At 33.8% G+C, this 70,892-nt stretch overlaps 10 protein-coding genes across 10 annotated transcripts; 3 read left to right on the top strand and 7 right to left on the bottom strand.

Annotated features, from left to right (window-relative positions):
* Window positions 1-3,793: 3,793 nt before the first annotated feature.
* Window positions 3,794-5,087, bottom strand: LOC120176617. Its single transcript, XM_039183013.1, has 6 exons — window positions 5,069-5,087; window positions 4,721-5,016; window positions 4,501-4,609; window positions 4,236-4,380; window positions 3,936-4,142; window positions 3,794-3,854 (listed from the first exon to the last, which is right to left on the bottom strand). The coding sequence occupies exons 1-6, from the start codon at window positions 5,085-5,087 to the stop codon at window positions 3,794-3,796; spliced, it is 837 nt and encodes a 278-aa protein (XP_039038944.1).
* A 231-nt stretch (window positions 5,088-5,318) lies between these two features.
* On the bottom strand, window positions 5,319-7,131 carry LOC120176693 (pectinesterase PPME1-like). Its single transcript, XM_039183073.1, has 4 exons — window positions 6,634-7,131; window positions 5,888-6,094; window positions 5,546-5,787; window positions 5,319-5,479 (listed from the first exon to the last, which is right to left on the bottom strand). The coding sequence occupies exons 1-4, from the start codon at window positions 7,129-7,131 to the stop codon at window positions 5,320-5,322; spliced, it is 1,107 nt and encodes a 368-aa protein (XP_039039004.1). The 3' UTR covers window position 5,319.
* Window positions 7,132-18,280: 11,149 nt separating this feature from the next.
* On the bottom strand, window positions 18,281-19,574 carry LOC120176616. Its single transcript, XM_039183012.1, has 6 exons — window positions 19,556-19,574; window positions 19,208-19,503; window positions 18,988-19,096; window positions 18,723-18,867; window positions 18,423-18,629; window positions 18,281-18,341 (listed from the first exon to the last, which is right to left on the bottom strand). The coding sequence occupies exons 1-6, from the start codon at window positions 19,572-19,574 to the stop codon at window positions 18,281-18,283; spliced, it is 837 nt and encodes a 278-aa protein (XP_039038943.1).
* Window positions 19,575-19,805: 231 nt separating this feature from the next.
* Window positions 19,806-21,633, bottom strand: LOC120176615 (pectinesterase PPME1-like). The gene is made up of 4 exons (XM_039183011.1): window positions 21,136-21,633; window positions 20,385-20,591; window positions 20,033-20,274; window positions 19,806-19,966 (listed from the first exon to the last, which is right to left on the bottom strand). Exons 1-4 carry the CDS (start codon window positions 21,631-21,633, stop codon window positions 19,807-19,809), a joined length of 1,107 nt encoding a protein of 368 aa, XP_039038942.1. The 3' UTR covers window position 19,806.
* A 16,255-nt stretch (window positions 21,634-37,888) lies between these two features.
* LOC120176614 lies at window positions 37,889-39,182 on the bottom strand. Its single transcript, XM_039183010.1, has 6 exons — window positions 39,164-39,182; window positions 38,816-39,111; window positions 38,596-38,704; window positions 38,331-38,475; window positions 38,031-38,237; window positions 37,889-37,949 (listed from the first exon to the last, which is right to left on the bottom strand). The coding sequence occupies exons 1-6, from the start codon at window positions 39,180-39,182 to the stop codon at window positions 37,889-37,891; spliced, it is 837 nt and encodes a 278-aa protein (XP_039038941.1).
* A 231-nt stretch (window positions 39,183-39,413) lies between these two features.
* LOC120176613 (pectinesterase PPME1-like) lies at window positions 39,414-41,226 on the bottom strand. Its single transcript, XM_039183009.1, has 4 exons — window positions 40,729-41,226; window positions 39,983-40,189; window positions 39,641-39,882; window positions 39,414-39,574 (listed from the first exon to the last, which is right to left on the bottom strand). Exons 1-4 carry the CDS (start codon window positions 41,224-41,226, stop codon window positions 39,415-39,417), a joined length of 1,107 nt encoding a protein of 368 aa, XP_039038940.1. The 3' UTR covers window position 39,414.
* A 3,672-nt stretch (window positions 41,227-44,898) lies between these two features.
* LOC120176694 (disease resistance protein RPV1-like) lies at window positions 44,899-45,442 on the top strand. Its single transcript, XM_039183074.1, has one exon. It carries the CDS (start codon window positions 44,942-44,944, stop codon window positions 45,425-45,427), a length of 486 nt encoding a protein of 161 aa, XP_039039005.1. The 5' UTR covers window positions 44,899-44,941; the 3' UTR covers window positions 45,428-45,442.
* Window positions 45,443-45,552: 110 nt separating this feature from the next.
* Window positions 45,553-47,536, top strand: LOC120176612 (TMV resistance protein N-like). The gene is made up of 3 exons (XM_039183008.1): window positions 45,553-46,575; window positions 46,920-47,213; window positions 47,432-47,536. Exons 1-3 carry the CDS (start codon window positions 45,553-45,555, stop codon window positions 47,534-47,536), a joined length of 1,422 nt encoding a protein of 473 aa, XP_039038939.1.
* Window positions 47,537-51,988: 4,452 nt separating this feature from the next.
* LOC120176546 (eukaryotic translation initiation factor 5B-like) lies at window positions 51,989-52,399 on the top strand. The gene is made up of 2 exons (XM_039182963.1): window positions 51,989-52,080; window positions 52,175-52,399. The coding sequence occupies exons 1-2, from the start codon at window positions 52,003-52,005 to the stop codon at window positions 52,319-52,321; spliced, it is 225 nt and encodes a 74-aa protein (XP_039038894.1). The 5' UTR covers window positions 51,989-52,002; the 3' UTR covers window positions 52,322-52,399.
* Window positions 52,400-63,232: 10,833 nt separating this feature from the next.
* Window positions 63,233-63,915, bottom strand: LOC120176533 (WUSCHEL-related homeobox 7-like). Its single transcript, XM_039182954.1, has 2 exons — window positions 63,570-63,915; window positions 63,233-63,482 (listed from the first exon to the last, which is right to left on the bottom strand). Exons 1-2 carry the CDS (start codon window positions 63,913-63,915, stop codon window positions 63,280-63,282), a joined length of 549 nt encoding a protein of 182 aa, XP_039038885.1. The 3' UTR covers window positions 63,233-63,279.
* Between the last annotated feature and the right edge of the window lie 6,977 nt (window positions 63,916-70,892).

Below are 70,892 nucleotides of genomic sequence, written 5' to 3'. Positions count from 1 at the left end.
TTTACTTGAATCCATCACTTGATGGATTATTTTTTCCAGAGAAAGTTCATAATGAGAAGAACTCATCTGAAGAAGGAAGAAGAAGTTCATAATGAGAAGAATTTGTTAAACCTTTTACTTGAATCCATCATTTGATGGATCATCTTTTCCAGAGAAAGTTCATAATGAGAAGAACTCTTCTGAAGAAGGAAGAAGAAATTCATAATGAGAAGAATTTGTTCAACCTTTTGCCTGAATTCATCAAATTGATGGATTATCTTTTCCAGAGAAAGTTCATAATGAGAAGAACTCATCTGAAGAAGGAAGAAGAAGTTCATAATAAGAAGAACTTGTTCAATAATTCTATCACAGAAAAAGATAGATTAGCATCAGCATTTCTAGAGAAAGTTCATAATGAGAAGAACTCATCAAAAGCTTATTCAACCTTTTGAATGACTCTATCACAGAAAGAAAGAGGTCAGCATCATCCCCAGCAGAAAGTTCATAATGAGAAGAACTCATCTGAAGAGAGAGAAGAATTTATTCAATATCTCCATTATGATCAAGTGAAGCCAAATGGATAAAAAATTTTATTATCTTTTCATCTTTTCCCTATTCTTGTTAACACAAGAATGAGCAAAGAGGGGCAGCTGAAGATACGAATTTTTTACCCATATTATTATTATTATTATTATTATTATTATTATTATTATTATTATTATTATTATTATTATTATTATTATTATTATTATTATCATTATTATTATTATTAAATATATATTAAATACATATATAAATAATTAATTACAGACCCAATTACAACTGGACCGGCCCAGTTACAAACAAACCAGAACCGGTCCAGACCAACCAGAAACCCTAAATATTTGGGGGTTTCAGTTAGGGTTTCCTAACCCTAATCCCAGCCGCCTCATCATCACAGCCGTTGGATCTGAGAGATCCAACGGTCCTCAGATATGCCAGAAGAAACCCTAGGGTATCATTACCCTAGGGCCACGCGGCGCCGCCCCAGTTTCCAATCACCGCTGCCGACACTCTCTCGCCGCCTCCGCCGCTGCCACGTCCCAACCGAAGGCTCCAGAAGACCAGTTTCCCTCCACACGCCATGGCTAAGGGGTGAGTCACCACTGGTAGTCCGGTGACTCACCGAAACCCCCTCTTCGGACCGGTCCGACGGCCACACCGGTGGTGGCTATAAAAGCCACCACCCGAACCTGAAAAAAAAAAACAGAGAGAGAGACAGAGAACACAGAGACAGAGAGAAACCGAAAACAGAGAGCAACATACTACCACAACTAGCAAAAACCAAAACAGAAAAGAAAAAAAAAAAAGGAGCTTACCGAGGAAGCCATCGGACCCCTTCGAACATCACCAAAACCTTCGGAAACCGAAGGTACTTCTTTAGATTCGCTCCGATTAGGAGATATTTAGGTGAAAAGAACACCGGAACCGTCCTTAGGACGGTCCGATCTATCCGAAGGTATAAAAATAAAATTTTCCGGCCACCTTATGCGGTGGCCGGCGGTGAGGGTCACGGCGGCAGACGGCTGCCGCCCGGTGACCGGCTTCCCTCCGATGAGGAAGCTAGAGAGAGGCGAGAGAGTTTTTAAACTCTCTCAGTTTAGAGAGAGAGAGTAAATTGAGAAATGAGAGAGCTGGCCCTTCGGGCCAGCCGTTTCGGGCTTAAATAACCCTTCCCAAACGACACCGTTTTGGGGAGGGCTATTTGTGTAATTTTATAAATGTTAAACCCTTTCCGTAATCCCTCAGTTTTATATGTTTTACATTTTAGTCACTAAATCGATTTTATAATACTTTTAATTCAGATCTTTAATTTTAATTTCTTTTATTTTAGTCCTTTATATTAAAATAATATATTTAGGATAAATAACAGATTTAATCCTTTAATTTTAATAAATAATATTTTAATCCTTAGTTTATATTTTTAATTTATTTTATTATAATATCCTAATTTTAGATAATTTTATTTTAGTCATTAAATAAATAAAATAAAGAAATAGCATGTTTAATCCCTAATGTTTCGATTAATTATGAATTAGATTTTTAATTTTATTTTCACTGTAATTTAGTCATTTATTTTATATGTTTTCATTTATTTTACTGCTTTTAAAATATATTGTTTTAGTGGTATTTTTATTTTATTTGTTTATATTTTTAAATATTTTTATGTATTCATAAATATATATATAATAAATAGTAATTAAATTTTTAAATATTTATTTTTAATATCGAAGAAAAGGACAGTCTTAATACAACTGGATGTCCTGTTCTGGTATTTTAAAATTAAACAATATTATTTAAATTAATATTTATCAATATCAACGAAAAGAGCTGTCTTAAGGCACCTAGAAGTTCTTTTCTGATATTTTTAAATAAATAAATATTTTTTTATATAATTTTGAAATAATAGGATTATAAATTAAATATATTTTTGAATTTTTAAAATTTTAATAATAGAGACAATTTATAATTAAAAAAGTACCAATTTTGGGCGTTGTAGGGGTGCTAACCCTTCCCTAAACGTAACCGACCACGAATCCCTTTTTATTATTAAAAAGAACGAATTTTTGGTTATAAACGCAGATCAGTTAATTTTTTATTGATGTTTTCTTAAAACTTTTAAAAAAAAAAATTAGGTATTCGACCTACCTGATCCAAAAGGCCGATGGCGACTCCCAAATTATTTTCAAAACTATTTATTCACATCAATTTCACCGCCAAGAATAATATTTCGTGCCCGGACGAAAACCGGTTACGACAAGGATTATATTGGATGTTATCTTTTTAAATTGTAAATTTAAATATGATGGTGTCCTAATTCATTACATGTTTATGATATTCTCTAATTGCTTCAGCTTGAATCAAGATTCAATTGATAACATTGAGGCAAATGCCATGCTCAATATTCAATCCCTAAGTGAGAAATGGGGATCAAGATATTATAAGGAGTTCTCTCCGGATCCCCTACCAAAACTGATTTGTTGTTTCCCGGGAAACAAAATTTCAGCAAATAGGTTTGAGAATCATAGCATGAAATCTTCCTTGAATTTGAAGATAGCCCCAAGTGGGCGTAGTGGGAGCAGATTCTTGGTTTTTGCTATATGTCTTGTGGCCGATCTCACTGACAGCGGTCGCATTAAAGATCTTGAATTTATCTGTGAATATCAACTGGTAGCCGCCAGTGGTAGTGATGGTGACGGTGGTTTTGAAAAGTACAAAAGTGAGTTATTTTGCGAGGCAAAGCATTGGACGAATGGTATTTGCATGGGTGATCATGTGTACATTCTGTGTGGTAAGGATATGGTTAGAGAAGACAAGAATTATGAGGAGGCATCGTTTCAATTCTGCATCAAACATGGCACATTCAATGAAGAAGAATATATGGAGGTGAAGAAATGTGGAGTTGATGTAATTTACGTGGATGCAGAGAGGTGCACCATCACTGATGTCATGAGATGTGATAAATCCAACCACATAAAATGGGCAATTTGTTCAATAATCTGTGATAGTTGCACCTAATTATTTTCTTCACCTGTCTTCTATTTTAGGTATAGAATAGATCGTCCAAGAAGGAAATTGGCTTGGTTTTATTCATAGGAGCAATGGTGGCTGCAAGGAGATTCGGAATATGTTCTTGAACAATATCTGCTTTTTATTCCACGACAAAGATGATACAAAAACATTCAACATATTTCAAGCAGATACGTTATAAACCAGAAGTGTCACCTTAAACTTGGATTAATTACAAATTTAAAGTTTAAAATAGTTACACAATTTAGTGCTCCGCTTTATGCAGAATCGACATAGATGAAAGACTAACCACGATCCTATTGATTCTATAGGGTGCATGATATAGTTTATGGGGTCAAAGTCATCATACATAAAAACAAATAAAAACAACACTTGAATTGCAGCACCTGAGAAGTGAAATGGTAAAATCCAACATCCCACTATCGAAACACTGAATTTCGACACTTGATATGCGATACACATGAACGCCATTAAGATGAAAACGATCCCCGAGAGGAGAGAGAATTATTGATGCTGAAGAGGTTGGGACAATGAAAGATATTGATTGGTGAAAGCATACTGCAAGAAAAGCAAGTAGCACTTGAAGTGCTGTCCTGAAACCATAGGGAAAAGGTTTAAGCAGGGATAGTGTTAGGAAAAAGGTTACGATGAAGACGACATAGGTCGGAATATAGAAAAGAAGAAACTGGGAAGGGTCCATGACAGATATCCCCAATTTCTTTGAGGCGTTTCCACCCTGCCAAACACCACCAGGCGGGCTAAGTGTGGCTTGGTAGGTTGCAGTTAGAAGCATTAATCCTAAAATTACCAGTAATGCATTACGGTTCTCGCCTGATATATTATCCATATCACGGAAAATCAGTGACGATGCTTTGGTGACATAACTGGCGGTTTATTTCTCCAACTTAGGTATAAACTTTGAAACAACTTGAATAAAGCAACCACGCAAACCAGTAATGCTTTCTGTGTAACCATGTTGTTGGGAAACACCCAGTGCCGTCAAACCAGCTTGATCAGTGGCATGCTTATCAGCCTTGCAGTTTAATAGTAGTTTAAGCATCTGTTTAATTGATAGTTTGAGATATAAAAAAGCTACATTAATCAATTAATCGTCTCTATAAAGTACAAAACAATCAATGTAGTATTAATTATTAACACTAAGGAGTCAAACCTGGGCCTCATTGCTGCTAGCTGCTATGTGCAGTGCTGTGTTGCCATTTTCATCCTTTCGATTCACCACTTCTCGATGATAGGCTGTCTTCATAAGTGTCCTAAGTAGGACTTGGAGAACATCTAGCCTTCTGTTTTCCACGGCTATATGCAAAGCAGTGCTATTTTGAGTTGTAACATCCAGGATACTATCAGGGCAAGCCTCTAGAAACCTATCCAGAAAGAAGTCCTGGTTTGCAACTTTACTTACATAGTGCAAAGGAGTCTTACTCTTCCTTCCTCTGACACGAACAAGATCTTTTTCGATCTCCAAAAAGCAAGGCGCCACCTCTTTATGGCCTTTTTTAACTGTTAGTCTTAAATAACATGTTAGTCTTAAGCGTATTATTATTGTTCATGCCCATAATAATATTTGACTATGAAACTTTTAATAATAATAATGTTATTATATGGACTTTATTATCTTTCAGTTTTTGTTAAACACAGACATATAACTGATAATAATAGTGGCAATGCCTTTATTCAATAAAATCGGTAAATAAATGTATTATTACAATCATCATATGATTGGTCTTTAGGTATACTCTAACAATAGATTGATCAGATCATCGGAGGAGGGAGCAGCCATTTGGTGGCAACAACGTAGTCAAGCGACAAGAATGGTTCGGCTTCCTTTTCGGTTAGCTGCTTGGTGAATGGCTCCCGCCCACTGGAAGATGCGCCTACCCCAGTGCACTTGTATTCTCCATAGTAAACAGTTCTACAAAAAAAATAATTATCATTATCATAATTAATCAATAAGATTAGTGTGTGACCATCAACTTACTTGGCTCTTTCTGGTTGCATGTCATGAGACCAGCCGGCAGGATTCACAACGTCGGTCATTTCAGTATAAGCATAAACAACTCTCGGACTGCTCTTCCATGCCCTCCCCAAAAATGAACCCTTTGCCGTTCCGGTGATTTTTCCGTGCACAATGGAGTACCCGGTGTCCTCCGATGAACTTTCTCTAGCTTGTGCCGTGATTACTGTAAGTTTCGGTTCTATTTCTACAAATATTTCCGTGTCCTGCATCCCACTTTTCCAATCAAATTCTGGCATATCTATATATATATATATATATATATATATATATATATCGTATTTCATGTGTTTTCTAACTGTATACCAGATATAAAGATTTCCCACTTCCAAAAATGAAATCAACGGTGCCTCGAATATAGCAATCCTTGAAGAAGTGGTTCCCCCTGTCATCGCACACTGTATCCTGAAAACCGAATATGTTGCAGCCATAAAATGCCGATCTGTCACCGGATACTCTCAAGGCAACCGCTTGTGCTCCTTCCCTTTTCCCATCAGGCTTCGGAGCACTGTTCTATGTATAATAACAAATTATTGAAAGTTAACAATGTATTCAATTCAAGGAAGAACATGTTGTTAAGAATTTATTAGTGGAGAAAATAAAAAAAACGATATCAACATGTATAATACGTGTAAAAGATGAGATTTAACGATGTTCAATTTTTTTTATTTCTACTGGTGAAAAGAATAATAATCCATTATAAACGTATAGATCATCATGTTCATCATGAAATATATTCTAGGGTATGCACATATGTATTAATAATAGAAATTTTTGTATGGACGTATACAAATAAAATTCAGATTAGACATCATCAATAAAATAAACAATGAATCTAAAGAAATTTAGATTTCAATGTCTACCCTAGATAACATATACATGCAACCACATGCTAAGGATACATATACATAATATCTCATGTGTACTAAAGTTTGATATTTATTTATTTAAAATATCTCAAAATATTCTCTTACTATCTCTATAAAGTTAAACATCAATTATAATTTGAGTTAAAATATAAGCATATGTGCTGGTTAAATTCTGGAGCTTACTATTATGTTGAGATAAGCACCCACAAAGTAATTAGACAAGGTGGTGAGAGTGCCGCTGTCTACAGTTCCATAGTCCTTGGCGGTGGCATCAAATGTCAAATTGGGCATGTTTTTGGGGTCCCCCACCAGTGTAACGTAAGGCTTGTCTCGAGGGATCGTGATTTTCTCTTGGTAAGATCCAGGTCCGATAGATATTATAACGCGTTTGCTGTTCCCGGCTGGAACGCTGTCAATGGCTTTCATTATGGTAGCGAAATCTCCACCGTCACCTTGCTTAACCTTTATGATTTTAGGTTCAGCCTCGGCCTGAACCAATTCTGGGTCTAAAGTGCCAGCCCTTTGACTGAGAGGCTTGATAACGCTACTGAACCAATCATTTACCTTGGATTTGTCCTCTGGTATCTGTGTACTCTGAGACTGAACGATCGGAACAAAAAAGACAATCATGCAGATTGCTGCATAAACTCCACCGTTTTCGATTCCTTTTGTTCCTGTCATTTGTATTTTTTATTGTTGATATTGTGTTTATTTTTTCGGTGACTCTAATTTATAAGATAAATTTGTGAAGAAAAATCTGTAAACATGAGATTTAGAGTGATCCTCGCTCCGCCTATCATTTTTTATAGTTCTTGCATGCACCATTAAGCATGTTGTGTAATTCAAATCAATACTTTAAGATGGTCCCACTAGTGACTTGACACACGGCATTAAAACTTCTGGAATGTTCAAAATATATTATTATATCATTTTGTAATTTATATTAGAATTAATATACTTTTATAAAATAGAATAAATAAAATTAATTTTAATTATACTTTAACTTAAATAATATTTTTATTAAAATTAAAATAATAATGTATAATCTTATGATTAAATATTATACTCTCCTTAAGAATTTTAGAATTTTAGGTTCAAATTACATCATAATCTATCCACATATATATATATATATATATATATATATATATATATATATTTTCATTAAATTATATCATGTGTTATTATCTTATCCAAAGATACAAACTTACTAGGAAAAATACACATAAAATATCATATGACGATAATAACCTTAATTAAAGCAATATTAAAATTTAATGACTCCAATATAATTTCTGTATTGCGGAGGATTGTTAGGATGTATAAGTGTGTGATTGTTTTGATTCAAGTAACTAAAAAAGAGATTTGACTGAATCGAATATAGCGAGGTTTTGGTGCGATGATGTTGTCGATTTTAGATTCTCGAAAGCTGTGGGTAATGTTGGGGGTCTGCTGACTGTGTGGGATAAGAGTCGTTTTTTAAAGGACATATTCTTTCTTTTATTAGGGAGGTATGCTTCACAGTTTTCGAATTGCTCAGTGTTGAATGCTTATGCTCCTTGTCATGTAGGCTCACTATGGAATGAGAATATGGTTGAGAGGGGAAATTTAATTAATAATTGATTCATGGCTGGTGACTTTAATGCCATTCGAAACCATAGTGAGAGAATTGGCTGCTCTTTTAGTCAAACTGAGATTGCAGCTTTCAACACGTTCGTTGCAGAGTGTGATCTTTTTGGTATGCCTTTAGCGGGGAGGAATTTTACATGGTTCAAACAGGAAAATAGTAGGAACCGCCTTGTTTTGTTGAGGATGAATGGCTTCAGCTGAGATAACAGTGATGTTATGAGAGGATTGTTAGTGTGGCTCTAAGGATATTAGATATGTCTTTCCCCGTTTGTACAGGATGCTTCAAAGGAAATTGGTTGTTGTAGAAATAATTGTTGGCAATGGAAGCTGGCAGGACGTTGTATGGGAGATTAGTTGCAAGATGCTTGCTGGAACGAGAAAAACACTGTCTGGGAGTGGTTAATAAATTGGTCATGTCAACAAGAGTTTGGTGGCGGGTGATTTGGTTGTAACTTAGGACAATAGATGAATTATTAGAATTCTGCTTTCAAGTCCGATTGCGAGGAGAAGCAAAATCGTTTTTGGTTTATTTGTGCTGCTTCGATACTTTGAAATTTGTTCATGTCTCAAGATCGAAAATTGCAATGGCTGATCTTCTTGCAAATGCGGGTCTTTGTAGACAAGAATTAATCAAAGCGTGGTGGAAAGTGGGGAGAACGGTTCTGAAGAATTTTCTTTTTGTTCGTTGTCTTATGTTGTGGCGATTCATGGTCTGGTTTGTGGCTGCTTTAGGTTTTGGTTGAGGTTGATTTGAATACTTGCAGTTAACCTTTGGTTCTGCTTTCATGTTTTAGTGGTTTAGGGTGGTTTTTTGGGGTTTTGTTTTTGCTCTGTTGGCATGGGTGAATAGGTTTTGATGGGTTTACAGGTGTTTTTAGTTGCAATCTGTTATCTATGTTTGTGTTGCAAGGTATATTGATTGCAGTAGGTTGTTGCAGGGTGCCTTCACGTTCAGCAGATTTTGATTGTGTTTGTTTTGAACGTTGTTCCAATGCTTGATTGTGTTGTAAGCTTGGGGCTGTGTTTTGTTGGGTGATTTTGTTGTTTGGTGTTGACTCTTTTTATATTGTCGGGGAGAATGTATTTTTTTCATCCTTTTAGAATTAGAGAGGTTTTTAACGAGACACTCTCATTGACTATTGTCTTTATAGTTATATTAATAAAAATTATAATTGCCTAGCAAAAAAAATTGTCTTAGTTTTAATTTAATTCAAAAAGAAAGTCATACAATTGGTTATTTTGACACATTTAAATAATGACATGTGTAACCATCTAATTGAAGAGTTTTTAATTAATTTTGTTATTTAATTTAATTAATTTTCTCATCAATTAGGTGGTGACATATATCACCGCCAATTTAAAGAGAAAAATGAGAGTAAACATTTATTGTTCAGAGGAATTGAACCAAATGCATCAAGCTTTCAGGGTCACACCTCACCACTTAATTGGTGGGAAAATTAATTGAATTAAATATTAAATTTAATTAAAAAACTCTCTAATAAGGTGTGACACATGTCACTATTAAAATGTGTTAAAATAACTTATTGACATGTGACACCTCCTGATTAAATGATTTATTTTTTAATTAAATTAAAACTATGACTATACATTAATAGAATGTGTAACTATTGAGGATTAAATATGTAACTATACCAATCTTATTAACTACTATGTCAGCACTTCCATCAAATATTAACAGCTATATTAAAACCAATTAAATAGTTAAGTGATTATATTGGTGAAATTTTCAAAATAATGACTATATTGACACAACCCTATAGATAAATGGTCATCCATGTAATTTACCTTAATATAAAGTCATTTCCTTCTCAAGATTTAAATATATTTTTTTTAAAAAAATATAAATTCAGTTTTTAATGTTTTTATTTTTCTTTTATCAATTTCACTTTTACCTTTTTTTCAATTAAATAGATTAAATTTTAGATTTTAGATTAAATAGTAGATGGATGACCATTCGCGCCTTACATTACGTAGCGTCAGTTCGAATAAAGCGCAGATAGTAATCCACGCCTTTCTTGACTTGACATTAGTTCGAAAAGAACTCTGTAAAGACGCAGATGACAATCCGCGCTTTGTGAGAAACAGTATTACATCAATAATATTAAGAGAAAGAATGTCTGATAAATAATTATTAAGTTAATGGGTGATAAATTTTAGATTTTAGATTAAATAGATTAAATTATAGATGGATGACCATTCGCGCCTTACATTACGTAGCGTCAGTTGAATATGTATTAAATAAGTTGATGAATAGTTATTCTGGACATGGGTGGTATTGGCAAAACCACTCTTGCTGATGCTGTTTATAAGGAAGTCTCTACCACATTTGAAGGTTGTCACTTTCTTCAAAATGTTAGAGGGAAAATAGAAAAACAAGGGAGGGAATCCGTGCGAAACGAATTTCTTTCCATACTTTTAAAGGACAAAGAAATTCGTATAGACACCCCTTCCATAGGGTACCCTTACAGGGAGAGGCTGAACAATTTACGAGTAATTGTTGTCCTCGATGACGTGTATGACCCAGAACAAGTAGACTGGATGGGTGTTAAACATTTTGGTGATGGAAGTAAAATCATTCTAACGTCTAGAGATAGACAAGTGTTGAAGAATGGAGGAGCCACCCAAATACATAAGGTGGAAGAGTTAAATGAGAAGTATTCTCTTCAACTTTTTTCTATTACTGCATTTAAGCAGTTGAATCCTTCTGTTGATTTTCTACATCTATCCTACGAGTTTGTACGGTTAGCCCATGGCAGTCCACTTGCTCTTAAGATTTTGGGTGCTAAGCTATTTTTAAAGTGCCTATTTGACATCAATTCTTATGGGCGGATTTCTATGCATGATATGCTTGAAGAAATGGGTAAAGATATTGTTGATCAAGAATCTGAATACCCAGAAAAGCGTAAAAGGCTGTGGAATCCTAAGCACGTGTATCAAGTGCTCAACAATAATAAAGTAAGAGTTGTTTGTATTTATATTCATTTTGCCCTTTCGTATGATGTCCTATGGTTCAGTATCACACTATTTATATATATATACACGCACGCACACACACTTGATATTATTTAAAATATATGTCTTAGGATATGGCATAGGATCTGCTCTAGTGTTTGTTGGGTTAGTTACATATCTAATGCACTGCTTTTATATAAAAAGACAATAAAAACAAACATGTTTAATGATATGTCCAATTAGTGTAAGCATTTCCTAATATAATTGCATTTTATTTATGTTTTAACTAGAATGCATGTAATCTTTTTTATACTAATACTTTGGTAAATTGATTTTTATATCAGGGAACTGACCGAATTGAAGGAATAAAGTTCGACATGTCTCGTATTGATAACCTATTAAGTCCTACATGTTTTGAGAACATGTCTAATCTTAGATATGTCAAATCTGATGTTTATTGGCGTTGGACGGAGAAACAACCTACAAATGGAGTTGATATTGTATATCTTCCAAATGAGTTGAGGTATCTTGAGTGGAACTATTATCCCTTCAAATCTTTATCGCTAAATTTTAATCCAAAGAATCTTGTAGTGTTGAAATTATTTGGGGGCAGTATGGAACAACTCTGGAATGAAGATTTTCAGGTATATGCTTTTATGCTTCCTTCATCTAGGAAAAAAATATATAATTAAGTATAAAAGATTTTTAAAATAAATATATTCTACTTCTTTTAAAGAAGAAAATTTGTTTAGTGAATTCACGATCATCAAATCTAATATTTTATAATTATATGTTATGCGACTAAAGTAAATAGATAATGCTTACAAGTAATACAATTATTTTATATGTTTTTTGTACAGGATCTTGTTAATTTAAGGGAAATCGACGTTTCTTTTTGCGATAAGTTAAGGAAGATCCCTAATCTATTAGGAGCCATCAACCTCGAAAGCCTTAACTGTGAGTTTTGTTTAAGTTTGGTCAAACTTACTGAACTCCCAAAGATGTTGAATCACTTAAATTTACCATTCACTCAAATAGAAGAAGTGCCTGGTTCAATTGAGCATCTGGACGGACTTGAAACATTGGATTTGAGACATTGTCCAATTGTCAAATTCCCAAAAATTCCAAGAAAGGTACATTCCTTAGACTTATCTAAAACTCAAATTTTAGAAGTGTCCTTTTCTTCAGAGCCTTCAAATAATCTTCAACAGTTGACAATGACTGATTGCAAGAGCCTCAAATTACTCTCAGAGCTTCCATCAAACCTGAAGTACTTGGATACTCGAGGTTGCATATCATTAGAAGGTGTATCCTTCAATGATCAAAATTTCCATTCTTTTGATGGTGAAAGAGACTACAAAATGATATTCTCTAATTGCTTCAGCTTGAATCAAGATTCAGTTGATAACATCGAGGCAAATTACATGCTTCAAATTCAATTCCTAGCGGAGAAATGGGCATCACGATATGATCACGAGTTATCGATTGATCCCGAACCAAATTTGGTATATTGTTTTCCGGGAAACAAAATTTCAGCAGATAGATTTGAGTATCAAAGCATGAATTCTTCATTAAGTTTGAAGATGGCCACAAGGGGGAGTAGTGGGAGAAGGTTATTAGTTTTTGCTATATGTCTTGTGGTCAATCTCACTGACTGTGATCCCATACGAAAACTTAAATTTATCTGTGAATATCAACCGTTAGCCGCCAGTGGTAATGATGGCGATGGTGGTTTTAAAAAGTTCGAAAGTGAATTGTTTTTGGGGGATATTGCTTGGGATTGCAGGGGTGATCATGTTTTCATTCTATGTGGTAAGGATATGGTTAAAGAAGACCAGAACTATGAGGAGGCATCGTTTCAATTCTACATCAAACCTCTCCCATTGAATGAAAAAAAACATATCAAGGTGAAGAAATGTGGAGTTCATGTAATTTACGTGGATGCAGAGAGTTGCACCATTACTGATGTTGTGAGATGTGATAAATCCAACCTCAATTTTGATTCTCAAGGAGATGCTAACACTATGGAACCCCATCACCATTCAGCTACAGAAACAAGCACAAGGAGATCAAAGCGGCACAGTGTCGAGTGATTGGAACTTAGAAATACATTTGCTTCTCCATCACATCTGATAACTGCACAAATAGATTATTAGTTAATCTCTTGTTATATCAGATGCAGAAACAACAAGAAGGGGATCAAACCGGCACAGGGACACAGGTGATTGGAAACAGAAATACATCTGATAAATGCACAAATAAATTAGTATTAGTTAATCTCTTGTCATATCATTATACAGGGCATTGATCATGTTGTTGCTGGCACTAGCATCCATGTCGTTGGTCCTGATGATCTGTGTAGTATATTTTTATTTTGGTTAAATTCACGTCTGGCCCTTCTGATTTCGTAAGTTACTCAATTTAATCTTTAAATCACATGTTTTAATTGTTAGGTAACCTATTTAATTTTCTTTTTCCTACAATTAGGTACAACATGTTTATTTTATTAATTATTATAGTTTTACTAACATATTTTTGTGTTTCAATAAATATAAAGGCGTGCATCACAAAGTTATTTTTGTGATTTAAAAAATCAAGGTAATGTTATCGTGTCACGTTGGCTAACGTGATAAAGTCTTGACTCATTAGATATTATTTTGTTAATTATTCATTGACACATAGATATCATTCATAAACTTCTCATCACTTTTTAAGGGTAAACTACAACAGATATTAGTAAACTTCAAGCCTTGACTCATTATAACATAAAGTATTTAATGTTGTCAATTTTATACTAACATTTACTTTTAAGTACAATTATCAACACTAGCTACTCTCTTGAAAAAACCATTATCAACGCTGTCCTACAAGGTTCAACTTTGATGACGGCGATGTTATTCTTGTTATATAACTTAATCGGTGCTATTTAACATATATATATATATATATATATATATATATTAATTTTGTTAAGATTATAATAAATTCTTAAGTTAGATTGGTGGTTGGGTGTTTAGTATTATTTCATAAAGGTTTTTAGTTTGAATCTCTTTAAAAGTATAGTTTTTCATAAACAAAACGACGTTGTTTTGGGCTTTTTAAGCATCAAAAAGTCACATCAAAAAATGTCGTTTGAGTGAGGCAATCACATCAACAACGTCACGACACACAGCAGTCACGTTATCGTCTTGTTAAGTCATTAACGGCGGAGTGACATAATTACACTTAGAAGTTTTGTTTTTTTTAAAAATTGTCTAGGGCATTTAACGGTGAGATTGATTTCACAACTATTGCTGCAGTATTGGTTAACGGTGTTCACCATGAAGGAGATCAAATTATGGTTTGTGGTTATGGTTTGCAGGTAAGCATTTAAGCTTCTCATTTCGCTGAATTTTTTTGGGATTAGTGGATGTTAAATTCTCCAGTATTTATTTCTTATTTCAGGGGTATATTGTGACCAATATAAGAGTAACGTGGACACCTCACCCTATGAAGGAAATCCGAGTGAAAGTATGGTTTCCTCTCTCATATCTGTTTAAACTCTCTGTCTGGATGGAGGTTATATCGGAGGTTATAGAATTCTCTTGTATTGACATCCTATGTATTGCTCTTTATGGATGTTAATATGATTTGATGATGTCCTTTGTTTTCTCTTAATACGAATGGATATCACCACAAAGTAAGGCTAGGAAACAACTTTCATTAATATGCTGGTGACAGGCAATTTTATTCTTCTGATATGGTTATCTGATAAGTTTTAGATTACTTAAAATTTTAACATACGGGAACAAACTTTGAACGAGTCCAGGACCTTGTGGATTGTTTCCTCAATGAGGCCTAATTTTTTTTGGATAATTATGGATGAGTTTTTGGCTGGATGATTGTAGGGACTAGGGAGCCGCATATGCAGCACAAAGAGATAAAATGAAGTGCTTTGATTAAACCAAGCAGGATGAGTCTGACTTGCTCTGCATTATAAATTGCTTGTCATTTACAAAGTGATATACCATTTTTGAGGAACCGGTACCCTTTGGGATAGTTGTGCATAAAATGGGAAATTTGTTCAATAACTCGTGATAGTTGGCTAATATGATTAAACCAATGCTCAATTTGTGTATTTGCATCATATAGTATAAAAAGGAAGCGTGGTTTACCAAGTAAACGATGGTGTCCTATCTCATTACATGTTATCTTATTAATTATTCGAGATATGCGGATACCATTGTCAAATTTCTCGTCGTTTTTTTTCAAATAAGATAATGTTATTTTATTATGGTAGTCAATGTGATGATGTCCTAATTCATTGGATGTTATCTTTGTTTTATTTTCTTTTTTAACCATTTCATGGAATCTAATGCACAAATACTATATAAAAAGAATTGAAGTGTAGTTTACCAAGTAAACTTGACATTGCTCTTAACCCATTCATTTGATGCAGCGATGCAATGTGTAATTAAATAAATAAAGCTGGTCCAGCTCTTTTACGATCGATTGCCAAACAAACAAACTATATAAGCGTAAACTACTTGAATGACCATTTAACTATGGGATTGGTATAAATATAACCATAGAGTAAATTGCATGCTTACTCACTGAATTTTAATTATATTTTTAAATTTATTTTTCATTATAATCCTAAATAATATTAATATATTAATAAAAACATGACAAGCCATATGAGAAAATAATAAAATAGTCCATGTCAGTGATAAAAAAAAGCTCAATGTCTAAAGTTCAGTGAGCAAATTGAAAAAATTGAAAGTAAGGTGATTGAAATAGGAGAGAGAGTAAAGTTCAGTGAGTAAGAGTGTAATTTACCTCACTACAACAAATTCGGAATATGAAATATCGTCATCGAAACTTTACATTTACGTCACTGTTTATATTTTGTGACGTAAAATTTAACGTCACGATGAACGCCACGCTAGGTGTGTCACTAAATGTCAAATATGCCGATATATATATTTTCGTCACATATTATTAAATACACAGTGACATTAATAAATACATCACCTTAGAAATTATATTAAATGACAATTAATAATTTCATCAAATAATATAAAATGTCACTAATAACGACCCATGATCAAGTTGCAACATTTAAACTATGCTAACCAGGCGACCACGATAAACCTTCTTAATGAGACAATCATCAACAAAGGACAAATCATTCATGGGCTTTAGTCAACAGCTTTCAATCCTATGTAACATGCATTGCAGGAACTCATGAGCTTCTTCGTATTGATATATCTTTGAAAAATGATGCAATACCTAGGTCCATGAGAATCAAGAATCACCAATATGAACACACATCATTTTTGTATTTTTCTAGTCACTCCCCATACTTGAAATACACCTTTCTAAGCACATTGATAATAAATATGTCAATCTCTTACAATGACTAAAGAAATGAAGTGACTAAAATTTACTAAAAATTCAATTCTAAATGAAAATCATTCAATGCTTATCACATATTATGTAACGACCAATTAATTATAAACTAATCAAACTACTAATAGAAAAATAAAGGATACAATTCAATTTGTAAAATCTTTTGTGAGGTGTTATTCTTGTTATATAACTGAATCGGTGCTATTTAGCATATATATTAATTTTGATAATATTATGATAAATTCTTAAGTTAGTTTGGTGGTTGAGTGTTTAGTATTACTTCATAGAGGTCTTTAGTTTGAATCTCTTTAAAAGTATAGTTTTTCATAAACAAACGACGTTGTTTTTGGCTTTTTAAGCATCAAAAGAGTTACGTTAAAAAACGTCGTTTTGGTGAGGCAACCACATCAACAACGTCACGACACAACAGCCACGTTATCGTCCTGTTAAACCATTAACGGCGGAGTAACATAATTGCACTTAATTTTTTTTTTAAATTGTCTAGGGCATTTAACGGTGAGATTGATTTCAGAACTATTGAAGCAGTATTGGTTAACGGTGTTTACATGTTTATTCATCAAAAAGTTATTTTTGTGTTTTTAAAAACCAAGACAATGGTCTCAGGTCATGTTAGCTAACGCGATGGTGTCCTAGCTCTAGATGTTATCTTATTAATTATTCGTGATATGCGGGTATCATTCTCAAATTTCTCGTCGTTTTTTCAAATAAGATAATGTTATTTTATTATGGTAGTAATGTGATGGTGTCCTAATTCATTGGATGTTATCTTTTTAATTAATCTTGAGAGGAGGGCATCCTTCGCAAAATTTGCATTCATATAAGGATTATATTGGATGTTATCTTTTTAAATTGTAAATTTAAATATGATGGTGTCCTAATTCATTACATGTTTATGATATTCTCTAATTGCTTCAGCTTGAATCAAGATTCAATTGATAACATTGAGGCAAATGCCATGCTCAATATTCAATCCCTAAGTGAGAAATGGGCATCAAGATATTATAAGGAGTTCTCTCCGGATCCCCTACCAAAACTGATTTGTTGTTTCCCGGGAAACAAAATTTCAGCAAATAGGTTTGAGAATCATAGCATGAAATCTTCCTTGAATTTGAAGATAGCCCCAAGTGGGCGTAGTGGGAGCAGATTCTTGGTTTTTGCTATATGTCTTGTGGCCGATCTCACTGACAGCGGTCGCATTAAAGATCTTGAATTTATCTGTGAATATCAACTGGTAGCCGCCAGTGGTAGTGATGGTGACGGTGGTTTTGAAAAGTACAAAAGTGAGTTATTTTGCGAGGCGAATGGTATTTGCATCATGTGTACATTCTGTGTGGTAAGGATATGGTTAGAGAAGACAAGAATTATGAGGAGGCATCGTTTCAATTCTGCATCAAACATGGCACATTCAATGAAGAAGAATATATGGAGGTGAAGAAATGTGGAGTTGATGTAATTTACGTGGATGCAGAGAGGTGCACCATCACTGATGTCATGAGATGTGATAAATCCAACCACATAAAATGGGCAATTTGTTCAATAATCTGTGATAGTTGCACCTAATTATTTTCTTCACCTGTCTTCTATTTTAGGTATAGAATAGATCGTCCAAGAAGGAAATTGGCTTGGTTTTATTCATAGGAGCAATGGTGGCTGCAAGGAGATTCGGAATATGTTCTTGAACAATATCTGCTTTTTATTCCACGACAAAGATGATACAAAAACATTCAACATATTTCAAGCAGATACGTTATAAACCAGAAGTGTCACCTTAAACTTGGATTAATTACAAATTTAAAGTTTAAAATAGTTACACAATTTAGTGCTCCGCTTTATGCAGAATCGACATAGATGAAAGACTAACCACGATCCTATTGATTCTATAGGGTGCATGATATAGTTTATGGGGTCAAAGTCATCATACATAAAAACAAATAAAAACAACACTTGAATTGCAGCACCTGAGAAGTGAAATGGTAAAATCCAACATCCCACTATCGAAACACTGAATTTCGACACTTGATATGCGATACACATGAACGCCATTAAGATGAAAACGATCCCCGAGAGGAGAGAGAATTATTGATGCTGAAGAGGTTGGGACAATGAAAGATATTGATTGGTGAAAGCATACTGCAAGAAAAGCAAGTAGCACTTGAAGTGCTGTCCTGAAACCATAGGGAAAAGGTTTAAGCAGGGATAGTGTTAGGAAAAAGGTTACGATGAAGACGACATAGGTCGGAATATAGAAAAGAAGAAACTGGGAAGGGTCCATGACAGATATCCCCAATTTCTTTGAGGCGTTTCCACCCTGCCAAACACCACCAGGCGGGCTAAGTGTGGCTTGGTAGGTTGCAGTTAGAAGCATTAATCCTAAAATTACCAGTAATGCATTACGGTTCTCGCCTGATATATTATCCATATCACGGAAAATCAGTGACGATGCTTTGGTGACATAACTGGCGGTTTATTTCTCCAACTTAGGTATAAACTTTGAAACAACTTGAATAAAGCAACCACGCAAACCAGTAATGCTTTCTGTGTAACCATGTTGTTGGGAAACACCCAGTGCCGTCAAACCAGCTTGATCAGTGGCATGCTTATCAGCCTTGCAGTTTAATAGTAGTTTAAGCATCTGTTTAATTGATAGTTTGAGATATAAAAAAGCTACATTAATCAATTAATCGTCTCTATAAAGTACAAAACAATCAATGTAGTATTAATTATTAACACTAAGGAGTCAAACCTGGGCCTCATTGCTGCTAGCTGCTATGTGCAGTGCTGTGTTGCCATTTTCATCCTTTCGATTCACCACTTCTCGATGATAGGCTGTCTTCATAAGTGTCCTAAGTAGGACTTGGAGAACATCTAGCCTTCTGTTTTCCACGGCTATATGCAAAGCAGTGCTATTTTGAGTTGTAACATCCAGGATACTATCAGGGCAAGCCTCTAGAAACCTATCCAGAAAGAAGTCCTGGTTTGCAACTTTACTTACATAGTGCAAAGGAGTCTTACTCTTCCTTCCTCTGACACGAACAAGATCTTTTTCGATCTCCAAAAAGCAAGGCGCAACCTCTTTATGGCCTTTTTTTACTGTTAGTCTTAAATAACATGTTAGTCTTAAGCGTATTATTATTGTTCATGCCCATAATAATATTTGACTATGAAACTTTTAATAATAATAATGTTATTATATGGACTTTATTATCTTTCAGTTTTTGTTAAACACAGACATATAACTGATAATAATAGTGGCAATGCCTTTATTCAATAAAATCGGTAAATAAATGTATTATTACAATCATCATATGATTGGTCTTTAGGTATACTCTAACAATAGATTGATCAGATCATCGGAGGAGGGAGCAGCCATTTGGTGGCAACAACGTAGTCAAGCGACAAGAATGGTTCGGCTTCCTTTTCGGTTAGCTGCTTGGTGAATGGCTCCCGCCCACTGGAAGATGCGCCTACCCCAGTGCACTTGTATTCTCCATAGTAAACAGTTCTACAAAAAAAATAATTATCATTATCATAATTAATCAATAAGATTAGTGTGTGACCATCAACTTACTTGGCTCTTTCTGGTTGCATGTCATGAGACCAGCCGGCAGGATTCACAACGTCGGTCATTTCAGTATAAGCATAAACAACTCTCGGACTGCTCTTCCATGCCCTCCCCAAAAATGAACCCTTTGCCGTTCCGGTGATTTTTCCGTGCACAATGGAGTACCCGGTGTCCTCCGATGAACTTTCTCTAGCTTGTGCCGTGATTACTGTAAGTTTCGGTTCTATTTCTACAAATATTTCCGTGTCCTGCATCCCACTTTTCCAATCAAATTCTGGGATATCTATATCTATATATATATATATATATATATATATATATATATATATCGTATTTCATGTGTTTTCTAAATGTATACCAGATATAAAGATTTCCCACTTCCAAAAATGAAATCAACGGTGCCTCGAATATAGCAATCCTTGAAGAAGTGGTTCCCCCTGTCATCGCACACTGTATCCTGAAAACCGAATATGTTGCAGCCATAAAATGCCGATCTGTCACCGGATACTCTCAAGGCAACTGCTTGTGCTCCTTCCCTTTTCCCATCAGGCTTCGGAGCACTGTTCTATGTATAATAACAAATTATTGAAAGTTAACAATGTATTCAATTCAAGGAAGAACATGTTGTTAAGAATTTATAAGTGGAGAAAATAAATAAAACGATATCAACATGTATAATACGTGTAAAAGATGAGATTTAACGATGTTCAATTTTTTTTTATTTCTACTGATGAAAAGAATAATAATCCATTATAAACGTATAGATCATCATGTTCATCATGAAATATATTCTAGGGTATGTACATATGTATTAATAATAGAAATTTTTGTATGGACGTATACAAATAAAATTCAGATTAGACATCATCAATAAAATAAACAATTAATCTAAAGAAATTTAGATTTCAATGTCTACCCTAGATAACATATACATGCAACCACATGCTAAGGATACATATACATAATATCTCATGTGTACTAAAGTTTGATATTTATTTATTTATTTAAAATATCTCAAAATATTCTCTTACTATCTCTATAAAGTTAAACATCAATTATAATTTGAGTTAAAATATAAGCATATGTGCTGGTTAAATTCTGGAGCTTACTATTATGTTGAGATAAGCACCCACAAAGTAATTAGACAAGGTGGTGAGAGTGCCGCTGTCTACAGTTCCATAGTCTTTGGCGGTGGCATCAAATGTCAAATTGGGCATGTTTTTGGGGTCCCCCACCAGTGTAACGTAAGGCTTGTCTCGAGGGATCGTGATTTTCTCTTGGTAAGATCCGGGTCCGATAGATATTATAACGCGTTTGCTGTTCCCGGCTGGAACACTGTCAATGGCTTTCATTATGGTAGCGAAATCTCCACCGTCACCTTGCTTAACCTTTATGATTTTAGGTTCAGCCTCGGCCTGAACCAATTCTGGGTCTAAAGTGCCAGTCCTTTGACTGAGAGGCTTGATAACGCTATTGAACCAATCATTTACCTTGGATTTGTCCTCCGGTATCTGTGTACTCTGAGACTGAACGATCGGAGCAAAAAAGACAATCATGCAGATTGCTGCATAAACTCCACCGTTTTCGATTCCTTTTGTTCCTCTCATTTTTATTTTTTATTGTTGATATTGTGTTTATTTTTTCGGTGACTCTTATTTATAAGATAAATTTGTGAAGAAAAATCTGTAAACATGAGATTTAGAGTGATCCTCGCTCCGCCTATCATTTTTTATAGTTCTTGCATGCACCATTAAGCTTGTTGTGTAATTCAAATCAATACTTTAAGATGGTCCCACTAGTGACTTGACACACGGCATTAAAACTTCTGGAATGTTCAAAATATATTATTATATCATTTTGTAATTTATATTAGAATTAATATACTTTTTTAAAATAGAATAAATAAAATTAATTTTAATTATACTTTAACTTAAATAATATTTTTATTAAAATTAAAATAATAATGTATAATCTTATGATTAAATATTATACCCTCCTTAAGAATTTTAGAATTTTAGGTTCAAATTACATCATAATCTATCCATATATATATATATAGTTTTCATTAAATTATATCATGTGTTATTATCTTATCCAAAGATACTAACTTACTAGGAAAAATACACATAAAATATCATATGACGATAATAACCTTAATTAAAGCAATATTAAAATTTAATGACTCCAATATAATTTCTGTTTTGCGGAGGATTGTTAGGATGTATAAGTGTGTGATTGTTTTGATTCAAGTAACTAAAAAAGAGATTTGACTGAATCGAATATAGCGAGGTTTTGGTGCGACGATGTTGTCGATTTTAGATTCTCGAAAGCTGTGGGTAATGTTGGGGGTCTGCTGACTGTGTGGGATAAGAGTCGTTTTTTAAAGGACATATTCTTTCTTTTATTAGGGAGGTATGCTTCACAGTTTTCGAATTGCTCAGTGTTGAATGTTTATGCTCCTTGTCATGTAGGCTCACTATGGAATGAGAATATGGTTGAGAGGGGAAATTTAATTAATAATTGATTCATGGCTGGTGACTTTAATGCCATTCGAAACCATAGTGAGAGAATTGGCTGCTCTTTTAGTCAAACTGAGATTGCAGCTTTCAACACGTTCGTTGTAGAGTGTGATCTTTTTGGTATGCCTTTAGCGGGGAGGAATTTTACATGGTTCAGATAGGAAAATAGTAGGAACCACCTTGTTTTGTTGAGGATGAATGGCTTCAGCTGAGATAACAGTGATGTTATGAGAGGATTGTTAGTGTGGCTCTAAGGATATTAGATATGTCTTTCCCCGTTTGTACAGGATGCTTCAAAGGAAATTGGTTGTTGTAGAAATAATTGTTGGTAATGGAAGCTGGCAGGACGTTGTATGGGAGATTAGTTGCAAGATGCTTGCTGGAACGAGAAAAACACTGTCTGGGAGTGGTTAATAAATTGGTCATGTCAACAAGAGTTTGGTGGCGGGTGATTTGGTTGTAACTTAGGACAATAGATGAATTATTAGAATTCTGCTTTCAAGTCCGATTGCGAGGAGAAGCAAAATCGTTTTTGGTTTATTTGTGCTGCTTCGATACTTTGAAATTTGTTCATGTCTCAAGATCGAAAATTGAAATGGCTGATCTTCTTGCAAATGCGGGTCTTTGTAGACAAGAATTAATCAAAGCGTGGTGGAAAGTGGGGAGAACGGTTCTGAAGAATTTTCTTTTTGTTCGTTGTCTTATGTTGTGGCGATTCATGGTCTGGTTTGTGGCTGCTTTAGGTTTTGGTTGAGGTTGATTTGAATACTTGCAGTTAACCTTTGGTTCTGCTTTCATGTTTTAGTGGTTTAGGGTGGTTTTTTGGGGTTTTTGTTTTTGCTCTGTTGGCATGGGTGAATAGGTTTTTGATGGGTTTACAGGTGTTTTTAGTTGCAATATGTTATCTATGTTTGTGTTGCAAGGTATATTGATTGCAACAGGTTGTTGCAGGGTGCCTTCACGTTCAGCAGATTTTGATTGTGTTTGTTTTGAACGTTGTTCCAATGCTTGATTGTGTTGTAAGCTTGGGGTTGTGTTTTATTGGGTGATTTTGTTGTTTGGTGTTGACTCTTTTTATATTGTCGGGGAGAATGTATTTTTTTTCATCCTTTTAGAATTAGAGAGGTTTTTAACGAGACACTCTCATTGACTATTGTCTTTATAGTTATATTAATAAAAATTATAATTGCCGAGCAAAAAAAAATTGTCTTAGTTTTAATTTAATTCAAAAAGAAAGTCATACAATTGGTTATTTTGACACATTTAAATAATGACATGTGTAACCATCTAATTGAAGAGTTTTTAATTAATTTTGTTATTTAATTTAATTAATTTTCTCATCAATTAGGTGGTGACATATATCACCGCCAATTTAAAGAGAAAAATGAGAGTAAACATTTATTGTTCAGAGGAATTGAACCAAATGCATCAAGCTTTCAGGGTCACACCTCACCACTTAATTGGTGGGAAAATTAATTGAATTAAATATTAAATTTAATTAAAAAACTCTCTAATAAGGTGTGACACATGTCACTATTAAAATGTGTTAAAATAACTTATTGACATGTGACACCTCCTGATTAAATGATTTATTTTTTAATTAAATTAAAACTATGACTATACATTAATAGAATGTGTAACTATTGAGGATTAAATATGTAACTATACCAATCTTATTAACTACTATGTCAGCACTTCCATCAAATATTAACAGTTATATTAAAACCAATTAAATAGTTAAGTGATTATATTGGTGAAATTTTCAAAATAATGACTATATTGACACAACCCTATAGATAAATGGTCATCCATGTAATTTACCTTAATATAAAGTCATTTCCTTCTCAAGATTTAAATATATTTTTTTAAAAAAATATAAATTCAGTTTTTAATGTTTTTATTTTTCTTTTATCAATTTCACTTTTACCTTTTTTTTCAATTAAATAGATTAAATTTTAGATTTTAGATTAAATAGTAGATGGATGACCATTCGCGCCTTACATTACGTAGCGTCAGTTCGAATAAAGCGCAGATAGTAATCCACGCCTTTCTTGACTTGACATTAGTTCGAAAAGAACTCTGTAAAGACGCAGATGACAATCCGCGCTTTGTGAGAAACAGTATTACATCAATAATATTAAGAGAAAGAATGTCTGATAAATAATTATTAAGTTAATGGGTGATAAATTTTAGATTTTAGATTAAATAGATTAAATTATAGATGGATGACCATTCGCGCCTTACATTACGTAGCGTCAGTTGAATATGTATTAAATAAGTTGATGAATAGTTATTCTGGACATGGGTGGTATTGGCAAAACCACTCTTGCTGATGCTGTTTATAAGGAAGTCTCTACCACATTTGAAGGTTGTCACTTTCTTCAAAATGTTAGAGGGAAAATAGAAAAACAAGGGAGGGAATCCGTGCGAAACGAATTTCTTTCCATACTTTTAAAGGACAAAGAAATTCGTATAGACACCCCTTCCATAGGGTACCCTTACAGGGAGAGGCTGAACAATTTACGAGTAATTGTTGTCCTCGATGACGTGTATGACCCAGAACAAGTAGACTGGATGGGTGTTAAACATTTTGGTGATGGAAGTAAAATCATTCTAACGTCTAGAGATAGACAAGTGTTGAAGAATGGAGGAGCCACCCAAATACATAAGGTGGAAGAGTTAAATGAGAAGTATTCTCTTCAACTTTTTTCTATTACTGCATTTAAGCAGTTGAATCCTTCTGTTGATTTTCTACATCTATCCTACGAGTTTGTACGGTTAGCCCATGGCAGTCCACTTGCTCTTAAGATTTTGGGTGCTAAGCTATATTCAAAGTGCCTATTTGACATCAATTCTTATGGGCGGATTTCTATGCATGATATGCTTGAAGAAATGGGTAAAGATATTGTTGATCAAGAATCTGAATATCCAGAAAAGCGTAAAAGGCTGTGGAATCCTAAGCACGTGTATCAAGTGCTCAACAATAATAAAGTAAGAGTTGTTTGTATTTATATTCATTTTGCCCTTTCGTATGATGTCCTATGGTTCAGTATCACACTATTTATATATATACACGCACGCACACACACTTGATATTATTTAAAATATATGTCTTAGGATATGGCATAGGATCTGCTCTAGTGTTTGTTGGGTTAGTTACATATCTAATGCACTGCTTTTATATAAAAAGACAATAAAAACAAACATGTTTAATGATATGTCCAATTAGTGTAAGCATTTCCTAATATAATTGCATTTTATTTATGTTTTAACTAGAATGCATGTAATCTTTTTTATACTAATACTTTGGTAAATTGATTTTATATCAGGGAACTGACCGAATTGAAGGAATAAAGTTCGACATGTCTCGTATTGATAACCTATTAAGTCCTACATGTTTTGAGAACATGTCTAATCTTAGATATGTCAAATCTGATGTTTATTGGCGTTGGACGGAGAAACAACCTACAAATGGAGTTGATATTGTATATCTTCCAAATGAGTTGAGGTATCTTGAGTGGAACTATTATCCCTTCAAATCTTTATCGCTAAATTTTAATCCAAAGAATCTTGTAGTGTTGAAATTATTTGGGGGCAGTATGGAACAACTCTGGAATGAAGATTTTCAGGTATATGCTTTTATGCTTCCTTCATCTAGGAAAAAAATATATAATTAAGTATAAAAGATTTTTAAAATAAATATATTCTACTTCTTTTAAAGAAGAAAATTTGTTTAGTGAATTCACGATCATCAAATCTAATATTTTATAATTATATGTTATGCGACTAAAGTAAATAGATAATGCTTACAAGTAATACAATTATTTTATATGTTTTTTGTACAGGATCTTGTTAATTTAAGGGAAATCGACCTTTCTTATTGCATGGAGTTAAGGAAGATCCCTAATCTATTAGGAGCCATCAACCTCGAAAGCCTTAACTGTGAGTTTTGTTTATGTTTGGTCAAACTTACTGAACTCCCAAAGATGTTGAATCACTTAAATTTACCATTCACTCAAATAGAAGAAGTGCCTGGTTCAATTGAGCATCTGGACGGACTTGAAACATGTTGAATCAAATAGAGTGTCGAGAAGAAGAAAAAACTCTTTAGAATAATCTCACAAAATTGCAAAAGGGAAGAACTCTTAAGAAAGCTTTCTAATGCTTATAATTAAGCTTTGATTGTTGGATGATAAAACTCAAATACAAGTAGGGTATTTATAGGTTACAAGAAACAATCTAAACCACTCATTAAAATAAGCACTAAATAATCTAAACCATTGAAATTAAAACATGAGAAAAATACTTAATTTTCACCTAACTAAATTGATGTAAGCAATGACATCAAAACTAAATTGATGTAAGCAATGACATCAAATTAATTTAGGTGTGAACTTATTTAGGCTAATATTGAATTTTCAACACTCCCCCTCAATGTTAGCCTCCATTCTTTGAATCACGCCATGCTGACGACGGAAATGTTCAAACTTTCCAACACTCAAGCTTTTTGTAAACAAGTCAGCAATTTGCTCATCTGTCTTGATTTGCCTCATCTCAATCTCTTCTTGCAAAACTTTTTCCCTAACAAAGTGGTAATGTACTTCCACATGTTTAGTTCTTGCATGAAAGACAGGATTCTCCGCCAGCCGAATTGCCGATTGGTTGTCACAATACAACGGAATTGCATAATCTACTGGTTGATGTAGATTATTCATCAACTGTATCAACCATGTACTCTCTTGAGCTGCCATTGCTGCTGCTCGATACTCAGCTTCAGTGGTTGACAATGATACCGTTGGTTGTCTTTTGCTACACCAAGAAATTGTTCCGGAGCCAAGCTTAAACACATATCCAGTTGTTGATCTCCTGGTGTCATGATCTCCTGCATAATCAGCATCACAATAACCAACTAACTTGCAGTCTTCACTTTTCTTGTACAAAAGACCATAGTCAATTGTATTCTTCACATATCTCAATATTCGTCAAACTGCTTCCAAATGAGGCTTCTTTGGATTTTGCATATACCGACTCATCACACCAACTGCATAAGAAATGTCAGGTCGGGTCAAGGTTAAGTAGATCAGACTACCTATCAATTGTCGATACATTGTTGCATCTTCCAAATCTTTTCCTTCATGTGCACACATTTTGATATTTGGTTCCATTGGCGTTGAGGTTGACTTGCATTCGAGCATTCCAAACCTCTTCAACAAATCTTTAGCATATTTCTGTTGACATAGAAATATTCCTTCGTGTGTACGATCAACCTCTAGATCAAGGAAGTGCTTAAGTTGTCCAAGTTCCTTCATCTGGAAACGAACTGATAAATTCTCCTTCGTCTGAAGAATTTCTGCCTCATCATCACCGGTTATGATTAAGTCATCCACGTACACTAGCACTATAGCTAGCTTACCTTCATTGTCTTTGACAAACAAGCTAGAATCTGTAGGTGTTACTGAATAACCACTTTTCGTTAGAAATTCAGCAATCTTACCATACCACGCCCTAGGTGCTTGTTTCAATCCATAGAGTGCTTTTCGCAGCTTACACACATATTCAGGATGATCTTGACTCTGAAAACCCATTGGTTGGGTCATGTAGATCTCTCGATCTAGTTCTCCATGAAGAAAACCATTCTTCACATCCATCTGCCACAAGTTCTAGTCTTTGTTGGCTGCAAGTGCAAGTAAGACTCGTACGGTTGTAAGTTTCGCCACTGGACTAAATGTTTCATCATAGTCTAGTCCATACTGTTGAGAGAAACCACGAGCTACCAATCGCGCTTTGTACCTCTCAATTGACCCATCTGGACGGCGCTTTATCTTGTAAACCCATTTGCAAGATATGGGTTTCACATCTTTTATCTTTGGTACAATATCCCAAGTTTGATTTTGTTGAAGTGCATCGATCTCTTCTTTCATAGCTGTCATCCACTCAGAACTCTTCGATGCTTCTTCGAACATCTCAGGCTCCGTTGCTTCTTCAATTATGGCTGCATTGGCGTATTTGGGATTTGGCCTTCGTATTCTTGTTGACCTTCGGAGTTGAGATTGTGGAATTGATTCTTCTGTTTCACTAGGCCCACCTTCTTCGTTTGGTTGTTGATACACGCCAGTTTGCCAAGGATTCTGAGTCACTCTTTGTTCGACATCATCGCCATTTGGATCTTCTAATTCATCTGAACTTGTTTGGAGTTGAACATCATGCTCCCCCATCTTTTGTTGTAGCTTGTCTCCAAATTCTCTCGAATCTGGCAACACCTCCTTCTCTGAGGACCACCAAGAAGATGCTTCATCAAATACCACATTTCGTGATGTGTAGCATCTTCCACTAATTGGATCACAACATTTCCACCCCTTTCTCTGGCTGTCATATCCCACAAAGATACATCTAACAACTTTCTTGTCAAATTTGTTCCGTAAATGATCAGGAACAAACACATAACATACACAGCCAAATACTCGAAAGTAGCTAACTGTAGGTTTTATGTTCCATAGTTTCTCAAAGGGTGAAACAAATTCTAACCTTGGTTGAGGAAGTCTGTTGATCACAAAGGCTGCAGTCCTCATTGCTTCAGCCCAAAACCTTCCAGGTACATTCTTTGCATGTAGCATACTTCAACAAATTTCTACAAGATGCCGGTTTTTTCTTTCCGCTACACCATTCTGTTGTGGCGTGTTGGCACAAGTGTATTGATGACGTATTCGGCATTCTCTTAGGTATTGAGAGAACTCGTTTGATCTATATTCTCCTCCGTTGTCTGTGCGCAAGCAACATATCTTCTTTCCCACTTCTCCTTCAGCTGAGTCTCTGAACTCTTTAAACTTTGAGAAAGTATCATATTTTTCTTTCATAAAGAAAATCCACACATACCTGGAGAAGTCATCAATGAATGTTACCATGTACCGCATACCGCTAATTGATTGTTGCTTAACCGATCCGAACACATCAGAGTGAACCAACTCTAACGGTTCTTTTGCTTTAAACTTCGACTCGTCATATGGTAATTGGTGTGCTTTACCATACTGGCATCCCGCACAGACCGTGTCTGTTCTCATGTCTAGTTGAGGAAGCCCCTTAAGCATCAACTTTTTCACCATCACACTTAGCTTGGAATAGCTAACGTGACCTAACCGCATGTGCCATAGATCTGATGTCTCATTTTTTCTTGTCCTGTCTACATATGCAGACTCTGCTGACATCACGTAAATTGATTCCAAACGTTGTCCCTCTATTGTTGGTGTTTCTGAGATTTTGACGTCACGATAAACCTTCACGTCTTGGGGACCAAATAAGACATAATGGCCTGATGATGTTAGTTGAGCCACAGATAGCAAATTTTTCTTCATTCCTGGGACATGGTAAACATCTTGGAGTTGCACCTGATTAGTATTATATCGAGGCGTAACTATTGTCTTACCGATGTGAGTTATCGGTAACCTTGAGTTGTCAGCTGTCACCACCACACGACCTCCATTATACTCAGACAGGTTTTGTAACTTCTGTTTGTCACCCGTCATATGATTTGAGCAGCCAGAATCTACTATCCAATCATTCTTGTAGTCAATCCGTTCTGGTGTTGTTACCGTGAGAGCTAAGTCTTCTTCCTCCGTAGCAAATAACGCTTCAGCATCCCAACCATCTTCACTATTCTCTTTCGAACAAGAAGTAGCAGTATTACTTTCAACAGGCTTTTTCTTGGTCCAACAGTCTTTTGCCATGTGACCCATCTTCCCGCAGTTATAACACTTGCCATCGAACTTTCTACTCTTACCGCGATTCTTGGATGCTCCCCCTGAATGAGGGCCTCCTTTTCCTTGGTAATTTTTCACTTTGTCACCATCCTTTTTAGATCCACTGCCAGTATACCGCTGAAAAGTGTCTCTGCTTTTACTGGTGTAGAGCGCTTCCTCTTCACCCTTCAGCGAGACTCCTCCCATTTGCTTGACCATGGCTTCTTGACCTGCAAGCAAATTTTCGAACTCAACAAGCGATGGCTGTGTCGGCCATCCCTGTACAGCGGCAACAAACCCTCGATATTCGGGTCTCAAACCATGGACAATTATTCTTTTTATCCTGGCTTCCCCAATAGTTAATTCTGAAATTTTGCGACATATCGACTTCACCTTGTGAAAGTATTGGGCAATCGCCATGTCGCATTACGCCATTGATAGAAGTTCATTCTCGAGAAGTTACAATTTTGTATCGTTCCTCTTCGAAAAGAGTGTAACAAAAGTGTCCCATGCTTCCTTTGGTGTTTTAGTATCCCGAATGTGCTCCAACATTTCTTCTTCAATTGTGGTCTTTAAAGCAAACATTGTTTTGCCTGCTTTAATTTTCCACTTTCGTAAGATTCCATTGGCATCTTCTGTCGCCGGTTGTGTAACTTCACCACCGCCGACAACCTCCCAAAGGTCTTGTAAGTATGACTCCATACATGTTGCCCACGTGTTGTAGTTTTTGTTGTTGAGCTTCTTGATCCCTCCAACTACTTGAAGATCACCCATCTTAACGGAAAGGCTTTGACTACACCGAACAAGCTTGAGTAACAAACGTGCAGAGTACTAAATTACCCTAAACACAAAGAAGCTCCACAAGGTTTGTAATAACCCCGACAATAACTCAAGAAATATTTTCTGATGTGGAAGATCAGTTAAAAACTACAGCCACAGAGCATACTCAGAATTTCAAGAGACCTTAAAAACGTGGCTCTGATACCAATTGTTGAATCAAATAGAGTATCGAGAAGAAGAAAAAACTCTTTAGAATAATCTCACAAAATTGCAAAAGGGAAGAACTCTTAAGAAAGCTTTCTAATGCTTATAATTAAGCTTTGATTGTTGGATGATAAAACTCAAATACAAGTAGGGTATTTATAGGTTACAAGAAACAATCTAAACCACTCATTAAAATAAGCACTAAATAATCTAAACCATTGAAATTAAAACATGAGAAAAATACTTAATTTTCACCTAACTAAATTGATGTAAGCAATGACATCAAAACTAAATTGATGTTAGCAATGACATCAAATTAATTTAGGTGTGAACTTATTTAGGCTAATATTGAATTTTCAACAAAACATTGGATTTGAGACATTGTCCAATTGTCAAATTCCCAAAAATTCCAAGAAAGGTACATTCCTTAGACTTATCTAAAACTCAAATTTTAGAAGTGTCCTTTTCTTCAGAGCCTTCAAATAATCTTCAACAGTTGACAATGACTGATTGCAAGAGCCTCAAATTACTCTCAGAGCTTCCATCAAACCTGAAGTACTTGGATACTCGAGGTTGCATATCATTAGAAAGTGTATCCTTCACTGATCAAAATTTCCATTCTTTTGATGGTGAAAGAGACTACAAAATGATATTCTCTAATTGCTTCAGCTTGAATCAAGATTCAGTTGATAACATCGAGGCAAATTACATGCTTCAAATTCAATTCCTAGCGGAGAAATGGGCATCACGATATGATCACGAGTTATCGATTGATCCCGAACCAAATTTGGTATATATCTTGTGGCCGAACTCACTAACCGCATTTACATTGAAAATCTTCAATTTATCTGTGAATATCAACTGTTAGCCGCCAGTGGTAATGATGGCGATGGTGGTTTTAAAAAGTTCAAAAGTGAATTGTTTTTCAAGAAAGATGGTTGGTTTGGCATGTACAAGGGTGATCATGTTTTCATTCTATGTGGGAAGGATATGGTTCAAGAAGACCAGAATTATGAGGAGGCATCGTTTCAATTCTACATCCGACCTCTCCCACTCATTAAGAATGAAGAAAAACATATCAAGGTGAAGAAATGTGGTGTTCATGTAATTTACGTGGATGCAGAGAGTTGCACCATTACTGATGTTGTGAGATGTGATAAATCCAACCTCAATTTTGATTCTCAAGGAGATGCTAACACTATGGAACCCCATCACCATTCAGCTACAGAAACAAGCACAAGGAGATCAAAGCGGCACAGTGTCGAGTGATTGGAACTTAAAAATACATTTGCTTCTCCATCACATCTGATAACTGCACAAATAGATTATTAGTTAATCTCTTGTTATATCAAATGCAGAAACAACAAGAAGGGGATCAAACCGGCACAGGGACACAGGTGATTGGAAACAGAAATACATTTGCTTCTCTATTACATCTGATAAATGCACAAATAAATTAGTATTAGTTAATCTCTTGTCATATCATTATACAGGGCATTGATCATGTTGTTGCTGGCACTAGCATCCATGTCGTTGGTCCTGATGATCTGTGTAGTATATTTTTATTTTGGTTAAATTCACGTCTGGCCCTTCTGATTTCATAAGTTACTCAATTTAATCTTTAAATCACATGTTTTAATTGTTAGGTAACCTATTTAATTTTCTTTTTCCTACAATTAGGTACACCATGTTTATTTATTAATTATTATAGTTTTACTAACATATTTTTGTGTTTCAATAAATATAAAGGCGTGCATCACAAAGTTATTTTTGTGATTTAAAAAATCAAGGTAATGTTATCGTGTCACGTTGGCTAACGTGATAAAGTCTTGACTCATTAGATATTATTTTGTTAATTATTCATTGACACATAGATATCATTCATAAACTTCTCATCACTTTTTAAGGGTAAACTACAACAGATATTAGTAAACTTCAAGCCTTGACTCATTATAACATAAAGTATTTAATGTTGTCAATTTTAAACTAACATTTACTTTTAAGTACAATTATCAACACTAGCTACTCTCTTGAAAAAACCATTATCAACGCTGTCCTACAAGGTTCAACTTTGATGACGGCGATGTTATTCTTGTTATATAACTTAATCGGTGCTATTTAACATATATATATATATTAATTTTGTTAAGATTATAATAAATTCTTAAGTTAGATTGGTGGTTGGGTGTTTAGTATTATTTCATAAAGGTTTTTAGTTTGAACCTCTTTAAAAGTATAGTTTTTCATAAACAAAACGACGTTGTTTTGGGCTTTTTAAGCATCAAAAAGTCACATCAAAAAATGTCGTTTTAGTGAGGCAATCACATCAACAACGTCACGACACACAGCAGTCACGTTATCGTCTTGTTAAGTCATTAACGGCGGAGTGACATAATTACACTTAGAAGTTTTGTTTTTTTAAAAAATTGTCTAGGGCATTTAACGGTGAGATTGATTTCACAACTATTGCTGCAGTATTGGTTAACGGTGTTCACCATGAAGGAGATCAAATTATGGTTTGTGGTTATGGTTTGCAGGTAAGCATTTAAGCTTCTCATTTCGCTGAATTTTTTTGGGATTAGTGGATGTTAAATTCTCCAGTATTTATTTCTTATTTCAGGGGTATATTGTGACCAATATAAGAGTAACGTGGACACCTCACCCTATGAAGGAAATCCGAGTGAAAGTATGGTTTCCTCTCTCATATCTGTTTAAACTCTCTGTCTGGATGGAGGTTATATTGAAGGTTATAGAATTCTCTTGTATTGACATCCTATGTATTTCTCTTTATGGATATTAATATGATTTGATGATGTCCTTTGTTTTCTCTTAATACGAATGGATATCACCACAACGTAAGGCTAGGAAACAACTTTCATTAATATGCTGGTGACAGCCGATGGAAATTGTTTCTCACGATCATCAAAGTGTGCTGTCTCTGTTTGAGCTGATGTAGTCAACGTTGCCTCTTCGGATGGATTTGATATGTATCTTTAGTTGGTTGTAGTTCTTGCTTTGTTCGGTCGGTTGCAATGTTTTCCATTGGAATTGTCTCTATTCGCTTTTGTTGTCTATGTAAGCCTGACTTTCGATATTGGTATTTTCTTTGTATTGTTCTTATGTAGCACTCTTTTCCTCCAAATAGATTAAGGAGGTTTTTAATGAGGCTCATAAGTTGTTCTTCGTCTCTTGATTTTAATAAATCATCATTCCTATAAAAAAAAAATATGCTGGTGACAGGCAATTGTATTCTTCTGATATGGTTATCTGATAAGTTTTAGATTACTTAAAATTTTAACATACGGGAACAAACTTTGAACGAGTCCAGAACCTTGTGGATTGTTTCCTCAATGAGGCCTAATTTTTTTTTTTGGATAATTATGGATGACTTTTTGGCTGGATGATTGTAGGGACTAGGGAGCCGCATATGCAGCACAAAGAGATAAAATGAAGTGCTTTGATTAAACCAAGCAGGATGAGTCTGACTTGCTCTGCATTATAAATTGCTTGTCATTTACAAAGTGATATACCATTTTTGAGGAACCGGTACCCTTTGGGATAGTTGTGCATAAAATGGGAAATTTGTTCAATAACTCGTGATAGTTGGCTAATATGATTAAACCAATGCTCAATTTGTGTATTTGCATCATATAGTATAAAAAGGAAGCGTGGTTTACCAAGTAAACGATGGTGTCCTATCTCATTACATGTTATCTTATTAATTATTCGAGATATGCGGATACCATTGTCAAATTTCTCGTCGTTTTTTTTCAAATAAGATAATGTTATTTTATTATGGTAGTCAATGTGATGATGTCCTAATTCATTGGATGTTATCTTTGTTTTATTTTCTTTTTTAACCATTTCATGGAATCTAATGCACAAATACTATATAAAAAGAATTGAAGTGTAGTTTACCAAGTAAACTTGACATTGCTCTTAACCCATTCATTTGATGCAGCTATGCAATGTGTAATTAAATAAATAAAGCTGGTCCATCTCTTTTACGACCGATTGCCAAACAAACAAACTATATAAGCGTAAACTACTTGAATGACCATTTAACTATGGGATTGGTATAAATATAACCATAGAGTAAATTGCATGCTTACTCACTGAATTTTAATTATATTTTTAAATTTATTTTTCATTATAATCCTAAATAATATTAAAATATTAATAAAAACATGACAAGCCATATGAGAAAATAATAAAATAGTCCATGTCAGTGATAAAAAAAAGCTCAATGTCTAAAGTTCAGTGAGCAAATTGAAAAAATTGAAAGTAAGGTGATTGAAATAGGAGAGAGAGTAAAGTTCAGTGAGTAAGAGTGTAATTTACCTCACTACAACAAATTCGGAATATGAAATATCGTCATCGAAACTTTACATTTACGTCACTGTTTATATTTTGTGACGTAAAATTTAACGTCACGATGAACGCCACGCTAGGTGTGTCACTAAATGTCAAATATGCCGATATATATATTTTCGTCACATATTATTAAATACACAGTGACATTAATAAATACATCACCTTAGAAATTATATTAAATGACAATTAATAATTTCATCAAATAATATAAAATGTCACTAATAACGACCCATGATCAAGTTGCAACATTTAAACTATGCTAACCAGGCGACCACGATAAACCTTCTTAATGAGACAATCATCAACAAAGGACAAATCATTCATGGGCTTTAGTCAACAGCTTTCAATCCTATGTAACATGCATTGCAGGAACTCATGAGCTTCTTCGTATTGATATATATCTTTGAAAAATGATGCAATACCTAGGTCCATGAGAATCAAGAATCACCAATATGAACACACATCATTTTTGTATTTTTCTAGTCACTCCCCATACTTGAAATACACCTTTCTAAGCACATTGATAATAAATATGTCAATCTCTTACAATGACTAAAGAAATGAAGTGACTAAAATTTACTAAAAATTCAATTCTAAATGAAAATCATTCAATGCTTATCACATATTATGTAACGACCAATTAATTATAAACTAATCAAACTACTAATAGAAAAATAAAGGATACAATTCAATTTGTAAAATCTTTTGTGAGGTGTTATTCTTGTTATATAACTGAATCGGTGCTATTTAGCATATATATTAATTTTGTTAATATTATGATAAATTCTTAAGTTAGTTTGGTGGTTGAGTGTTTAGTATTACTTCATAGAGGTCTTTAGTTTGAATCTCTTTAAAAGTATAGTTTTTCATAAACAAACGACGTTGTTTTTGGCTTTTTAAGCATCAAAAGAGTTACGTTAAAAAACGTCGTTTTGGTGAGGCAACCACATCAACAACGTCACGACACACAACAGCCACGTTTTTTCAAATTTCTCAAATTTCTCGTCGTTTTGGTCTCAGGTCATGTTAGCTAACGCGATGGTGTCCTAGCTCTAGATGTTATCTTATTAATTATTCGTGATATGCGGGTATCATTCTCAAATTTCTCGTCGTTTTTTCAAATAAGATAATGTTATTTTATTATGGTAGTAATGTGATGGTGTCCTAATTCATTGGATGTTATCTTTTTAATTAATCTTGAGAGGAGGGCATCCTTCGCAAAATTTGCATTCATATAAGGATTATATTGGATGTTATCTTTTTAAATTGTAAATTTAAATATGATGGTGTCCTAATTCATTACATGTTTATGATATTCTCTAATTGCTTCAGCTTGAATCAAGATTCAATTGATAACATTGAGGCAAATGCCATGCTCAATATTCAATCCCTAAGTGAGAAATGGGCATCAAGATATTATAAGGAGTTCTCTCCGGATCCCCTACCAAAACTGATTTGTTGTTTCCCGGGAAACAAAATTTCAGCAAATAGGTTTGAGAATCATAGCATGAAATCTTCCTTGAATTTGAAGATAGCCCCAAGTGGGCGTAGTGGGAGCAGATTCTTGGTTTTTGCTATATGTCTTGTGGCCGATCTCACTGACAGCGGTCGCATTAAAGATCTTGAATTTATCTGTGAATATCAACTGGTAGCCGCCAGTGGTAGTGATGGTGACGGTGGTTTTGAAAAGTACAAAAGTGAGTTATTTTGCGAGGCAAAGCATTGGACGAATGGTATTTGCATGGGTGATCATGTGTACATTCTGTGTGGTAAGGATATGGTTAGAGAAGACAAGAATTATGAGGAGGCATCGTTTCAATTCTGCATCAAACATGGCACATTCAATGAAGAAGAATATATGGAGGTGAAGAAATGTGGAGTTGATGTAATTTACGTGGATGCAGAGAGGTGCACCATCACTGATGTCATGAGATGTGATAAATCCAACCACATAAAATGGGCAATTTGTTCAATAATCTGTGATAGTTGCACCTAATTATTTTCTTCACCTGTCTTCTATTTTAGGTATAGAATAGATCGTCCAAGAAGGAAATTGGCTTGGTTTTATTCATAGGAGCAATGGTGGCTGCAAGGAGATTCGGAATATGTTCTTGAACAATATCTGCTTTTTATTCCACGACAAAGATGATACAAAAACATTCAACATATTTCAAGCAGATTCGTTATAAACCAGAAGTGTCACCTTAAACTTGGATTAATTACAAATTTAAAGTTTAAAATAGTTACACAATTTAGTGCTCCGCTTTATGCAGAATCGACATAGATGAAAGACTAACCACGATCCTATTGATTCTATAGGGTGCATGATATAGTTTATGGGGTCAAAGTCATCATACATAAAAACAAATAAAAACAACACTTGAATTGCAGCACCTGAGAAGTGAAATGGTAAAATCCAACATCCCACTATCGAAACACTGAATTTCGACACTTGATATGCGATACACATGAACGCCATTAAGATGAAAACGATCCCCGAGAGGAGAGAGAATTATTGATGCTGAAGAGGTTGGGACAATGAAAGATATTGATTGGTGAAAGCATACTGCAAGAAAAGCAAGTAGCACTTGAAGTGCTGTCCTGAAACCATAGGGAAAAGGTTTAAGCAGGGATAGTGTTAGGAAAAAGGTTACGATGAAGACGACATAGGTCGGAATATAGAAAAGAAGAAACTGGGAAGGGTCCATGACAGATATCCCCAATTTCTTTGAGGCGTTTCCACCCTGCCAAACACCACCAGGCGGGCTAAGTGTGGCTTGGTAGGTTGCAGTTAGAAGCATTAATCCTAAAATTACCAGTAATGCATTACGGTTCTCGCCTGATATATTATCCATATCACGGAAAATCAGTGACGATGCTTTGGTGACATAACTGGCGGTTTATTTCTCCAACTTAGGTATAAACTTTGAAACAACTTGAATAAAGCAACCACGCAAACCAGTAATGCTTTCTGTGTAACCATGTTGTTGGGAAACACCCAGTGCCGTCAAACCAGCTTGATCAGTGGCATGCTTATCAGCCTTGCAGTTTAATAGTAGTTTAAGCATCTGTTTAATTGATAGTTTGAGATATAAAAAAGCTACATTAATCAATTAATCGTCTCTATAAAGTACAAAACAATCAATGTAGTATTAATTATTAACACTAAGGAGTCAAACCTGGGCCTCATTGCTGCTAGCTGCTATGTGCAGTGCTGTGTTGCCATTTTCATCCTTTCGATTCACCACTTCTCGATGATAGGCTGTCTTCATAAGTGTCCTAAGTAGGACTTGGAGAACATCTAGCCTTCTGTTTTCCACGGCTATATGCAAAGCAGTGCTATTTTGAGTTGTAACATCCAGGATACTATCAGGGCAAGCCTCTAGAAACCTATCCAGAAAGAAGTCCTGGTTTGCAACTTTACTTACATAGTGCAAAGGAGTCTTACTCTTCCTTCCTCTGACACGAACAAGATCTTTTTCGATCTCCAAAAAGCAAGGCGCCACCTCTTTATGGCCTTTTTTAACTGTTAGTCTTAAATAACATGTTAGTCTTAAGCGTATTATTATTGTTCATGCCCATAATAATATTTGACTATGAAACTTTTAATAATAATAATGTTATTATATGGACTTTATTATCTTTCAGTTTTTGTTAAACACAGACATATAACTGATAATAATAGTGGCAATGCCTTTATTCAATAAAATCGGTAAATAAATGTATTATTACAATCATCATATGATTGGTCTTTAGGTATACTCTGACAATAGATTGATCAGATCATCGGAGGAGGGAGCAGCCATTTGGTGGCAACAACGTAGTCAAGCGACAAGAATGGTTCGGCTTCCTTTTCGGTTAGCTGCTTGGTGAATGGCTCCCGCCCACTGGAAGATGCGCCTACCCCAGTGCACTTGTATTCTCCATAGTAAACAGTTCTACAAAAAAAATAATTATCATTATCATAATTAATCAATAAGATTAGTGTGTGACCATCAACTTACTTGGCTCTTTCTGGTTGCATGTCATGAGACCAGCCGGCAGGATTCACAACGTCGGTCATTTCAGTATAAGCATAAACAACTCTCGGACTGCTCTTCCATGCCCTCCCCAAAAATGAACCCTTTGCCGTTCCGGTGATTTTTCCGTGCACAATGGAGTACCCGGTGTCCTCCGATGAACTTTCTCTAGCTTGTGCCGTGATTACTGTAAGTTTCGGTTCTATTTCTACAAATATTTCCGTGTCCTGCATCCCACTTTTCCAATCAAATTCTGGCATATCTATATATATATATATATATATATATATATATATATCGTATTTCATGTGTTTTCTAACTGTATACCAGATATAAAGATTTCCCACTTCCAAAAATGAAATCAACGGTGCCTCGAATATAGCAATCCTTGAAGAAGTGGTTCCCCCTGTCATCGCACACTGTATCCTGAAAACCGAATATGTTGCAGCCATAAAATGCCGATCTGTCACCGGATACTCTCAAGGCAACCGCTTGTGCTCCTTCCCTTTTCCCATCAGGCTTCGGAGCACTGTTCTATGTATAATAACAAATTATTGAAAGTTAACAATGTATTCAATTCAAGGAAGAACATGTTGTTAAGAATTTATTAGTGGAGAAAATAAATAAAACGATATCAACATGTATAATACGTGTAAAAGATGAGATTTAACGATGTTCAATTTTTTTTATTTCTACTGGTGAAAAGAATAATAATCCATTATAAACGTATAGATCATCATGTTCATCATGAAATATATTCTAGGGTATGTACATATGTATTAATAATAGAAATTTTTGTATGGACGTATACAAATAAAATTCAGATTAGACGTCATCAATAAAATAAACAATGAATCTAAAGAAATTTAGATTTCAATGTCTACCCTAGATAACATATACATGCAACCACATGCTAAGGATACATATACATAATATCTCATGTGTACTAAAGTTTGATATTTATTTATTTAAAATATCTCAAAATATTCTCTTACTATCTCTATAAAGTTAAACATCAATTATAATTTGAGTTAAAATATAAGCATATGTGCTGGTTAAATTCTGGAGCTTACTATTATGTTGAGATAAGCACCCACAAAGTAATTAGACAAGGTGGTGAGAGTGCCGCTGTCTACAGTTCCATAGTCCTTGGCGGTGGCATCAAATGTCAAATTGGGCATGTTTTTGGGGTCCCCCACCAGTGTAACGTAAGGCTTGTCTCGAGGGATCGTGATTTTCTCTTGGTAAGATCCAGGTCCGATAGATATTATAACGCGTTTGCTGTTCCCAGCTGGAACGCTGTCAATGGCTTTCATTATGGTAGCGAAATCTCCACCGTCACCTTGCTTAACCTTTATGATTTTAGGTTCAGCCTCGGCCTGAACCAATTCTGGGTCTAAAGTGCCAGCCCTTTGACTGAGAGGCTTGATAACGCTACTGAACCAATCATTTACCTTGGATTTGTCCTCTGGTATCTGTGTACTCTGAGACTGAACGATCGGAACAAAAAAGACAATCATGCAGATTGCTGCATAAACTCCACCGTTTTCGATTCCTTTTGTTCCTGGCATTTGTATTTTTTATTGTTGATATTGTGTTTATTTTTTCGGTGACTCTAATTTATAAGATAAATTTGTGAAGAAAAATCTGTAAACATGAGATTTAGAGTGATCCTCGCTCCGCCTATCATTTTTTATAGTTCTTGCATGCACCATTAAGCTTGTTGTGTAATTCAAATCAATACTTTAAGATGGTCCCACTAGTGACTTGACACACGGCATTAAAACTTCTGGAATGTTCAAAATATTATTATATCATTTTGTAATTTATATTAGAATTAATATACTTTTATAAAATAGAATAAATAAAATTAATTTTAATTATACTTTAACTTAAATAATATTTTTATTAAAATTAAAATAATAATGTATAATCTTATGATTAAATATTATACTCTCCTTAAGAATTTTAGAATTTTAGGTTCAAATTACATCATAATCTATCCACATATATATATATATATATAGTTTTCATTAAATTATATCATGTGTTATTATCTTATCCAAAGATACAAACTTACTAGGAAAAATACACATAAAATATCATATGACGATAATAACCTTAATTAAAGCAATATTAAAATTTAATGACTCCAATATAATTTCTGTATTGCGGAGGATTGTTAGGATGTATAAGTGTGTGATTGTTTTGATTCAAGTAACTAAAAAAGAGATTTGACTGAATCGAATATAGCGAGGTTTTGGTGCGATGATGTTGTCGATTTTAGATTCTCGAAAGCTGTGGGTAATGTTGGGGGTCTGCTGACTGTGTGGGATAAGAGTCGTTTTTTAAAGGACATATTCTTTCTTTTATTAGGGAGGTATGCTTCACAGTTTTCGAATTGCTCAGTGTTGAATGCTTATGCTCCTTGTCATGTAGGCTCACTATGGAATGAGAATATGGTTGAGAGGGGAAATTTAATTAATAATTGATTCATGGCTGGTGACTTTAATGCCATTCGAAACCATAGTGAGAGAATTGGCTGCTCTTTTAGTCAAACTGAGATTGCAGCTTTCAACACGTTCGTTGCAGAGTGTGATCTTTTTGGTATGCCTTTAGCGGGGAGGAATTTTACATGGTTCAAACAGGAAAATAGTAGGAACCGCCTTGTTTTGTTGAGGATGAATGGCTTCAGCTGAGATAACAGTGATGTTATGAGAGGATTGTTAGTGTGGCTCTAAGGATATTAGATATGTCTTTCCCCGTTTGTACAGGATGCTTCAAAGGAAATTGGTTGTTGTAGAAATAATTGTTGGCAATGGAAGCTGGCAGGACGTTGTATGGGAGATTAGTTGTAAGATGCTTGCTGGAACGAGAAAAACACTGTCTCCGGAGTGGTTAATAAATTGGTCATGTCAACAAGAGTTTGGTGGCGGGTGATTTGGTTGTAACTTAGGACAATAGATGAATTATTAGAATTCTGCTTTCAAGTCCGATTGCGAGGAGAAGCAAAATCGTTTTTGGTTTATTTGTGCTGCTTCGATACTTTGAAATTTGTTCATGTCTCAAGATCGAAAATTGCAATGGCTGATCTTCTTGCAAATGCGGGTCTTTGTAGACAAGAATTAATCAAAGCGTGGTGGAAAGTGGGGAGAACGGTTCTGAAGAATTTTCTTTTTGTTCGTTGTCTTATGTTGTGGCGATTCATGGTCTGGTTTGTGGCTGCTTTAGGTTTTGGTTGAGGTTGATTTGAATACTTACAGTTAACCTTTGGTTCTGCTTTCATGTTTTAGTGGTTTAGGGTGGTTTTTTGGGGTTTTGTTTTTACTCTGTTGGCATGGGTGAATAGGTTTTGATGGGTTTACAGGTGTTTTTAGTTGCAATTTTGTTGTCTATGTTTGTGTTGCAAGGTATATTGATTGCAGCAGGTTGTTGCAGGGTGCCTTCACGTTCAGCAGATTTTGATTGTGTTTGTTTTGAACGTTGTTCCAATGCTTGATTGTGTTGTACTCTTTTCCTCCATATAGGTTTAAGGAGGTTTTTAATGAGGCACACAGTTTAGGCGTGGACATGTTGACTTTATCATCAATAAAATATTTATGCTGAGCAAAAAAAAACTGTGAACGTTTTGGAAGGTCTAATTTGTAGGAGGCGTGTTAACTGTTGAGTGTCATGCTTGATTTGAGTTTCGTGTAATGCAGTTTTCTGGCATGAAACAAGGCTTTTGTAGAGCTATCTCAGTTGTTTACGATCAAGCAAGCTTGTGGGTTTTAATGTGATAATAAGCCCAACCACAATGTGAAACATGCAAGGTCATTAGAAAAGGATCTCATCAAGTTATTCTATGCTTCATGCAATTGTTAGGTGTGGGTATTGTCGTTCACTTCAGTGATTCCTTTTTGCAGGAGTGATTTTGTAAGCTTGGGGTTGTGTTTTGTTGGGTGATTTTGTTGTTTGGTGTTGACTCTTTTTATATTGTCGGGGAGAATGTACTTTTTTCATCCTTTTAGGATTAGAGAGGTTTTTAACGAGACACTCTCATTGATTATTGTCTTTATAGTTATATTAATAAAAATTATAATTGCCGAGCAAAAAAAATTGTCTTAGTTTTAATTTAATTCAAAAAGAAAGTCATACAATTGGTTATTTTGACACATTTAAATAATGACATGTGTAACCATCTAATTGAAGAGTTTTTAATTAATTTTATTATTTAATTTAATTAATTTTCTCATCAATTAGGTGGTGACATATATCACCGCCAATTTAAAGAGAAAAATGAGAGGAAACATTTATTGTTCAGAGGAATTGAACCAAATGCATCAAGCTTTCAGGGTCACACCTCACCACTTAATTGGTGGGAAAATTAATTGAATTAAATATTAAATTTAATTAAAAAAACTCTCTAATAAGGTGTGACACAAGTCACTATTGAAATGTGTTAAAATAACTTATTGACATGTGACACCTCCTGATTAAATGATTTATTTTTTTAATTAAATTAAAACTATGACTATACATTAATAGAATGTGTAACTATTGAGGATTAAATATGTAACTATACCAATCTTATTAACTACTATGTCAGCACTTCCATCAAATATTAACAGCTATATTAAAACCAATTAAATAGTTAAGTGATTATATTGGTGAAATTTTTAAAATAATGACTATATTGACACAACCCTATAAATAGATGGTCATCCATGTAATTTACCTTAATATAAAGTCATTTCCTTCTCAAGATTTAAATATATTTTTTTAAAAAAATATAAATTCAGTTTTTAATATTTTTATTTTTCTTTTATCAATTTCACTTTTACCTTTTTTTTCAATTAAATAGATTATATTTTAGATTTTAGATTAAATAGATTAAATAGATTAAATTATAGATGGATGACTATTCGCGCCTTACATTACGTAGCGCCAGTTCGAATAAAGTGCAGATAGTAATCCGCGCCTTTCTTGACGTGACATTAGTTCGGAAAGAACTCCGCAAAGACGCAGATGACAATCCGTGCTTTGTGAGAAACAATATTACATCAATAATATTAAGAGAAAGAATGTCTGATAAATAATTATTAAGTTAATGGGTGATATTTCGGTAAAAAGGCTAAAGAAAGTCGTCCACAATGCTACAAGTCTAACGAAAACGCGTCCAGTCTCTTCCAGGGTCAATAAAAGGCACCAATAATAATGTTACTCATTATTTTCTTACCAGAATAAAACAAGCCAAGCCAAGCTCCCCTGTTATTCTCTCTCTTTTGCTTCAATCAGTACCCTTTCATGGCTTCTTCTTCCTCTTCTCCTCCAATGAAGTATCAAGTTTTCTTGAGCTTTAGGGGTGAAGACACACGTCTTAACTTCACCTCTCATCTACACCAAGCTTTAAAGGGGAAGGGATTTGGTGTCTTCTTCGATGAAGAAGAATTGGAAAGAGGGGAGCGTATTTCACCAGCACTTTCTCGAGCAATCGAAGCATCGAGACTCTCCATCATCGTTTTGTCTAAAGACTACGCTTCTTCAAAATCATGCTTGGCTGAACTCTCTGATATCATGGACCGCAAGAAAACTCATGGTCAAATTGTTCTTCCCATCTTTTATCATGTTGATCCCTCTGACGTTCGGAATTTTGGTGGCAGTTTCAAAGCATCCTTTGATGTCCATGAATCAGATAGGCCTCGTGATGAAGTGAAGCGATGGAAAGCGGCCTTTGCTGAAGCCGGTAAATTAAAAGGGTGGCATATAGCTGGAGTCCAATTTGACAAGTAAACTATATTTTTACTCATCTTCTTTATTTGACTTTATCTTTGGTTTAACTTTTATTTTTCTCATTATCTGCCAGATCTGAAACCGAGCACATTAATGATATTGTTGAATATGCATTAAATAAGTTGATGAATAGTTATTCTGGAAGTGCTTCTGAAGAATTTATCGGAATAGATTATCAGAAAAAGAAGATTTTGGAGCTGATTAAGCAAAATCGAGTAATAGGACTCTGGGGCATGGGTGGTATTGGCAAAACCACCCTTGCTGATGTTGTTTATATGGAAGTCTCTAACACGTTTGAAAGTTGTTACTTTCTTCAAAATGTTAGAGGGAAAATAGAAAAACAAGGGAGGGAATCCGTGCGAAACGAATTTCTTTCCATGCTTTTAAAGGACAAAGAAATTCGTATAGACACCCCTTCCATAGGGTACCCTTACAGGGAGAGGCTGAACAATTTACGAGTAATTGTTGTCCTCGATGACGTTAATGACCCAGAACAAGTAGACTGGATGGGTGTTAAACATTTTGGTGATGGAAGTAAAATCATTCTAACGTCTAGAGATAGACAAGTGTTGAAGAATGGAGGAGCCACCCAAATACATAAGGTGGAAGAGTTAAATGAGAAGTATTCTCTTCAACTTTGTTCTATTACTGCATTTAAGCAGTTGAATCCTTCTGTTGATTTTCTATATCTATCCTACGAGTTTGTACGGTTAGCCCATGGCAGTCCACTTTCTCTTAAGATTTTGGGTGCTAAGTTATATTCAAAGTGTATAGAAGAGTGGAAAAGTGAGGTGGAAAAAGTAAACAAGTTTGATGAACCCAAAATTTCACAAATTTTGAAGAGTAGCTTTGATGGGTTGGATAAACTACAGAAGGATATATTTCTCGACTTAGTATGCTTCTTTAAAGGGGAATCAAAAGAAGAAGTAGAAAAAATTCTAAGTTGCTTGTATAAAGGTGCTGTGAGTGGACTAAGCAGCTTGCTCGACAAGTGCCTATTTGACATCAATTCTCGTGGGCGGATTTCTATGCATGATATGCTTGAAGAAATGGGTAAAGATATTGTTGATCAAGAATCTGAATACCCTGAAAAGCGTAAAAGGCTGTGGAATCCTAAGCACGTGTATCAAGTGCTCAACAATAATAAAGTAAGAGTTGTTTGTATTTATATTCATTTTGCCCTTTCGTATGATGTCCTATGGTTCAGTATCACACTATTTATATATATATACACACGCACGCACACACACTTGATATTATGTAAAATATATGTCTTAGGATATGGCATAGGATCTGCTCTAGTGTTTTTTGGGTTAGTTACATATCTAATGCACTGCTTTTATATAAAAAGACAATAAAAACAAACGTGTTTAATGATATGTCCAATTAGTGTAAGCATTTCCTAATATAATTGCATTTTATTTACTATTTAACTAGAATGCATGTAATCTTTCTTATACTAATACTTTGGTAAATTGTTTTTTTATATCAGGGAACTGACCGAATTGAAGGAATAAAGTTCTACATGTCTCATAGATATAACCTAAAGTTACGTCCTACATGTTTTGAGAGCATGCCTAATCTTAGATATATCAAATTTGATGTCTTTGAGAGATCACTTACAAATGGAGATATTGATATTGCATATCTTCCAAATGAGTTAAAGTGTCTTCAGTGGGACTGTTACCCCTTCAAATCTTTATCACTAAATTTTAATCCAAAGAATCTTGTAGTGTTGAATTTACAAGCGGGCAATATGGAACAACTCTGGAATGAAGATTTTCAGGTATATGCTTTTTTGCTTCCTTCATCTTGGAAAAAAATATGTATAATTAAGTATAAAAGATTTTTAAAATAAATATATTATACTTCTTTTAATGAAGAAAATTTGTTTAGTGAATTCACGATCATCAAATCTAATATTTTATAATTATATGTTATGCGACTAAAGTAAATAGATAATGCTTACAAGTAATACAATTATTTTATATGTTTTTTGTACAGGATCTTGTTAATTTAAGGGAAATCGACGTTTCTAGTTGCTATAATTTAAGGAAGATCCCTAATCTATTAGGAGCCATCAACCTCGAAATCCTTAACTGTCAGTGATGTATAAGTTTGGTCGAACTTCCTGAACTCCCAAAGATGTTGAATCACTTAAATTTATCATTCACTCAAATAGAAAAAAGTACCCTTTTCTTCAGACCCTTCAAATAATCTTCCAAATGAGTTGAGGTATCTTGAGTGGATCGGTTATCCCTTCAAATCTTTACCACTAAATTTTAATCCAAAGAATCTTGTAGTGTTGAATTTATCAAGGGGCTATATGGAACAACTTTGGAATGAAGATTTTGAGGTATATGCTTTTATGCTTCCTCTTCATCTACGAGTAAATATGTTATGCGACTAAAGTAAATAGATAATGCTTACAAGTAATACAATGATTTTATATGTTTTTTTGTACACGATCTTGTTAATTTAAGGGAAATCGATGTTTTTGCTTGCGAGAAGTTAAGGAAGATCCCTAATCTATTAGGAGCCATCAACCTCGAAATCCTTGTCTGTAATGGGTGTATAAGTTTGGTCCAACTTCCTGAACTCCCAAATATGTTGAAATACTTAAATTTTTCATACACTAAAATAGAAGAAGTGTCCTTTTCTTCAGAGCCTTCAAATAATCTTCAACGGTTGACAATGATTCATTGCCAGAGCCTCAAATTACTCTCAGAGCTTCCATCAAACCTGAAGTTCTTGGATACACATGGTTGCATATCGTTAGAAAGTGTATCCTTCACTGATCGAAATTTCCATTCTTCTGATGGTGAAAGACTCTATGCAATGATATTCTCTGATTGCTTCAGCTTGAATCAAGATTCAGTTGATAACATCGAGGAAAATGCCATGCTTCAAATTCAATTCCTAGCGAAGAAATGGGCATCACGATATGATCATGAGTTCTCGATTGGTCCCGAACCAAATTTGTTATATTGTTTTCCGGGAAAAAAAATTTCAGCAGATAGATTTGAATATCAGAGCAGGAATTCTTCATTAAGTTTGAATATAGCCACAAGGAGGAGTAGTGGGAGAAGATTATTAGTTTTTGCTATATGTCTTGTGGTCGATCTCACTAACTACGATAGCTCTAGAAGGCAACCATTAATCTGTGAATATAAACTGTTAGCCGCCAGTGGTAATGATGGCAATGGTGGTTTTAAAAAGTTCAAAAGTGACTTATTTTCCGGGGGAAATGCTAGGAATATTCATAAGTGCAAGGGTTATCATGTTCTCATTCTATGTGGGAAGGATATGGTTAAAGAAGACCAGAATTATGAGGAGGCATCGTTTCAATTCTACATCAAGAATGCAGAACATATCAAGGTGAAGAATTCATTGGTGAAACCAGCAATCAGTAGATTTGTTATTTGAATCTATTATCGAGGTGTGTTCCCTACTTATTACTGAACTGTTTTATTGGTTTTAATATGTGGTACACCGAATTCATTGGTTATTGTTTTATTGATGCACCAATTTAATGTGACAATTTAGGGAATATGGCTGCTATCTAATTTTTGTTTTGAAATTGTATATGATTACCATGTTTTTTGATTTATGGAATTTATGTCACGGTGCAATTGAATTTTGGAATTGAATTACGATGGAATAGCTCTGATCAAGCTAACTGGGCCTAATGTGACTCTTGAGGGCCCCAAGATGTTTCATTAGGTCGGCTTTCCTTTGCTGTGTGCTTAGGGTAAGCTATATGGACTTATTGACTTGGGCTTAAGGATACAAGCTTCAGAGCCTATCCTTAAGTCGGCTTTCTTTTTTCTATGTGCATAAAGTAAGCTATATGGAAAATAATTTTGGAAACTACTGATGGTGTACCAGAAAAGGGTTTAAACTATGATTTTCAAAAAGTTAAACTCTTTTACGAATTTGTGAGATTACTGGACTATGATTTGTACCTATTGTGATTTTATGGAAATGTTGGGACACACTGAGCCTAGCTCACCTTTTGAAAATGTTTTCCCCTTTCAGATACTGTTGGTTAGATACCTTGGTTCGAGCACTTGGAGGATCAACATATCTCTTGAAGTAAATCAGATTGTAATGTTTTTATCTGGCAAGTTGACTTTATTTTGGTGACATGGACCTTATTTTAAAATATCGGATTTTATAATGATAACTCTTTTGCTAATACTGCTCGGTTTATTGTGATATTGAATTTGAAGACATGTTTTAAATTAAATTATTATTTATTGGTACTATATTTACGAGTTGGATTTTGATAGTATAATTTGTTTATAATTTCATGTTATTTATAATATGATTTTATATTGATGGAATAACGGTTTCGAAAAATGTCTTTAATAATCATAATGTGATCCACTAGACTTAGTCGAAACGCATAGGCCGGGTCTAGGGGGTTACACTTCAAATTCAATTCCTAGCAAAGAAATGGGCATCACGATATGATCATGAGTTCTCGATTGGTCCCGAACCAAATTTGTTATATTGTTTTCCGGGAAAAAAAAATTTCAGCAGATAGATTTGAATATCAGAGCAGGAATTCTTCATTAAGTTTGAAGATAGCCACAAGGAGGAGTAGTGGGAGAAGATTATTAGTTTTTGTTATATGTCTTGTGGTCGATCTCACTGACTACGATAGCTCTAGAAGGCAACCATTAATCTGTGAATATAAACTGTTAGCCGCCAGTGGTAATGATGGCAACAGTGGTTTTAAAAAGTGCAAAAGTTACTTATTTTCCGGGGGAAATGCTAGGAATATTCATAAGTGCAAGGGTTATCATGTTCTCATTCTATGTGGGAAGGATATGGTTAAAGAAGACCAGAATTATGAGGAGGCATCGTTTCAATTCTACGTCCCATTCTTTAAAAATGAAAAACATATCAAGGTGAAGAAATGTGGAGTTGATGTAATTTACGTGGATGCAGAGAGTTACACCATTACTGATGTTATGAGATGTGATAAATCCAACCTCAATTTTAATTCTCAAGGAGATGCTAATACTATGGAACCCCATCACCATTCAGCTACAGAAACAAGCACAAGGAGATCAAAGCGACACAGGGTCAGGAGATCAAAGCGGCACAGGTCGGGTGATTGGAACTTAGAAATACATTTGCTTCTCTATCACATCTGATAACTGCACAAATAAATTATTAGTTAATCTCTTGTTATATCAGATGCAGAAACAACAAGAAGGGGATCAAACCGGCACAGGGAGACAGGTGATTGGAAATCAGAAATACATTTGCTTCTCTATTACATCTGATAAATGCACAAATAAATTAGTATTAGTTAATCTCTTGTTATATCATTATACAGGGCATTGATCATGTTGTTGTTGGCACTAGCATCCACGTCGTTGGTCCTGATGATGATCTGTGCAGTATATTTTTATTTTGGTTAAATTCTCGTCTGGCCCTTCTGATTTCGTAAGTTACTCAATTTAATCTTTAAATCACATGTATTAATTGATAGGTAACCTATTTAATTTTCTTTTTCCTACAATTAGGTACAACATGTTTATTTATTAATTATTATAGTTTTACCAACATATTTTTGTGTTTCAATAAATATAAAGGCGTGCATCACAAAGTTATTTTTGTGATTTAAAAAAGCAAGGGTAAACTACAACAGATATTAGTAAACTTTAAGCCTTGACTCATTATAACATCAAGTATTTAATGTTGTCAATTTTATACTAACATTTACTTTTAAGTACAATTATCAACACTAGCTACTCTCTTGAAAAAACCATTATCAAAGCTGTCCTACAAGGTTCAACTTTGATGACAGCGATGTTGTTATTCTTGTTAAATAACTTAATCGGTGCTATTCAACATATATATTAATTTTGTTAAAATTATAATAAATTCTTAAGTTTACTTCATAAAGGTTTTTAGTTTGAATCTATTTCAAAGTATAGTTTTTCATAAACAAAACGACGTTGTTTTGGGCTTTTTAAGCATCAAAAAGTATCAACAACGTCACGACACACAGCTGCAACGTTATCGTCCTGTTAAGTCATTAATGGCGGAGTGACATAATTGCATTTAAAAGTTTTGTTTAAAAAAAAATTGTCTTGGGCATTTAACGGTGAGATTGATTTCACAACTATTGATGCAGTATTGGTTAACGGTGTTCACCATGAAGGAGATCAAATTGTGGTTTGTGGTTATGGTTTGCAGGTAAGCATTTAAGCTTCTCATTTCGCTGATATTATTTTGGGATTAGTGGATGTTAAATTCTCAATTATTTATTTCTTATTTCAGGGATCCATTGTGACCAATATAAGAGCAACGTGGACACCTCACCCTATGAAGGAAATCCGAGTGAAAGTATGGTTTCCTCTCTCATATCTGTTTAAACTCTCTGTCTGGATGGAGGTTATATTGAAGGTTATAGAAATCTCTTGTATTGACATCCTATGTATTGCTCCTTATGGATGTTAATATGATTTGATGGTGTCCTTTGTTTTCTCTTAATACGAATGGATATTACCACAGGGTAAGGCTAGGAAACAACCTTCATGGGACTTTCTGGTTGGATGACTGTAGGGACTGGGGAGCCGTATATGCAGCACAAAGAGATAAAAGAGGCACAGGGTACCAAGACCGCTGCACAGGTGATTGAAACTTAGCAATATATTGGCTTCTCTATTGCATCTGAGACCTGCACAAATAAATTATTAGTTAATCTCCTGTTATATCATTATGCAGGGCGTTGAACATGCCATTGCTGGCACTAGTACCTATGTCGTTGTTACTGATGAGGATGTGGAAGATCTCAAAGAAGCAATCAAGGATGATATGCAATCGTTCTACATGCAGGTATCTACCCTCTGCTGTTTGGAAGCATTGCTGTAATTTCCGAGAACTCCGCAAGTTAATAGTCCTGTTAGTGGTATAGGCATAGGCCCTCCACACAAATAAGACATAATGAAAGGAATAAAGATTATGCTATCATTGGTTAATAATAAAATTTACAACTTCCAAGTTAATTGTCTATAATAGAAAAAGAAGTTCTTTGATTAAAATCAAGCAGGATGAGTCCGACTTGCTCTGCATTATAAATTGCTTGCCGTTTACAAAGTGATATGCCATTTTGAGCAACTGGAAACTTTTGCGATACTTCTACATAAAATGGGAAAATTGTTCAATAACTTGTGATAGTTGGCTAATATGAAGGTATTAAGCTTTGACTTACAATCGGATGATCCTGTAATAAAACAAACCCACTTTTAATTTTTATAATTTAGGCCCCTATCTTTTTTAATATCACTTTCTATCTTTATAATTGAGGTCTCTAATCATTTCAATCCCACTTTTAATTTTTATAATTTAGGCCCCTATCTTTTTTATTATCACTTTCTATCTTTATAATTGAGGTCTCTAATCATTTCAATCCCACTTTTAATTTTTATAATTTAGGCCCCTATCTTTTTTAATCTCACTTTGAGGCTCTTAATTTTTTTCAATCTCACTTTTAATCATTATAATTGAGGCCCTTAATTTTTTCATTCTCATTTTTAACTTTTATAATTGATGCCCCTCTTTTTTCAATTCCCTTTTACTTTTATAGTTTAGGCCCCTAATATTTTTAATCTCACTTTTATATCTATAATTGAGGCCCCTAAATTTTTTTAATCTAACTTTTTATCTTTATAATTGAGACCCTTAATTGTTTTCAATCTCACTTTTTACTTTTATAATTTAGGCCCCTAATTTAGTCATTTTCCTATGCTTTATTAATGTAACATTAGATTAATTGTTCAAAGTAATGCAATATACTTTCATTCTATAAGGACCAATTTTTTAGTTTCGTTCAGGATCCCGAAAATGTTCGAAATGACTCTGATAGTTCACTTATTTTTTATTATTGACATGACAACCTTTGACTTGAAAGGTTGCAAATCGTTTTTGGATTAAACCATATATTAAAAATTAAACTAATGCTTAATTTGTATAATAAAGAAGCGTAGTTTACCAAGTAAACTTGACAATGCTATAAAAAATGAAGCGTAGTTTACCAGATAAACTTGACAATGCTCATACATTTATTATGATCCCATGTTGGCGTCATTATTTTTTTATTGAATTCTTAATATGCATCTACTAAATTTGATCACCAAATCATATATTAAAAGAATAAACTTTTTTTTGAAAAGGGTATTTTGTATTGTATTTTATGATATACAAACAGTATAAACCAATTTACTTCAGTTGTTAAAGGAACCGTTGTTGTTCTTAGAGGTCACAGGTTCGAGCACTAGCGACTGTAGTAGGGTGATTGGACGTTTATTGTCAAATGGTTGAGAATATTTAGAATATATACTATTTTGTAATCATCTTAGTTTAATTAAAAAAATAAGATACACAAACAAAACAAAATCATTAAAAAAATTCTAAACTTGAGCGGAGGAAAAAGAGTAACCATAGCAAATCGTCCAAACTGACACAATACCATTCAGGCAAACAAAATCACAAATGTGGAAGCAAACTAATGTTAAAGGACTTAACTAATGTTAAATTAGTATTTTATTATTGACGTGGCAACTTTTTAACCCCGGATTAACTTTGTATGATTTGAACCCTAAATATTGATTCCAACCTTTATTTACCATCGGCGTTCGATTTATTGATCGACTAATTTGGATTGAATACTGCAGCGGAAAGAGTGACTCTCCCAACCTAGTTTATTGATCCAGTGTCTCATCGCAATAGACCAATTGATTGTTAGTATTGATTCCAACTTTTGATTTGAAAGGTTGCAAGTCGTTTTCCGAATAATTCATATATTAAAAGATAAAACTAAGGCTGAATTTGTATAATAAAGAAGAAATGTGTACCTATTCGTTGAATTGTTCTTTGTTTTCTTTTCTTTTTTAACCTTTCTTCATAGAATCAAATGTACAAATACTGAAATGGAGCTTGAGTATTGTTGAGCTCGACTCGACTCGAAAACTCTGAAATTGAGCTCGACTCGACTCGAAAACTCGCGAGTTTAAAATTTTCAAGCTCGAACTCGAAATACTGAACTGAAGCTCGTGAGCAGCTCGAAAAGGCTCGAAATGAAAAAAATATTAAATTTAACTTGATTGAAGCCTCAAACTCAAACTCGAACCTGAACCTTAAATACATGAAAATCTTACTGTATTTTTAAAAAAAAAAATCAATACATAAATGTTAGTATTATTAATAATTTATTTTTAAAGAAAATAAAATCTAAATATATTATATTTTCGAGCTGCTCACGAGCTTTTCGAGTCGAATATCAAGTAGCTCATTTTCAGCTCGTTAAGAGCTCGAGTCCATTCGATTTGAGTATTTATCGAGCCTTGATAGAGTCGATCTCGAGTAGCTCGCAATCTGTCTCATCTCATTTACAGCTCTAGCGGCAAGAGTGACTCTCCAACCCAGTTTACTTCGTTCGCAATCGCTATGATTCGAACCTCTAACCATGTTTAAAGGATCCAGTGTCTCATCGCAATAGACCAATTGGTTGTTAGTATTGATTCCAACTTTTGATTTGAAAGGTTGCAAGTGGTTTCCGAATAATTCATATATTAAAAGATAGAATTGTCCGCCTAGCTCAGTTGGTAGAGCTCAAGGCTCTTAACCTTGTGGTAGTGAGATCGAGTCCCACGATGAGCAATTCATAATTCTGTTGGACGTCTTCCACGGAAGTTGCTCTCAACCTGGCGTTGGGGTCAGCTTACTACCCTACCTCTCCTTTACCCCATTACATATGGGAATAGGGTCAGCTAATTTTCTTTTTCATATATTAAAAGATAAAACCAAGGCTGAATTTGTATAATAAAGAAGAAATGTGTACCTATCCGTTGAATTGTTCTTTGTTTTCTTTTCTTTTTAAACCTTTCTTCATAGAATCAAATGTACAAATACTACTAAAAAAAATGAAGTGTAGTTTTCCAAGTAAACTTGACAATGCTCATATATTTCCAAGAAATGGTACTAATAAAAGGACTTCCTTAAATGGTTGCAAAATCTATAGATATGTTATAAATAACCCTACTCGAATTTATATTATTTAATAGGAAATGTAATTTCCTTCATTATTGAAACCAACTAAATTTTTTTGGTTGCCCTCTCGGTTCCAAGTTTTCTTCTTTATAAATCTGGACTAATCCGCGTCACATACCTGACTTTGATGGGTGATTCTCCCAACATAGACTTTTTGCATACACGAGGACTTGAACTCGAGAACTTGCTTAAGCGATATCAAACAGAACTGGTATATATAGATGTTCTGATTTTTTCATAATTTAACAAAATTTTCTCACATGAACCGTAACTAAATTTAAATTTTGACATTTTAAAATTATCATGAAGAGAAACATTTAAATTTTCTTACTTGAACCTTAATTGAAAATTCCAGCAGATACCTGAATGTACCCAGATTAATTGTTCACTGACCAGGGTTGTTCTTGAACTGTCTTCCCGTTAGGTTCGCTGCAACAACACTCACTTAAATGCACTGAAACAATAAATTAACAAAATTAATTAATTAAAACAAATGTAATTCTCCATGGTCCGTATATACTGAACTGTGGCTTCCTCGCCCATAGGGTTGTGGGAAAAATAATTTCCCCATATAAGGCATCCACCATATTATTTCATGAATTATGGTTTTTTATTGATTTAAAGACGCCGTACACTCCTAGGGTCTTCTCAATTTGTCTGAAGACACTATGCAGTCATGGAGTTTCCATCATTTACCTGAAGACGTCATGCAGTCGTGGAATCTTCATATTTAACTTGAAGACACGTTGAACACCTAGCATTTTTGGGTTGATACTGTTCAATTCACCTTAGATAGGGGAATAATCCCCGAAATAGACTATATTGAAAATTAAAAAATCTCACTTACATTATCTTAGCCATTTCTCCACTGTACTGTCATACACGTGGAAAATTTTCAAGTCCATTTTTGTGTATAATTAGAATTAAAATAATAATTAATATAAGTCAAACAATTAAGTAAGCTACAGACATGTAATTGTACTCAAATTAAAGAATTATTAAAAAACAAATTATAATAAAAATACTAAATAATAATCTCAGACGCCGACAAATCAGAAATGTCGGTTTTGTAGAGATTCTTTCGTACTTAATTAACCGACTTTCAACTGTATAAGCTATCGTTATTATCATAATATTATTAAAATTTTGATTAAAATCAGAAGAGACAGTTCATGATTAGCTGAAAAACAACTGAGATTCTTAGTATTTTTGCATGGAAATGTTTTTATTTTGTCGTAGAATCTTGAGGATTTTATTGAGATTGGACAGGTTATTCTAAGCCAAATTATTATTATTATTCAAAATAAAAGATTCAAATCAATTCTTTAAAAATATTATATATACACACACTTGACATTTATTCATGTATACATTATTGTCCTTGTATGAACACAAGTTGCTAGTTTCTTGTATAATAGTTATAGAAAAGCGTTCTAATTATGTGTTTAGTTTACGCTTATAATTTTAAATTTTTCATTGAAATTTTGATTTTTTAAAAATAAAATTAGCTAATTCTATTTGTGTGTGTATATATATATATATATCATTTTAAATTTGAGTCATTTATATCCGATATCATCAAAAGAATATATATGAGTGAAATCTAAAAACTAAATGACAAATAAGAAGAGATTTGGGTTATGGATTGGATGATGGAGGAGAGACATGCAAATCTCGCATATGTGGGCTTTTCTTATGCATAAATCCAATATTTCCATTGCCTTTGATAGATTCCTGAGATTTGAAGTAAAATTCTCATCCCCTTGGGATATCTAATTATCTTTGTTTTATATGAAAACAAGAGAAATGGAAAATATTTAGGATTTGAAGATCTAATTTGTTAAAATACTATTCTTATACAATAAATTTATAATAGAGGGGAATTCATCGAATGACCTTAGTAGTAAAATAAAATGTTATTATCGTCCTAAATTCGAGTAGTTGGGTCAAGGTAGTATCTATTTATAATCTTTTTAATCATTGACAATGCACACCCCTTACAAATGTAGGTGATCGAACTCTGGACCTTTAAGGTAGTTTCTTATTTAGAGATGATGACAAGTTGAATTGGATTAATTTTTTTTATCAATCTAATCTGACAATAAAAACATAGCTCTTCACCCGAATCCAACCCAATTCGACTCAAATTTAGAAATGTCCCGTCCAGTTCAAAATCTAGTTTAAATTTTGAGATAAAAATCCGCCTTTGTTTTGAAAGGGCGAGTTTTGCATGTTATTAATTGAGAACACATACAAAACATGACAAAAGATATGTGCCTCATCAAAAAACTTCCTTAATCCTACATGGAGGAAAAAAAATACGTCATACCTATATCATATACAACTCGAACAAGCCATACTTCAGAGCCCAAATCTCGATAGTTCTTTGTCCTTTAAGTTCCCTAGTGTATGATTGTAATTGTTGATTTGTTGGTTGTAGTGATTTTCATTGTTGGCAACTTGAATTGGGTGTCTCAGGGTGTCTTATTTGTTTTGATCGATGGTTGTAGATTTTGTCTTTTTTTTTAGTTGTAGCTTTTTCTAGGTTGTGTTGTACTCTTTTTCCTCCATTTAAATTAGGTTTTCAACAAGGAACACAACTTAAGTTTTGGGATTATTCGATTAAATCTTTAATAGAATCATATTTTTCGAGTAAAAAGATTATATTATTATCTCGAATCGAATTTAATCAAAACATTTTCCCTCTAAATCTAAATCTATTAAATCAAATAAAATCAAATCATAACCTCTAGCCTTGCCCTCAAACTTTAAAAATTAGTGCTATATTCCTCAACCAGCTAAAGCTTACTTCAAATTCCAGAATTCTTTCATTACCCACTAGCAATTCAAGCTTGCTCAAATTAACAGCAAACTTGTACAGTCAAAATCATTAATTAATTAATTAGCTTAAATTAATAATAACTTGAACATTAAACAAAATAATGGTAAAGATCATTGGGATTTTGAGAATTGCATTGCCATCACATCATCAATATACTTTGGAATTAATAAACAACAAGTTGATCTATTGGGATGAGGCACTAGGTCCCTTAAGCAAGTTCAGGGGTTCAAATCCTGACGTTTACGAATGGAGCAAACTGGGTTGGGAGGGTCGCCCTCGCCTCTGCAGTACCTGATCTGAATTAGTCGGTCAATAGATCGGATACCAGTGATTAATTCAAAAAAAATAAACAACGAAAACTTCAATGATTTAGATTAATTATGATAATATAAAAATTGATTTGAAATCATAAAGAATTTTATTTAAAAATTCATATATAATTTATATAAAATGAAATTCAACCCCAAAACCTCAACCATACCATAATATATTTCCAAAATACAAGTATGCCAACATTAGTCTTAATAATTATATAAATAATTTATTCAAGCACGAATCAAGTGACCTCTATAGTACTAGAATTGTTGTTATCTCTTGAGTATTCGGGTTCGAGCACCATAAATACTAGGGATGTGAACGTTCAATGTGAAAAGGTTGAGAGTTATCTTTGAACTAATATAAATGATTCTTGTGTAAGAATAAGAGAAAAAAATTGGGAGGGTTTAAGTAACGGTTGACTAATTTTGTAACACCCCTGACCCGTATCCGACCCGGATACGAATCCGAGGTGTCACATTGACTTTTCAAACTTTTTGAAAAGATTTATGAATACGATTAAAACCTCACAAGGAAAACAAAACTTAATAAAGCATAATTAAAACACATATCAGAGCATCTATACTTTACAATTATAGTACATGCCAACAACATTTCTATAATACAATCACATACATTTCACGTTTCTCTGATTTGATAATTTCCGAGGATATGTTGTTATGCCCCTTGCTAACTCCTCGCATGACTTTGAACGTACGTGTGAAAACACTCACACGCTAAGTCATCGACTTAGTGAGACATTATGAGTAATATAAAACATTTATTGTTAATTTACAAAAGAAATGTTAACTTACAAAATACCACAAGTCTTATAACTTACAACATATCTTATTAACCACTGATGAATTTATACTCATTTCATTTTTTATTATATCTTTCATGTCATTAATATAAACTTTTCATTTAATATCCATTTGTTTAATTGGCCCAACGCATAATACTGAGAACTCAAGGTATGTGAGTACATTGAGGTTGTGCACTATTGTTGTCACCACAACTCACATAAATTGCATCGAAGTGCCACATAATTGTCCCGAAGGACCACATAGGTTTGTCCCGAAGGACCACATAGGTTTTTCCACACTGGAAAAAAACAAGGAGTTAACCTTTAATTTCCCTCATCTATCGATCTTAAAATAGTGTAAAACTAAAAGAGTTTTACATAGTGTAAGTAGATCTTATATATATATATATAAAAGAGTTTTATACCTTTTTAGGACCGTTCGATTAGTGGAAAATGAGAAGACATTCACTTGAAAAAAAACAATAAATTAATCTCAACCTTTGATTTCTCTCAATCCAATGATCCTATAAAAATATAAAACTCTTAATTTTACTCTAGGTATAAATAAATCATAACCCATATATATTCAAACCGAGAGTTGAATGAATCTCAATAATCAAATCCCAAATTAAAGTTGCGTTCATTCACTAATTCACATACAGACTTGAAAAAGGAACCTTGCAATGAAGTCAGCATTTTGGTACCAACAAGTGTCTCATCAAATGGCACATGACACACAATGTATTGGTTTAGGCTCCTAGCAATGGCAAACGACCACAGATATGATCAATAAATTTTAAATAGAAATATATTTTTTTAAAAAATAGTGTTTGGATCAAATTAGGTGATATTTATGTTTAGTTATACATCCAAATTGAAGCAAATATTTAAAAGCTTGAATGATAATAATCCCTAGGTGTGTTCATTGAATCTTAATTCTCAAATCCCAAATTAAAGATGTTGCATTCATTCACTAATTCACAAAAAGACTTAAAAGGGAACCTTGCAATAACCTCAGCATTTTGGTACCAACAAGTGTATGGTCAAATGGCACATGGCATAATGTATTGGTTTGGGCCCACTAGCAATGTCTAATCACCACAAATATTACCAATAATTTCCCAAATATTGTTCAAAAAGGTTCATCACTTTATGACACAAAACATTGCCACTTGTGTTATGGGAAGGGTGTTTAGTATTCGGTTAAAACCGAATTAATTGGTTAAACCGAAATTTCGGTGGGTTAATTTTGAATTCGATTGATAGTTAATGGGTTTTTTTTTCAAATTTCAGTTTTGATTAATTCAGTTCGAAATTAATTAATAAACAGAATTAACCGAAATTATTAAGTATTTAATATATTATATATTATTTAACTTTAGGAGTGTTTAAACTCAGTTTTAACCAAATTAACCGAGTAAACCAAAAATATTAAATATTTAATATATATTATTTATAAATTTCGGTTAACTGATCATTTAACCGAACTTAATTCGATTCAATTAATTTATTTTTGGAAAAAAATCAGTTCAATTAATAATTAATGGGAAAATTTTGGATATTTCGATTCGATCAATTAACTGAATTACCCATTTGAACACCCCCTAAATATGGGACCAAATGGAATCAAGATTTTGGATATTCTCCCAAAACTGGGTCCTTTGTGATTAGCTTGAAATGGAACTGGGCAACACTTTTGGGCTTAATTGGATGTCCATAATAATCTTCATCTAAAATAATTATAAAACTCTAAAATCTAAACATCTAAATCCTAAATAAGATATATATTATCAAAATATATTATCAAAATAAATAAATTTATGTAAATTAATCTATTAATAATTAACTGGGAATAATATCTCGTTAACAACCTCCATAAATTTATATAGACGACAAAAGTACATTCAGCCAGACGACAAAAGCGAAGCCATGAAACCAACAAAATTACATGTTTGACAACTTACACCAAACCACAAGCAAAATCCATACAAGATCACCCCTCAACACTCAACTGAATCAACCAAATATGTTTTAAAATACTAACGCACTCGTACTCCAACAACTCAAAATGGTTAATATTTAATAGTTTAATATTTTTTTTATTAATTTAGGTTAAGTACAAAACGTAACTGATATCTCTGACATTTTTGGTGTTTGAACTCGGAATCTCAATTAATAACAATTTCTTTACTACCGAGGTTACTTGGTTCATGCTTAATTAAATGATTATATTGTATTTTTAAATTTAATTCAAAAAAATAAAAATTTGAGATATAATTTAAAATATTAAAATATTCACTTTATTATTAATGATGATACAAATGAATAAAATATTTTTTCTCAGAGGTAAATTAATCTATTAATAATTAACCGGGAAGAATGCCTCGTTAAAAACCTCCCTAAATTTATATGGATGAAAAAAGTACATTCAACCGGACGACAAAAGCGAAACCATGAAACCAACAAAATTACATGTTTGACAACTTACACCAAACCACAAGCAAAATCCATACAAGATCACCCCTCAACACTCAACTGAATCAACCAAATATGTTTTAAAATACTAACGCACTCTTACTCCAACAACTCAAAATGGTCTTGCATCCTGAACTTACACAGCTCCAATACACAAGCTACACCAATTAGCTGAAATCTTGCCAAGAAACCAGAAGTAACGACAACACATCTGCTCCTGTCAAACTCCGACCAAAATACACTTAAAATATCTAATTGTATTTGGGTGTATCGTTTGATATATTTATCGTCATTTTTTATATAATATAAATTTCCTTCAATTCCATACTTAAAATATCTAAATAAAAATATAAAACTTAAAAATATTAATTATATTTAATAATTTAATATTTTTTATTAATTTAGATTAAGTACAAGGCGCTATACACCTGACATTCTTGCTCTTTGAACTCGGAATCTTACAGAATAACAATAATTTCTTTACTACCGAGATCATTTGGTTCATGTTTAATTAAATGATTATATTGTATTTTTAAATTTAAATCCAAAAAAATTAAGATAATAAATTAAGAAATAATTTAAAATATTAAAATCTTGTATGATGTAGATCAATATAGATTAATATTGAATGAAATTGACCAAATCATACCTCAACTTTGTATGTTGTATATATGGGATGGATCGAGGCGGCTATGGGTAGTCATTCCCTAAAAATTTAAAATTATTATATATATTTTAGATTTTTTATGTATTTTCTATTGAAAATTTATTTTCGTCCTTGAAATTTTAAAAGTTTGTTCTTTCTAAAATTTTAAAAGTTCACCCCTAACATAAAAAATTCTATGTTCGTCCGTGTATATATATATATATATATATATATATATATATATGTTAAAAGAAAACACATTTGATACTTTCACAATCATAATCTTATTTATAAAGTTAATGAAGTAAACTATTAGAACATCAAGGACAATCCATGAGTTTATTTATATTCACACGCATGAAATTCAAAGAGTGGAAGCAGAACCAAGGCAGAATCTATTCTCACAGCCTGCATTTTTTTATGGATTTCAAGGAAGGAGACAAACATGTTATATGAGATGAAGCAAATTTCAATTCCAAGCAATTAATTTCATTGGAAACCAAATCAAACATTGTAAAACATGGAGAATAAGAAAACTAAAATCTTTTTAGGAACATATAGAGGAGGAATGTCGAAGCATAGATATAATTTCCAATATTTAACAAAGTTTTTTTAAAGAAAAAAAGGATAAATCACCATTAAAAGGTGAAATTTTCAACTACAATACCCTAGTTTCATCATGGCTAAACTAAACCGGCCTACAGGGAACTTAAGCGAAGATCCAGCGGTGGATGATCCATTTCTGGGTTATTGATTGTATAAAATGATGAAGTTTCCCTACATTCATTTGCATGGAATATCAGCTTTTCCTGCTCGTTTTCGTCAAAGGAATTTAATGGGAACAGTTGTAGGGTCTCGATAACCCTTTGGTCTGGCTGATATTCCTTAACCTCAAAAGAACCTGCAAAAATCAATCAAGAAAGCATCAAATCCAACGAAAGTTTACATGCACAGAAAAACCCTAAATTCTTTTTAAGACAAAACCTACGTTTTGAAGAAGAGATCTTGGTGTTGATGTTGTTGATGTTATTGATGTTGTCGTTTTCATCAACGGAGACCTTTCGACGCTTTTGTCTTTCCCTAGCCTTGTGATTCTGGAACCAATAAAACACGTTCTTGCTCTCGATCTTCCCATAAAAGCTAAGCTGAGTTGAAATCTTCTGGATTTGATCGGTGCTGGGTGTTCGAAGTCCCGACCGGAATAGTTCGGTTAAAACCTTAACCTGCTCGGTCGAAGGGTTCCATCTACCACACTTTGTTCCACCGCCTCCATTGTTGTTCCCACTGCCACGAACACTCCCTTTAATGCAGAAACCCGACAACCCTTCTTCCATTTTCCAAACCCTAAAATCTATTTGTTTCTTTTTTCTGCAGTTCTGAATCTGAACTGAAAACACAGTAGCTCGTGTGTTACACATATATATATAGGAATAAACAGATGAACCCAGAATTCATTAACAATTTTTGTTTTTGTTTTTTCCCGCTTGGTTTGTTGGATTATTTTATTGGAGTCGTGCTTTGATTTTAGGGTTCATGAGGTTGATTTTTATGAAAATGTTTGGTATGATCGTCTGGTTTTTTGTGCGGAGAGAGAGAGACATGCGCAAAAGCTGCCACTGTTCAAACACTCTGCACGTATAGGAAGAGGCTTCGTTGTGCTTTTCAGTAAAGCATACACTTTCCACTATATATATATATATAATAATAATAATAATAATAATTTGTTGTGTTTGTGCATGTTTTCTTGTTAATGGAGATCTCCCAAGTAAGTAAGTCCAAAACCCACCACGACATGTGAATAATCCAAGATTTGCTTCCAAAATAATTAATTAATCTTTGCTAAAGAATGCAATAATTAATGCTTTCGTTGTTTATATATTGTTAACATTTCAAGTGATGAGACACTGACCAAATTACAACAGTAGTTAAAGGAATGATTATTATTCTTAGAAGTTTTAAATTTAAGCATCAACAACTGTAGTATGTGTAATTGAACATTTATTATTAAATAATTAAAATTATTTAGAACATATGCTACTTTAGCTTAATAAAAAAACATTTCAAGTGATGGAAATAGCTAAGTAAAGTAATTTATTTTAATTAGGCAAAGGAAACGAATTAAACTAGTATATCTTATTTATTTATTGATTAATTCAAATTATATATTACATAAGTTTATTATAGGAGTGATTATTTCAACTCAATTCATTTTATTTATAACGTCAAAATCTAAATATCGTCGTCTTGCTAAAATCCACCTTAATCACAATTATTCATTTTAATTAGAAAATTTTAAAATAACCGTTAATAACATACCCATGTTGTTGATATTTTCATGTTCTAAATAATTTTATCACCCACATCAATTTTATTCTTTTTTCAAAATTATAAAAAAAAGCTCTTTTTTTTTTACTTTTTCCACCCAAATTACCTTAAAAATATATCTTATATATTTTTTTAATATAATACTTAAAATTGTATATAACTCTCCAACCTTCAAATTAGAAGCCGTTGTATGTTTCTCCAACCTACAACCCTCAAATTATTATTATTATTATTATTTTAAAAATTCCATCTTATTAAAAGAAAAAAACATTCAAAAGGTTTACATTAATGAACATACAATGCATACTCAATATAAATTAATCAAATAGTAAAATTATATTTAGAAATTTATAATATACTCAGGATTTCTTAATGTAATTTTCTTTTTAAACTCAAAATTTTAAAGAATCACAATTTTTTAAGTAATAAACATACTCAATGCATTCGACTTAAATTTAAATAAAAAATTACCGTTAATAACAATCAAAATACTACAAAAGCAATTTAATAATGAAACTAAAATCAAACATGCATACTTCTGTCATATATGTACTTACTTTAAGGATAGTTTTCTATTTTTTCACGAGACACAGAGAGTATTGATGTAAGTGAAAGTCAAAGTTCACATTGTTCGGATCCTATTTGGAGGGTTGTGATCGAAACTACTGACAAAGATAGACTGAGTTAAGTTGACTCAATGAGTAGCACATCTAACTTGTCGGTCAAAAAATCAAATATATAAAGAGGGATTTAGCAGTTTGTAAATATTTGTAAAAAAAAAACCTTCTTTTAAGGGAGTGGGAACACGAGCTAGAAGACAATTAAGCCTACCAAGATTGAGATTCGGACCGACAGACAACTCACGACCAGCCAAAAAGCTAACAGCAACTAGGGTTTTTCTTATGTCATTGTGCTTCCTGTCTTTAGGCATCCATTTCCTTTAAAATCAAAGTCCCTTTAAGAGAAGAGTTAGCCAGAAAAAGTTGAATGGAAAGTTAATAAATATCACTTTTTTGAACAATTTTTATATAGGGAGACGGAAAAGAAATTTTACTCCTAATAAATATTAAACGAGATGTGTTAACTTAAAATTATAACCCTAAAAATTGTTGAAAATAAATAAATATCGTCTTTTAAGAAACAATAGTATAAATAAATGGAAGATTCTTCTAATTAAATCACTTTGAAAACCAGTGGTTTGATATTTAAATAAAAAGCAAGCTTTAAGTATGTGCGAGATCATATCATCAATTATCAATTGATCTAATAGGATGAAAGATTAGATGATCTTTTTAAGTAAAAGTTGAGTTTAATTTCTAATGTTATGATTGAACACAACTAAATTAGGAGGATCACCTTTTGAGATGGACATGGGTTGGGTCGACAACTAGACTAAGAGGGTCTATTTGAACCCAACCCGAGTATTACACTCCTTCACCCGGCATCCAACTTGACTCGGATTTAGAGAGATTACACTTTATACGAAATCCGATTTGTTTTTAGGTTAAAAAAACTACATCAAACTTCACCAAACACACATATTTATTAGGAAAAATAGAGGTCTAGTTAAACACAATATAGAGAAGGGTATTATTATAATTGTCCTTAAATATATAAGGTATAATTATATTATCTCAAATCGGGTCAAATTAGGTATTTTCACCTTAAAATCGAACTCAATTCGATCTCACCCTTCGAAAAACCTAACCCAATCAAATTCAATTTTTTTAAAGGAAACAACCTTGTAAGATCCTGTCAAGTCGGAACCCATCAATTTAGAATCAAATGTTTATCTCTAATTACTTTTATAATAGATTTTTATAAGATTTAATTTGAATTAATCGACTAATAAATCAAATATTAATGATCCTACCTAAAAAAATTAAGATCACATCTTGTTCGAGTAAACAAATTGAAAGGGAGAAATTGTTTATTGTGTGTTGTGTTGTTCCCACTCTACAATTCCCAAAGGTGTTTGATGGAAAAAAAAATATTTGTCTATTAGCACTTGACAGTGTTCTAACTTCAAGGCATAATGTTCAAAATAAATTAATAAAACACAAAACATAATATAATTTAGAGTTAGAAACCTAATCCTTTTCTTTGAATTTCCCATCCCTTCTCTAGACTTTCCATCCATTTGCTTTGTGCACTGCCGTCAATATCTCACTCCCAACATTATTTAAACCCCACTTTTTAGCCTCTTTCATGTCATTACATGTGTTGGATGCATATAATTTAAAGACTTGGATTTAATTATTACGTCCCTAATGCTATTTTTTTCTCAGCAAAGAATTTATTAATAATACTTAATCTTAAATTGTGTGTTTCGTTAAAAATCTCTCTAAACCTATTTGAAAAAAAGGAGCACACATAATTAGATGATCGAATAAAAAGCAGAGATCGCTCTACACACCAAAATAGTCACATAAACAGAAAAAGAAACGTACAAAGTCGACAAAAATTGTGAAACAAATTGAAGCAAACATTTTCGAGTCAAAACTAGCTACTTACCTGCATGCAATAAAAAGATCAAACCTTAGCAACCATGCTAATGTGATATTATGTATATATATTTGTATAAACCAAATAATCTAAATGATTAAAGGGATGGTTGTTATCTTTAGAGATCTCGGGTTTGAGTACAATGTTTGTAGGAGTATTTGAACATTCATTGTCAAATAGTTGAGTCTTTCAAACATATACTATTTTATAATCATCCTAAACTAATAAAAAAGGGTAAACTATGTATTTAGTACCTAAACTATCAATTTTGGTATGTTTTAGTACCTAAACTTTTATTTTTTTCAAAATTATACCTAACTTTTAGTTTTCATTTCATTTTAGTAACCCACCACTAAGAACTTAAAGCGTGGAGTACCTAAACTATCGGTTTTGCTCCAATTTAGTAACTATACTTTTAATTTTTTTTTCAAAATTTAACGTTAAATTTGGAACGGCTACTAAAATGAAACAAAAACTAAAGTTTTAATGGCTGGTACTAAAATGATAAAAAAACTAAACTTTAGGTATGATTTAAAAAAATAAAAGTCTAAATACTAAGACATACCAAATGTAACCCCCTAGACCCGGCCTATGCGTTTCGACTAAGTCTAGTGGATCACATTATGATTATTAAAGACATTTTTCGAAACCGTTATTCCATCAATATAAAATCACATTATAAATAACATGTCTTCAAATTCAATATCACATAAACCGAGCAGTATTAGCAAAGAGTTATCATTATAAAATCCGATATTTTAAAATAATGTCCATGTCACCAAAATAAAGTCAACTTGCCAGATAAAAACATTACAATCTGATTTACTTCAAGAGATATGTTGATCCTCCAAGTGCTCGAACCAAGGTATCTAACCAACAGTATCTGAAAGGGGAAAACATTTTCAAAAGGTGAGCTAGGCTCAGTGTGTCCCAACATTTCCATAAAATCACAATAGGTACAAATCATAGTCCAGTAATCTCACAAATTCGTAAAAGAGTTTAACTTTTTGAAAATCATAGTTTAAACCCTTTTCTGGTACACCATCAGTAGTTCCCAAAAATTATTTTCCATATAGCTTACTTTATGCACATAGCAAAAAGAAAGCCGACTTAAGGATAGGCTCTGAAGCTTGTATCCTTAAGCCCAAGTCAATAAGTCCATATAGCTTACCCTAAGCACACAGCAAAGGAAAGCCGACCTAATGAAACATCTTGGGGCCCTCAAGAGTCACATTAGGCCCAGTTAGCTTGATCAGCTATTCCATCGTAATTCATTCCAAATTCAATTGCACCGTTACATAAATTCCATAAATCCAAAAACATGGTAATCATATCCATTTCAAAACAAAAATTAAATAGCAGCCATATTCCATAAATTGTCACATTAAATTGGTGCATCAATAAAACAATAACCAATGAATTCGGTGTACCACATATTAAAACCAATAAAACAGTTCAGTAATAAGTAGGGAACACCTCGACAATAGATTCAAATAACAATCTACTGATTGCTGGTTTCACCACGCTCTGCTACAGTTTTCGAACGGGTGAATACTGGCACACGTGGTTTAACTGATCTAGAAGAGCTGGGTCGAGCTATCGAACAATCCGGAGAGTCTCTTGTACCTTCAAACAATAATATTTATCAGTCCCAAATCCTATTTAATTGTTCAAAGCTAAACTTCTTAAGTATATAAGCATTTTTGGGTTTGACTATCATTTGAGGTATTTGAGTCTGAATTTGGCCAAAACGGATTGCGGAATCGGAATCAGGGCGTCGAAAAACATAAAGTATGACTTTCCAAAAATTCAAATTCTTGGTCAAAGTCAAAGTCAACCACTTTGACCGTAGATTTGGAGACCTTCGGATTCGAATTTGACAAAATGGACCACGGAAAGGGATTCGGCACGTCGAAAACTATCAGGATAGGTATACTCGGAAAAGATTAACGGTCGTTTAATGCTCGGTCAAAGCCTTTTTAAGTTTTGGTCAAAGAAAGTCAACGGTCAACGGTCGGGTCGGGTCGGGTCAACGGTCGGGTCAGGTCAACGATCGGGTCGTGTCAGGCTGGTCAAACCGGTTCAGACCGGTCAAACCGGTTCAAACCGGTTGGAAACCGGTCAAACCGGTCAGAACCGGTTGAAAACCGGTTAAACCGGTTTCCAGCAGCCACTCGCTCTGCGGCGGCGCGTGTGGCGCGTGAGGCGTCCTCCGGGGCCCTAAAAATCCCGGAAAAATTTCTAAAATTATTTTGAGCGATTTCGAGATACTTACAACGATCGGTTCAAATTTTTGAACGGGTGGAGAGCTCGATTTCAAATCGGCCGAATCTTTGACTGCACCACCTCCTCACGCGCCGCCGTCTACGGCGGACAAGGTTGACACCGATGAACTCGGAACGGCACAAGGAACACGATGGTGCGAGAGGTGTAGTAACGGGAGCAACGATCAGCGGTGAATTTAAGATTCCTCGGCGATAGAGTAACAAAACCGTCGCTACTTTGACTGGAAATTCCCGACGTTTGGCCGCGTTTCGCTTCAATTAATTTGAAGGGTTGTTCCTCGCTCGATGATGAACACAACGGTGGTTTCAAAACAACGATCGGATTCGGACGACGTTTGGATCGGACTTGAAAGTGGAGGTGTGAGAGGAAGAAAATTAAAGAAATAGCATTTGTGATTTCTGATTGTAAATCAGAAATCACGCTTAAATCATCAAGCCTACGACAGTTTTAGGGGAAATTCAGGGTTTGGTCCCTGAATTTCCTTACTTCAAAAATGGCATACAAGTTTCCATAAATTTTAATTTAGTCACTTAATTTCACTCATTTCACAATTTACCTCCATTTCAATTAATATTATTTTGTAATATTCGGGTTGTTACAATTCTCCCCCTCTACAAGAATTTCGTCCTCGAAATTTACTTACGAGAATAGTTGAGGAAACTGAGTCTCCATTGACTCAATGTCTCCCAAGTAGCTTCTGAGGGGCCTCGATTGGAATTCGTCTATTCAGAAGAACTCGTTCATCTCTCTCTAAGATCTGAATGGGCTCCTCTTCATATGACAAATCAGGTCTCAGCTCTACTTCTTCAACTTGAATAATGTGACCTGGATCTGGACGGTATCTACTCAACATTGATACATGAAATACATCATGAATACGACTTAGCTCAGAAGGCAACTCAAGCTGATATGCAACAGGTCCTACCCTCTTCAAGATACAAAATAGTCCAATAAATCTTGGACTCAATTTACCCTTACGCCCGAATCTCAATACTTTCTTCCAGGGTGAAACTTTCAAAAAGACCCGATCTCCCACTTCAAACTGTATATCCTTCCTTCTTTGATCTGCATAAGATTTCTGCCTATCAAATGCCTCTTTCAGACGGTCACGGATTAATCTGATTGTGTCCTCCGTCTCTCGCACTAACTCGGTCCCAACGTTTTCCTATCACGCAACTCAGTCCAATAGGAGTGC

Source organism: Hibiscus syriacus, unplaced genomic scaffold (genome assembly GCF_006381635.1).
Source record: "Hibiscus syriacus cultivar Baekdansim isolate YM2019G1 unplaced genomic scaffold, ASM638163v2 tig00112249_pilon, whole genome shotgun sequence".
Classification (NCBI taxonomy): domain Eukaryota; kingdom Viridiplantae; phylum Streptophyta; class Magnoliopsida; order Malvales; family Malvaceae; genus Hibiscus; species Hibiscus syriacus.
This window is presented reverse-complemented; position numbering and strand designations above follow the sequence as displayed.

Bases quoted from the DNA above. Each gene is read 5' to 3' on its own strand.
- LOC120176617 (XM_039183013.1), bottom strand. The intron at 4,381-4,500 runs GTTTGCGTGGTT...ATAATATATCAG, and splicing joins TTACACAGAAAGCATTACTG to GCGAGAACCGTAATGCATTA. The intron at 4,143-4,235 runs GTTTCTTCTTTT...CTATGGTTTCAG, and splicing joins TCTGTCATGGACCCTTCCCA to GACAGCACTTCAAGTGCTAC.
- LOC120176693 (XM_039183073.1), bottom strand. From the start codon at position 7,131: ATGACAGGAACAAAAGGAATCGAAAACGGTGGAGTTTATGCAGCAATC. The intron at 5,788-5,887 runs GTATACAGTTAG...AGTGGGATGCAG, and splicing joins GTGGGAAATCTTTATATCTG to GACACGGAAATATTTGTAGA. The intron at 5,480-5,545 runs GTAAGTTGATGG...TTTTTTTTGTAG, and splicing joins ATGCAACCAGAAAGAGCCAA to AACTGTTTACTATGGAGAAT.
- LOC120176616 (XM_039183012.1), bottom strand. The intron at 19,097-19,207 runs GTTTGACTCCTT...TCAATTAAACAG, and splicing joins CTAGCAGCAATGAGGCCCAG to ATGCTTAAACTACTATTAAA. The intron at 18,868-18,987 runs GTTTGCGTGGTT...ATAATATATCAG, and splicing joins TTACACAGAAAGCATTACTG to GCGAGAACCGTAATGCATTA.
- LOC120176615 (XM_039183011.1), bottom strand. From the start codon at position 21,633: ATGAGAGGAACAAAAGGAATCGAAAACGGTGGAGTTTATGCAGCAATC. The intron at 20,592-21,135 runs GTAAGCTCCAGA...TATTATACATAG, and splicing joins GTGCTTATCTCAACATAATA to AACAGTGCTCCGAAGCCTGA. The intron at 20,275-20,384 runs GTATACATTTAG...AGTGGGATGCAG, and splicing joins GTGGGAAATCTTTATATCTG to GACACGGAAATATTTGTAGA.
- LOC120176614 (XM_039183010.1), bottom strand. The intron at 38,476-38,595 runs GTTTGCGTGGTT...ATAATATATCAG, and splicing joins TTACACAGAAAGCATTACTG to GCGAGAACCGTAATGCATTA. The intron at 37,950-38,030 runs GTGCTGCAATTC...TGCACCCTATAG, and splicing joins TTTACCATTTCACTTCTCAG to AATCAATAGGATCGTGGTTA.
- LOC120176613 (XM_039183009.1), bottom strand. From the start codon at position 41,226: ATGCCAGGAACAAAAGGAATCGAAAACGGTGGAGTTTATGCAGCAATC. The intron at 40,190-40,728 runs GTAAGCTCCAGA...TATTATACATAG, and splicing joins GTGCTTATCTCAACATAATA to AACAGTGCTCCGAAGCCTGA. The intron at 39,883-39,982 runs GTATACAGTTAG...AGTGGGATGCAG, and splicing joins GTGGGAAATCTTTATATCTG to GACACGGAAATATTTGTAGA.
- LOC120176694 (XM_039183074.1), top strand. From the start codon at position 44,942: ATGGCTTCTTCTTCCTCTTCTCCTCCAATGAAGTATCAAGTTTTCTTG.
- LOC120176612 (XM_039183008.1), top strand. From the start codon at position 45,553: ATGAATAGTTATTCTGGAAGTGCTTCTGAAGAATTTATCGGAATAGAT. The intron at 46,576-46,919 runs GTAAGAGTTGTT...TTTTTATATCAG, and splicing joins AAGTGCTCAACAATAATAAA to GGAACTGACCGAATTGAAGG. The intron at 47,214-47,431 runs GTATATGCTTTT...TTTTTTGTACAG, and splicing joins TCTGGAATGAAGATTTTCAG to GATCTTGTTAATTTAAGGGA.
- LOC120176546 (XM_039182963.1), top strand. From the start codon at position 52,003: ATGACTGTAGGGACTGGGGAGCCGTATATGCAGCACAAAGAGATAAAA. The intron at 52,081-52,174 runs GTGATTGAAACT...ATCATTATGCAG, and splicing joins GTACCAAGACCGCTGCACAG to GGCGTTGAACATGCCATTGC.
- LOC120176533 (XM_039182954.1), bottom strand. From the start codon at position 63,915: ATGGAAGAAGGGTTGTCGGGTTTCTGCATTAAAGGGAGTGTTCGTGGC. The intron at 63,483-63,569 runs GTAGGTTTTGTC...TGATTTTTGCAG, and splicing joins CAAGATCTCTTCTTCAAAAC to GTTCTTTTGAGGTTAAGGAA.